Raw genomic sequence first — 72,089 nt, 5'->3', positions numbered from 1 at the left:
TTTCAGACACTCAAAAAAACTGGTTAGAGCCAGCAGGCAGTATAAAAAAAAACAATTAAAAAAAAAACTCAGACGCTAGAGATGCAACGCGAGTCCCATTCTACCAAGCACTATGTCTGAACAATCCCCACGGTTACCAGAAGTCTCCTGGTTACTAGGTACTAGTTTGAACCGAAGTATAAAACAAACCTGAAGCTGAAGAAACCCTAAATGTTAACAGAAAAGCCAGCGGACCTGAGAAGAGAGACGTTCACTTCTCCGTGTCCTGAGTGTGTGTGAGAATAGCCGGTGGGACACAACAACAGGAGGAATCTTTGTGTGTAGGGAGGGGCGCTGGGACTAGCCTATCACAGAATAGTGTAGGGGAGGGATGCTGGGACTAGCCTATCACAGAATAGTGTAGGGGAGGGACGCTGGGACTAGCCTATCACAGAATAGTGTAGGGGAGAGGCGCTGTGACTAGCACTTTGACTAGCCTATCACAGAATGGAGACACAGTCAGTGGAGACTTATTCAATCCAAGTACGGATATTGACTCGTATTACTCGTATTATACTTGTACTCGGCAAAAGGGCTTTATCCGTACCCGTACTTGCTCTGCATTTGTTATTGTCTGATGATGAACTCAAAACCCAGACAACCCCAAAGAGAAGCACTTATGAACCCATTAATCATCAGTGTCTCCATTTGAGATGATCTGAATGTGATAACAATGACATCCATCTTCATTTATAGTCTGTAGCATTGTCATGTTCAACTGCCCCAACAAGTAGCACTTACTGAATTCAACAGTCAAGTCAATACTAAAGTTAGGGTAATAGTAATAACATTTTAGCATTGTTCAACCAGTAACCAGGAAGAATTTCCTTTTACAACTTTGTTCTTGGAGGAAATCCTGGATTTCAGAGGTCAGCAAAACTACCCCAACAAGTAGCACTTACTGCATACATGACTCAAGTCAGTGCTTGTGTTTGGGTAGTTTCGCTGTCAGATGATTTCATTTTACTAGTGTTGGGAAGAATTGTGAAATAGACTGTCTCTGGATTTGTTCAGTTATATGTCTGATGATGAACTCACAACCAAGACAACCCCAAAGAGTAGCACTTATGAACACAACAATCATCAGTGTTTCCATTTGAGGTGATCTGAATGTGATTACAATGACATCCATCTTCATTTACAGTCTGTAGCATTGTCATGTTCAACTGCCCCAACAAGTAGCACTTACTGAATTCAACAGTCAAGTCAATGCTAAAGTTAGAGTAATAGGAATGACTTAGAAAAAATGTCAGCATTGTTCAACCAGTAACCAGGGAGAATATCCCTTTTAAACATTTCTTTATGGAGGAAATCCTGGACTTTAGAGGTCAGCAAAACTACCCCAACAAGTTGCACTTACTGCATACACAACTCAAGTCAGTGCTTGTGTTTGGGTAGTTCTGGTGCCAGATGAATGCATTTTAATAGTGTTGGGAAGAATTGTGAATTAGCCTGTCTCTGTGTTTGTTCAGAGATATGTCTGATGATGAACTCACTACAAAGACAACCCCAAAGAGAAGCACTTATGAACACAACAATCATCCGTGTCTCCATTTGAGGTGATCTGAATATGATTACAATGACATCCATCTTCAGTTAGTCTGTAGCATTGTCATGTTCAACTGCCCCAACAAGTAGCACTTACTGAATTTAACAGTCAAGTCAATGCTAAAGTTAGAGTAATAAGAATGACTTACCAAAACAATCATTTACCCAGAGACACAATCTAGAATGAATTATAACAGATTTTAGCATTGTCCAACTAGTAATACAACGTAAAATAGCTGTTACTGTTAAGTATTTAGTTAAAATACTAGGAATCAGTTGTCAGAAAAAAAAACATAGATTAGCACTAACTAAAATAAATCCAATGCCAATGCTTGAGTTAGACCAACGTCAAAGTATTACAGTAAGCAACCTTCTTTGCTCATGATCTTCTCCATAGTCCCAATGTTTCTTCTGGCATCTTCTGTGTTGTGGAAGTGGTTCCTTACACAGATGTGCCATCTTAAATACTGAATGCAGCCATTTTCACTCAACCCCACCTTCTTTTTGATCAAGTTTCAGCTGTCTTGTCTATTGTAAGGAAGGAATGGCTTCATGAATAGACAACCATCATCCCAATGTATCCCATTAACAGTCTATGAGTGGTCAATTAGAGTCCAATAACCTTCTTTGGGGCAACTCCTTTTTCCTCCAGATAGAGCTCATTCAGCATTAGAAAGTACCAGTTAGTGCTAAATATCTATTCCAAAACTCCCATTCTTTTATTTATTTAGCCAGCGGTGGACAACAGCTGAAATGTACTTGCTCTGCATTTGTTATTGTCTGATGATGAACTCACAACCCAGACAACCCCAAAGAGAAGCACTTATGAACCCATTAATCATCAGTGTCTCCATTTGAGATTATCTGAATGTGATAACAATGACATCCATCTTCATTTATAGTCTGTAGCATTGTCATGTTCAACTACCCCAGCAAGTAGCACTTACTGAATTCAACAGTCAAGTCAATGCTAAAGTTAGAGTAATAGGAATGACTTAGAAAAAATGTCAGCATCGTTTAACCAGTAACCAAGGAGAATATCCCTTTTAAACATTTCTTTATGGAGGAAATCCTGGACTTTAGAGGTCAGCAAAACTACCCCAACAAGTAGCACTTACTGCATACGCAACTCAAGTCAGTGCTTGGGTTTGGGTAGTTTTGCTGTCAGATGATTTCATTTTACTAGTGTTGGGAAGAATTGTGAAATAGACTGTCTCTGCATTTGTCCAGTGATATGTCTGATGATGAACTCACAACCAAGACAACCCCAAAGAGTAGCACTTATGAACACAACAATCATCAGTGTCTCCATTTGAGGTGATCTGAATGTGATTACAATGACATCCATCTTCAGTTAGTCTGTAGCATTGTCATGTTCAACTGCCCCAACAAGTAGCACTTACTGAATTCAACAGTAAAGTCAATGCTAAAGTTAGGGTTATAGGAATGACTTAGAAAACATTTCAGCATTGTTCAACCAGTAACCAAGGAGAATATCCCTTTTAAACATTTATTTATGGAGGAAATCCTGGACTTCAGAGGTCAGCAAAACTACCCCAACAAGTAGCACTTACTGCATACATAACTCAAGTCAGTGCTTGTGTTTGGGTAGTTCTGGTGCCAGATAAATGCATGTTAATAGTGTTGGGAAGAATTGTGAAATAGCCTGCATTTGTTCAGAGATATGTCTGATAATAAACTCACTACCAAGACAACCCCAAAGAGAAGCACTTATGAACACATTAATCATCAGTGTCTCCATTTGAGGTGATCTGAAAGTGATTACAATGACATCCATCTTCAGTTAGTCTGTAGCATTGTCATGTTCAACTACCCCAACAAGTAGCACTTACTGAATTCAACAGTCAAGTCAATGCTAAAGTTAGAGCAATAAGAATGACTTACCAAAACAATCATTTACCCAGAGACACAATCTAGAATGAATTATAACAGATTTAAGCATTGTCCAACTAGTAATACAACGTAAAATAGCTGTTACTGTTAAGTCTTTAGATAAAATACTGGGAATCAGTTCTCAGAAAAACAACCCCATAGATTAGCACTAACTAAAATCAATCCAATGCCAATGCTTGAGTTAGACCAACATCAAAGTCTTACAGTAAGCAACCTTCTTGGCTCATGATCTTCTCCATAGTCCCGATGTTTCTTCTGGCATCTTCTGTGCTGTGGAAGTGGTTCCATACACAGATGTGGCATCTTAAATACTGAATGCAGCCATTTCCACTCAACCCCACCTTCTTTTTGATCAAGTTTCAGTGGTCTTGTCTATTGTAAGTAATGAATGGCTTCATGAATAGACAACCATCATCCCAATGTATGCCATTAACAGTCTATGAGTGGTCAATTAGAGTCCAATAACTTTCTTTGGGGCAACTCCTTTTTCTCCAGATAGAGCTCATTCAGCATTAGAAAGTACCAGTTAGTGCAAAATATCTATTCCAAAACTCACATTCTTTTATTTATTTAGCTAGCGGTGGACAACAGCTGAAATGTACTTGCTCTGCATTTGTTAGTGTCTGATGATGAACTCACTACCAAGACAACCCCAAAGAGAAGCACTTATGAACCAAATAATCATCAGTGTCTCCATTTGAGATGATCTGAATGTGATTACAATGACATCCATCTTCATTTACAGTCTGTAGCATTGTCATGTTCAACTGCCCCAACAAGTAGCACTTACTGAATTCAACAGTCAAGTCAATGCTAAAGTTAGGGTAATAGGAATGACTTAGAAAACATTTCAGCATTGTTCAACCAGTAACCAAGGAGAATATCCCTTTTAAACATTTATTTATGGAGGAAATCCTGGACTTTAGAGGTCAGCAAAACAACCCCAACAAGCAGCACTTACTGAATACATAACTCAAGTCAGTGCTTGTGTTTGGGTACTTTTGCTGCTAGATGAATGCATTGCAGCAGAAGCAGGGCAATCAAAGCTATTGTAGAACTGGTTGAGTTGGTGTGCCCCCCCCCCCCTCCCACGCCCCCTCCAGGAAGACCAGGACTAGGTGGACACCAACACTGAGCCCAGTATCAGACCCTGTGGATGTGAGGAAAGGATCTGTATATCTCTGCCTGCTTTGATTTGTACTCAGCTGCCACAGTGGAGATCTGCTGGATTTTTGTACAATAGAGGAATGGAGGAGGACCAGGACCCGGAGCAGTGGACCAACCAGGTCCCCAGAGGACCAGCAGCAGGCCCAGTCTTTGGTACCAGCCATGTTCAGGTCAGTGTTCAGGACACAACAACCAGTCTAAACTAAGAAGCCGTTTCACAAGACCTAGATAGTGGATTAGGCGGGGGTTTTCCAGGGTTTCTGGATGTATAAACAAGGCTAACAGCTAGCCTGCTCCTGACCAGGCTAACAGCCAGGCTAACAGCTAGCCTGCTCCTGACCAGGCTAACAGCCAGGCTAACAGCTAGCCTGCTCCTGACAAGGCTAACAGCCAGGATTTATAAATCCTGCAGTCTTTGTTCACTCAGCAGTGCTTTTACCTTCTTATTGTTATAATTAGCCTGCATTAATATACAACAGGAACCTTCTGCTGTTCAGTTAAGTCCTGATATTATTTTAACATTGTGATCATTATTTAAATAAATATCCATGTGACAGTCATCTGTGCTGTGACGTTGCCTCTATGATTACTAACAAACTGCTGGCCATATTGTTGTTAGAAGTCTGGTGAGTATAGTATGACAGTTGCTGAGATCATAAGAAAAGGCTGATACAGTGCTAAATGAGTCAGTGATAAAGGATAATATATAACGTCCTCTGCAGTTTTAAAAACAGGTAGTTAGTCCTACACTTAGACTAGGCAACACAGGCTCTGATTTCTTAATTTAATGATCAAAAATGCATATTGTGTTGAGATATTTCTTTTGTTGTAGACATGATTATAGAATATCAGCAGTTAAAGTTATTTTTGGCAACAATGCAAAAGAAGCTGTGTGCAGTCAATTGAGGAAGTGGTTCAATGGGAGGCCACTGATGTATAAAAGGTTATGCTTGCTAAAAGTCTTCCCCCCCTCCCTGTGAGGTTATGGTAAAGGTTTGAGGGAGAGAAGATGGCGTGGTGCCATACAGGATGTTAAAGTTAAAGTGTACCATGATGATTGTGTGGTAATGTGTGAGAGGTTTAATGGCAGGAAGGGATGGTCAAGTAGGGATGTGTGTCGTTGGAATTTAAAATGTTATATGTGTTTAAACACTGCGTGTGAGTTGCAATATAGATTAAACATTTAAGCCAAAAGGCAAAAGCATTTTTTCAATATAAAAGAAGACATGTTGGTCATGCATTAAGTTGTTTGCAATACTCCTTATCTCTAAAATAAGGTGGTCTGGTACATTCCGTTATAATCCAGCCTCTCCTAAATGTGTCGGAAGTAATTGATTGTTAGGGACGCTTCCTGAGTCTGGTTTCAGTCCCTCTTTAACAGCTCACTGATCTTTTGCTTTGCAAGTCCTGAACTGAGGGTCAAAAACTTTCAGTCTCATTCCAACTGAAAAGATAACGAATAAGCACACAAACACATCACATCACTGTGACCTGGAGACCCCACCCTTTGTGGATAAATCTAGGGGTGTAAGAGCCAAAGAGCCAGACAAATTTGGGGGAGAGCTGGGATAGTTTGACTCTGTATTTGTCTCTAGAATATTCTACGTAATAAAAAGGATTCACACATCAACATCTGAGATTCTGACTACTAATTGACTAAACCCTGAGACCGGAGCAGGATTTAGCTCCAACAGTGTTTAGGTGCTTGGTCAAAAGGGTCATGAGGGAGGGGTTTTTGTCACCCCCCATTCACAGAATGAACAGACTTCTGCCATCCTGGGGAGAGGGGAGAGGACACTTCAATGGTTTTTATACATATTATTACATTACGCTATTATATTTTGCTGTTTTTTAAACTGATGAATACATTATTACAGTCATGTCTACAGTGGACATTTAGTTGATCAATTTCCTTATTTTTATAGTTTCTAGATTTCAGAATCCAAGAGACAGACAGAGTTAGAGGGAGGTATGTAGGCTATGCTTCATATTCTAGCATTGTAGATAAGTGTTTTTATTTTATCTTAATAATAATTTCCTGAGTAACATTATCTTCTGCTAACTTTTAAAGTGCTCCTATTATATTTGTAGACTGCTTACGCATTCAGGTGGTCCACCATCATCTGCCACACTTTCTTGTTTCATTACAGCGTTGCAGTTGTTTTATTGAAGTTTGCCTGAAAGAGTTAGAATATTTCAGGACATGAACAGTGCATTTGCTTTCATTAAAACATGTTAGCAATATTTTCCTTCATTTTGTCATAAATTATTGAATGAAGAGTTAAAATTGTAAGTAAGAGTAAATCCAGGGTTTAAAGAAGGTTGTTCACTAACTCTCTCTGTTTGTCTGTTGCTATAGAAACGGGGAGGAGAGGGACCCAAACGTCACCACTGTCAGCACTGTGAGAAATCCTTCTCAACATCTGGATATTTAAAGAGTCATCTGAGAGTTCACACTGGAGAGAATCTACACAGCTGTGATCAATGTGGATCAGTTTTCACACAACAGTGTTACCTAAAAACACATCAACGCAGTCACACTGGAGAGAAGTCATACAACTGTGATCAATGTGGGGCAGCTTTCACACAACAGAGTACCCTAAAAATACATCAACGCATTCACACTGGAGAGAAGCCATACAACTGTGATCAATGTGGGGCAGCTTTCACACAACAGTGTAACCTAAAAACACATCAACGCATTCACACTGGAGAGAAGCCGTACAACTGTGATCATTGTGGGGCAGCTTTCACACAACAGAGTATCCTAAATATACATCAACGCATTCACACTGGAGAGAAGCCGTACAGCTGTGATCAATGTGGGGCAGCTTTCACAGTGCAGAATAAACTAAAAAGACATCAACACATTCACACTGGAGAGAAGCCATACAGCTGTGATCAATGTGGGAAAAGGTTTTCTGTGAGTGGTAACCTTGAAAGCCACCGGCGTGTTCACACAGGAGAGAAGCCGTACTGGTGTGATCAGTGCGGGAAAAGGTTTTCTCGCAGTAGTAGCCTTAAAAATCACGAGCTCATTCACTCTGCCTCATTGTGAACATGTTTCAGAGCCAAGCTGTTTTCCTCTTCTTCCTCTTGCCCTGATAGCTGTGTTCTTATATTCTGATCTTCTCTCCTCATTGAAGGCTGACCAGCAGTAACGACCATTTAAGATTAGGAAATATAACGTGTTTGCATTAAAACACTACCAAAGGAAACACATTCTTCTGCTTTGATTTAGGCAGACTAGTTGCTGCAATAGGGTATTGCTGCTCTCTACTGTTTGTTACCGACATTCACATAAATTATTCGTTTTTTATTATAAAGTCCACAACTGAAAAACCATCCTACTGAGAGTAATACATATAGATTATAAATTGAAAAGTCAGCATAATTAAATGTTCATTTAAAGCTTGGATCCCAAACTTACATACAGTGCCCTCAAGTCAACCTTGCACAGAGTTCCAGACTCCACTAATCCACACCTGCTGAAGCGCCTGCATGGATGTCCCTTCATCATCTTTATCCAGCTCCCGACAGAACATGTCCACATTCTTGGCTGTAGTGAATGTGAGCGTTCTCCCTCCACCAGTTACTTTCAGGGTGGCTGGATAAATAAGAAAGTTTGAGACGTCTTTAGCATGTAATTTACGCTGTACTCCTATACATTCCTGGCGCTGTTGGACGGTGAAAGCACTGTAGCCAAGCTTAAAATGCAGCGTTGCATTGGAGTCCTGAATCGGGCCGTCCTGCTGCCTCCTGAAGGACTGCTTGGCGGTCCTGGTATCTCAGACACCTTCAAATCAGCATATGTGTCAGTGTACCCTTGCCGTTGATTCTGTGTGCTCTGTCCATGTTGATGGTGGCCCTGTTCTGTAAGGAGGGAATCCAAACCAGTAGCTGTTTCTGCAGGAATCCCAGTGGGTCGTCTTTTTCAGTACAATAATGCACACATTGTTGTATCTCAATCTGTCCTCCATTTTGGCTAGCTTAAACTCAAATTTCTTCTCGTCATCAATGCAGGTTTCTTATCTGCCTGTTGTCTCCCTGCCTCTCAAGCTCTGTCCTGATGTGTTGCATCAATGCTTACTTTACCGTGTTGTGGACTGCTGATTGAAGCACATTTGTTGCTTTTCCAGGACCTTTTTGTGCCTGCAGACATATCACTAAGTCACAGTGGTAACAAATAAAATGACTGACGTCGAATGAGAAAGAATGTCCTGGTTTTTATTGTAAAATGCAGAGGAGGATGCGGAGCCTCAGCTCTGAGCAACCCTTGCAAACACCGGTCACGTGATCTTTTCTATAATTTAGAAAATACATGTGTAAGGACTTTAGGATGAACAGAAAAAGGAATGTTCAGTACAGTACGTCTCCGGGCTGCTTTTTTATTTGGGCCTTGACGTGGCATGGCTGCTCAAGGGCTATTACTTTGTTCCAACAGTTGGAACACTAAACGTTTTAGCATTGTGAGACTACACAGCGATTTGGTCCATGGTTTAACAACCAATGTGTGGAAGGTCTAAATTTGGACTTTAGGTCAAATTCAGTTTAAAACCTTTTAAAGTCAACTCTGCCTGAACAGTGTAATTTCTTTTAACAAGGTGCCCTTTAAGTTGTATGTCTGCATTAGCTTAACCCTCTGAGCCCGAGACACTCGCCCACGAGTAAAAAAGTACCTCTGATTCATAGTTTAATAACTTTTGAACCATACGAGCGATTTACTCACTTTTGGTTTCGTTTGAATCCTGACGTTTTCGGCTTTACGGAGGTCTTTTCCGTGTCTTTCTAGCCTCTACAGGGGATTTTCTATCCAGCCTGGAACTTCAGCCTCTTTGGGCTTTAAATCCACACTGTTATATCCAAGATTGGTCCACTTTATATCCATAATTCATCGCGTTTTGGCTCATTTTCTGCCGCTTATCGCTCTTACGTCTCTCTCTCTGTCTCTCCTGTGTATTTTTCAGGAAGTATATGCCCATATATGGGAGATAAAAGCACCCCTCTTGTATGGAAGGCCAGAGGGGACAAAAATGCCTATAGACTCTATGGAAGACAAAATAATGCAATATTTGGACACATATTTGCTTGTATAACATTGCTGTGGGTGTAATATCAATAAACATGACATTATTATGTTATTATTGGCATAAGTAAATGTCATGAGAGCAAAACGTCTGGACTTTTTTGGAAAAAATGCATGTATTTTGTCAACTGTATAAGTTATAATGATTATTTCTTCACAGTGTGACTCCCAAGACATATGAGAAGTGTTTTAGAGGTTTTACTTATATGTCTGTGATATCAATACATATCTGGAAGATTCATTTATTTATTTATTCATCTTTAAGGCCCCACAACCCTTTTTAACATGCAAGTGACCTCACTGCAACCCAAATATTCCAATAACCCAGTTTGTCCTAAAAAAAATGATGTTCATATCTTGACTGTACTTTTACAAGCTTTTTAATAAAATAAATCCAGACGGAATTTAAACTGTAAAAATGGCCTCAGGGCCCAGAGCGTTAAGTTAAGTGTAATGTCTTGTTGGTGTTGTGGTATCTATAGAGATTTGTGGTGTAGTATGGAACCATTGTCCTGTCTTTTATGTTTTTATGAAACTTATTGGCGCCTGTCTTGGCAGGATTCCCTGGAAGAATAGTTATTGTAGCTCATTGGGATTGTTCCTGGTTAAATAAAGGTTAAATAAAAATAAAATGAATCTGTAATAAGTCCAAACATTCCTCTCTTCATTACCGACATACTGGAAGTCGGCCATGTTTAATTGGATGCTCTCCAGTTATTGTTGTTTGGTAGATTAACATTATATTTTCCTACTTTTGGGACATTTCATTTCATATTCTTTGTCTGGTATTTTCTATTCCCTGTTTGTATTTTCTGTGACTGCATGTGGTTTTAAATCTGTTGGAGTTTCTTCAGACTAAAGCAAAGACACTGATGATGTCATCCAAAAGAAACATAAAGGACAGCAACCTGTTTCCAGAGGACACTAAAGAATGACGGAGCAGCAGGAAACAGAGCAGCTCAAATAGCAAACAGCTGATTTATTCATCTGACTCGTAAAATAACGCCAATGATTGACTTGTTTTAAATGTCTGGGAATGTGGAACAGCTCCATGCTGACTACCTGAAATAAAACAAGGCCACATGCTGATTATTGGGGACTTGATTTGATGGATTTATTCTTCCTGTTGTGTCTCTGTTTAAACTCCTAATTTAAAGGTAAAGTCAGTGTCCACTAAAAGTTGTGTTGTTGCTGCTGACAGACTAAGATTATTATTCTAAGTGTGTGATAACATTATGGGATGGATCCCTACAGAGATAGACCTTTTAGTTAAAGAGGAACATCCTTTTAGTTTAGATCCTTTAGTTTCCAACCAGACCAGAGTGGTGATGGTAGGAACAGTGGAAAGATGAACCAAGACGGCTTTTCATATATAATTTTTTTTGCCAGACTATGGATTGATTCATGAAATGCCTGTTATTAATAAGTAGTCATTCCCATATGGTCTAGCGGTTAGGATTCCTTGTTTTCATCAAGGTTGCCTGGGTTCAACTCCCGGTACGGAAATTGGAATATAGCTGGCAGAAGGTCTGCAGAAAGATCTGTATGATCTCTGACATTTGTCCTGTATTAGATAAGAGCTGTAGTTACATACGTAGCCTACACTGTTAGACTTTGCTGTAACTTCTACAGTTACTTACCATAAATGCCCAGTAAAATACCATTATTTTCTGTTACAGTTTATTACTGTATTATGCATTGCATTGTGCGCGGTAACATTTAATTTACAGTGATTTACCGTATTTTTTTGACTTTGCAGTAGTCTGCTGTTAAGCAACAGCAGTAATGCTACGGTAGTTGAATAAGACAGACTTAAGTAAAATTGTTAGTTTATGTTATAGAAGCATAGAAATTAAATATCTCTATGAAGTTAAATTATTTCATTTTACATTTGATTTATTTGGCTTTTAGCAGTGAAGGTAATTTAAAAATGTGGCATGCTTTTCGGCAGTGTAAATAACTTATTGAGAGTTGTAGAGACAAACAAGAAAGGGATTACGGATATAAATGCTTGACCGCCATATTTGACCTCTGACCTCACGACTTCAAAAGAATAGCGGGTAGATACTTCAAAGGTGTTGAAAGAAGTAGCAGCTTGAGACATCAAAGGAGGACCGCTTTGGTCCATGCGCAGCAGAGTCCGGTCACACACACTACTCAGAGAGAGCTGGAGCAGCGTTAAGGTAAGATCAATCTTTGCTAATTTTGTGACATTAAAATCTCTGCTGATAAACCTTCACAAGCAGCGACATTAGCTTACCGACCTGTGTCATAGCTGGGCTAGAGCTAGCTGTTAACTAGCTCCCCCCCAAAGGAAAACTTAGTCTCGCTCCAACCTAACATTTTCCCCGTGGTTATGATTAGCTAGCAATAATTACAACGTTTGGTAAAGCTAACACAACTCGTTTTACATACGCTGTTCGGGACATCTTTTTTACTTCACTGTCCCACCATTGCCTGAAATACAATGTAACCCATATTCTGGAAGTTTACGGTCGGTTGCTGCTAGCTTTTGAGCTAGCTGTTGCCGTATTTTGGCTAACATTACCTCCGGTTGATGCTAACGTTATGTTCCCGATTCTGTTTGTTGGTTTGTCAGTGTTTTAGAATGATTAATTAAAACTTATTACAGCTATATTATAGGCCTAGCATAGGCTACATGGTTATATTAGTGGAGGTAAAGTTAACATTAAATCGTTACCTTTACATTTTGCCAATCTAGCTAGTTAACATTTAGGCTATGTATTTTTTTTTTAAATACCCATTTTATATGTCGGGTGACAGGAAAAGTGTCACATACGTGTGTGAGTGTGTGTGTGTGTGTGTGTGTGTGTGCGTGTGCGTGTGTGTGTGTGTTTCAGGCCTGTGTGGGATTACTAACAAAGTGTACACAGAGTGTAATTTCCCCACTGGGGATCAATAAATATTATATATTAAATTATATTAATCAAAAAGAAAGCTGATGTGTGTATGTATTAATCAAAAAGAACGTATAGGCATATATGCACATGCATATATGCATTAAAAAGAACAGATATGCAATAATCAAAAAGAAAGTTGATGTGTATAATTATTAATCTAAATGAAAGTTGATGTGTATATACATTAATCTAGCGCGTCTGACTCCAGATCAGAAGGTTGCGTGTTCAAATCACGTTGTGGTCAAATGTCCAGGGGTGGCAGTAGCTCAGTCTGTAGGGAGTTAGATTGGGGACCATCATGTGAAGTCCCCATGCGGACCAAAGAATGGAGTGTGGGCACTGCCAGGTGCACTTGTGCAAGGCTTGCAGCCCACTCGCTCTGACAGTTCTCTCGTGTGTGCATAAACAGGTCCTGAGAGTGTGTATTTCAGGCCTGTGTGTGATTAGTAACAGAGTGTAAATTGTAATTTCCCCACTGAGGATCATTAAATTATTTTAATCAATAAGAAAGATGATGTGTACATGCATTAACTGGTGTAGATGGAACATCGTAAGCACCTTTGATCCGCATTAAAGGATCAAAAGCATTCCTTTGATGTGCCAACATTCTATTTTTTACAGTGAGATATCTGATTGGTGGAACTCTCTGTTACCATGGAAATGTTCACTGCACCTGCAAACTCACCAACAGCCCTATTTCATGCTACTTTGACAAATTCTTTGCTTTTCAGAATTTACATTAACAAATAATAAGTTACTTTCTTTTTGATTAATGCATATACACATCAACTTTCTTTTTGATTTATAAATGTACACATCAACTTTCTTTTTGATTTATAAATGTACACATCAACTTTCGTTTCATTAAATAATCACCATTCATTATGTTCACGTCAACTTTATTTTAGATTGATTCACATAAACTTTTTTGATATTGATGCATATACACATCAACTTTCTTTACATTATATCATCACTCTTCATTATGTCATGTATACACATCAGCTTTATTTTTGATTAATGCATATACACATCAGCTTTATTTTTGATTAATGCATATACACATCAGCTTTATTTTTGATTAATGCATATACACATTAACTTTATTTTAGATTAATGCACATACACATCGACTTTCTTTCTGATTAATGCATATACACATCAACTTTCTTTCTGATTAACGCATATACAGATCAAAATGCTTTTCATTATATCATCACACTTCATTATGTCCTCATCACAATTCATTATGTCATTATCACAATTCATTATGTCATCATCACAATTCATTATGTCATATATACACATCAACTTTCTTTTTGATTAACATACAATATTTATTGATCCCCAGTGGGGAAATTACAATTTGTTAGTGATCACACACAGGCCTGAAATACACACACATGCTCAGGACCATGCACAAATGGAGAGAGGTATGAGTGAGTGGGCTGCCAGCTGGACCAGCACCCTGAGCAGTTGGGGGGAGGGGGGGGGTTCAGTGCCTTGCGAGCAAGTGGCATCTCTCCAGCCACCAATCCACACTCTTTACTTTGGTCCACATGGGCACTTGCAGAGGCCGACTGAGCTACTTACACCACTAAACATTTGACCCCGAGTGATTTAAACACACAACCTTCTGATCTGGAGTCAGACACACTGCCGTTGCGCCACGAGATCCACTGATTAATGCATATACACATCAACTTTCTTTTAGATTGATGCATATACACATCAACTTTATTTGTTAATAAGATCACATAAGATCCCCAGTGGGAAAATTGCAATTTACACTCTGTTAGTAACCACACACAGGTCTGAAAAACACTCACACACGCTCAGGACCTATTCATGCACAAATGGAGAGATGTCAGAGTGAGTGGGCTGCCAGCTGGACCTGTGCCTTTGGGGGGGGTTCAGTGCCTTGCTCAAGAGTACCTGGCAGTGCCCAGGAGGTGAAGTGGCATCTCTTCAGCCACATGTGGACTTGAACCGTCATTGTATTATACTTAGACTTATCTTTATTGATCCTTTTGGGATGACTCCCTCAAGGAAATTGAAAGTTACAGCAGCAGTTTTAGCAAGAAAAAGAAATAAAAAATGGATGAAAAAAGACAGTATAAAGACAGCAAAATAACAATAATAAGAACAACAATAAGAACATTCGTCAAATAAACAAAGAAAAGACCATAAATTATTATTAAAGTGTCAGTGTTGAGTCCAGTGTTAAAGTGATAAAGTGACCAGGTGTGAATTTAAGTCCAGGTGTGCATGTATGTTTGTCTGTATGTGTACTGTACGTATGTATGTGTACTGTGTGTATATATGTATGTATGTGTGTATGTATGTATGTATGTATGTATGTGTATTGTCCTCTCTGCCCTATTTCCGTCTCCCCCCTAGTGAGGAGTTGTACAGTCTGATGGCATGAGGGACAAAGGAGTCCTTAAGGCTGAATCCCATTCCTTCCCCTTACCCCTACCCCTTGGCCCTTACCCCTACCCCTTGGCCCTTGAAACCAAGGGGTAGGGGTAAGGGGTGAAAACATACCCCTATGAATTGGGACACCACTTGGTGACATCACCATACAGTATTGATCACAAACCTCCAAGATGCCGTCTAGGTCTGTTGATTGTGTGGGTTTGGACAACAGTGTTATATATTTTATAGTTATTTTAGGTTCACTTTGGTAGTGCAGAGTACTTATCTGTGTAGTACTTAGGTCTGTTTGCAATACAAATGTGTATACACATGCATCATGTGTACATATACATACATATACACCCTGTATACATGGTGTGTGTATATCTGTTTCAGTTATCACCGTTTTGAATGTCATTGATGTTCACAAAAACATTTTGTTGACAAAAATCTGTCTTTATTGGTGATAAATTGAACATAACAGGCAAAAACGTTACATAAAATAATGTTACAGAACCATTGTCAACTATTAGAACCATAACTAACATGTCGCACACAATAAAAGGCACTCATGTGTAAAACTAAAAAAATACACACAAGACCACAAACAAACTACACACACACTACACTGTTGTAGCTACAGCTGCTCTGATATTCCAGACCAGTCTGGAGCCTTTTGGCCAGTAACCCCCCCTCACATATCATCAGTGTCCCATATCAAAACCAACAACAATATAACAAGTGCATGAACAATGAACAGGAATTAATTAAATATTATTACAATAATAGTAGGCTACCAATGCAATAATGAATGGGTACAACATGAACATATGAATTAGGAAAGTCTGCTCGTTTGCAGCCCCAACCTGGATCAGCTGCTGTGTCCTCCTGTGTCCTCCTGTGTGAGACAGGGCGGTATATGTTAAGCACGTAGCGATGTATCATAGACCGTTAATATATATATAGCTATACAATCTATGCGATCTATACAGTCCATTCAAGGCAGAAATATGTGGACTGTTCAACGTTAGCGTTAGCGATTAGCGTTAGCGATTAGCGTTAGCATTGCAAGCTAGCGATTTTAAAAAGTTTCAGTTAGGAACATGGGTACACATGTACAGGACTGCATAGACCACAAAACAAGACTGTCGTAACTTTTTAATCAATTATTTAAACCTGAAAGTACTTACATCATGTGTCTCTCTGGTTGATGCAGCAGCCACACACTGCCTGTGTGTTTTCTAGTGAGGTCGCGTTCACACTAGATCCGTAGGGGTATACAGCCCTTGATCCATGCCCTACCCCTAGCTCGTAATACGTATTGGACCGGCACTAGGTGCCGCGTGAACGCGCAAAAGGTAGGGGAAGGGCCAAGGGGTAGGGGTAAGGGGAAGGAATGGGATTCAGCCTAAGTCTGTTGGTCCGGCATTTGGGAAGGAGCAGCCTTCCACTGAACCGGCTCCTCTGGGTGCTGATGACGGTGTGCAGGGGGTGGCTGGCATTTTCAGTAATGTCCAGCAGTTTGTCCAATGTCCTTCTCTCTGCCACCGTCACCAGTGATTCCAGCTTCATGCCGACCACAGAGCCGGCCCGCCTGATCAGTTTTTCCAGCCTGTGGATGTCCTTCTTTGTTATGCTGCCCCCCCAGCACACCACAGTGTAGAAGAGGACACTGGTGACCACAGACTGGTAGAACATCCACAGCAGTTTGCTGCAGTTTTTAAAGGAGCGCAGTCTCCTCAGGAAGTACAGCCGGCTCTGTGTCTTCCTATACAGGTGGCTGCTGTGTGTTGTCCAGTCCAGTTTGTTGTCCAGCCACAGCCCGAGGTATTTGTATGATTCAACTGCCTCCACCTCAACTCCCTCTAGCAGGACTGGTCTTGGTCTGGACCTCCCAAAGTCAACGACCAGCTCCTTCATCTTAGAGGTGTTGAGCTGTAGGCAGTTAGTGCGACACCAGAGAGCAAAGTCCCCCACCAGACTCCGATACTCCTCCTCCCTGTCACCCCTGATACACCCAACGATGGCTGTGTCATCTGCGTACTTCTGTATGTGACACAGCTCTGAGTTGTAACAGTCCGAGGTGTACAGGGTGAAGAGAAGAGGGGCCAGCACTGTGCCCTGGGGGGCTCCAGTGCTGCTGACCACAGTATCAGACATGATGTCCTTCAGCCTAAAGTACTGTGGCCTGTCGGTGAGGTAGTCTCTGATCCAGTGTACCAGATAGGGGTCCACTCCCATCCTGATCAATTTGTCCTGGAGTATAGGGGGCCGGATGGTATTGAAGGCACTGTAGAAGTCCAAGAAGAGGACCCTCACTGTGCCATTCCCCTTATCCAGATGGGTGTGGACCCGGTGTAGCAGGTAGAGGATGGCGTCCTCCACACCTAAATCTGGCTGGTACGCAAACTGTAGGAGGTCCTGGGCGTGCTGTACCTGGGGTCTGAGGAGGCTGAGGAAGAGCCGCTCCAACGTCTTCATCAGGAGTGAAGTGAGTGCCACCGGTCGGAAGTCATTCAGCTCGCTGGGCCTGTTCTTCTTGGGAACTGGAACGATGAAGGATGTCTTCCAAAGGGTGGGCACTCTCCCTAGCTGCAGGCTAAGGTTGAAGATCCGTTGGAGCGGCTCCCCAGTTCTGCAGCGCAGGTCTTCAGCAGTCTCGGACACACTTTATCCGGGCCTGCTGCTTTCCTGGGCCGGAGCTTCCTCAGCTGCTCTCTGACCTGGTCTGTGGTGATGTGGGGCGGGGACTGTATTAAGGAGAAGGAGGGGGTATTGTGGTGTTGGGGGGGAGGTGTGTAGACTGTGTAGACGTGGTGGTGTCAGGGGGGAGGTGTGTGGAGGGAAGGGAACATTGCTGCAGTGAGGGTGAGTTGGGGTGGGGTGGGCAAAGGCTGGTTAAACCTGTTGAAAAAGTTATTCAGCTCCTTGGCCATCTCCATTGTCCCCCAAGTTGTTCTGGTCTTTGTGTTGTGACCTGTGATGGTCCTCACACCTTCCCAGACCTCCCTCATGTTGTTCTCCCTCAGCTTCTGCTCCACCTTCCTCCTGTAGCTGTCCTTAGCTTCCCTCACACAGTGTTTCACCTCCCGCTGTGCTGTCTTCATGGCCTCCCTGTCTCTGCTCCTGAAGGTAGCCTTCTTCCTGTTAAGGACAGCCTTAACCTCCCGTGTTACCCATGGCTTGTTATTAGGGTAACAGCGTACAGTCTTGATAGGGGAGACCACGTCTGCGCAAATAAACACAAAACACATCAAAGACCTGAATCACATCAATCACCTAAACACATCAAACACCTGAAACACATCAAACACTTGAAACATATAAAACACCTGAAACACATCAAACACATCAAAGACATAAAAGACAATAACATCTGAAACACATTAATCACCAGCTTCAGGTAAGGAGGCCTCAAAGACCAACTGCTTTTGCATCGAACGGTCCCTGCGTTCTGAAAGCGAGGCCTCCAAAGACAAACTGCTTTCGCAGCGCCTGGTCTCTGCCGAAGGGAGATTTCTGTGTCTTTTTTGATTCAAAACCAGGTTGATTTGCAATATGAATACTGTGAAAGTAACAAAACACTTAACACATGTATATGCATTAACCAAAAAGAAAGTTAATCTGTATGCATTAATCAGAAAAAAAGTTCATGTGTATATGCATTAATCAAAAAGAAATTTGATCTGTACATGCATTAGTCATAAGACCTTGTGGCGCAACGGTAGCGCGTCTGACTCCAGATCAGAAGGTTGCGTGTTCAAATCACGTCAGGGTCAAATGTTGGTGGGTGGCAGTAGTTGGGTGTCCTTCACCAGCAGGGTGAGCATCAAAGGCTTCATTTCCTGTATTAACATAGGCTTTTATGCACCAATTTACATATACATCTAATACCTGAAAACATTAAAAACATCTAACACCTGAAACACCTGAATCACTTCAGAACCTGAAACACATCAAAGACATCAAACACCTGGAACACATCCAACACCGGAAGCACAAACAGATCAAACACCTGAAACATATCAAACACATCAAAGACACCTGAAACACATCAAACCTGAAACACATCAAACACGTGAAACACATCAAACATCTGAAACAGATAAAACACGTCAAATGCTTGAAACTAATCAAACACCTGAAAACATCAAACACCTGAAACAAATCAAAAACCTAAACATATCAAACACCTGAAAAACATCAAATACATCAAACACATCAAGACATCAAGCGAGTGAAACATATAAAAACATCAAAAACCTGAAACAAATCAAAAACCTAAAACATATCAAACACCTGAAACACATCAAATACATCAAACACATCAAAGACATCAACACCTGAAACACATAAAAGACATTAAACACATCAAAGACCTGAAACACATCAAATAACAGAAACACAAACACAGCAAACACCTGAAACACATAGAACACCGGAAGCACAAACACATAAAAAACATAAAACACATCAAAGACATAAAACACCTGAAACACATCAAACACATCAAAGACATCAAACACCTGAAACACATAAAAAACATCAAACACCTGAAACACATCAAACACCTGGAACACATCAAAAACCTAAAACACATCAAACACCTGAAACACCTGAAAGATATCAAACACATGAAACACCTGAAACAAATCAAACACCTTAAACACATCAAATACCTGAAACACATCAAACATATCAAACAACTCAAACACCTGAAACAAATTGAACACCTGAAACACATCAAACACTTGAAACATATCAAACACCTGAAACACATCAAACACCTGAAAGATATCAAAAACATCAAACATCTCGAACGTCTGAAACAAATTGAACACCTGAAACACATGAAACACCTGAAACATATCAAACACATGAAACACATCAAACACATGAAACACATCAAGCACCTGAAACACATCAAACATTTGAAACACATCAAACATTTGAAACACATCAAACACCTGAAACACATCAAACATCTGAAACACATCAAACACCTGAAACAAATCAAACACCTAAAACATATCAAACACCTGAAACACATCAAACACATCAAATACATCAAACACCTGAAACACATCAAACACATCAAGCACCTGAAACATATAAAAACATCAAAAACCTGAAACACATAAAAACATCAAAGACCTGAAACACATCAAATAACAGAAACACAAACACAGCAAACACCTGAAACACATAGAACACCGAAAGCACAAACACATAAAAAACATATAAACACATCAAAGACATAAAACACCTGAAACACATGAAACACATCAAAGACATCAAACACCTGAAACATAAAAAAACATCAAAAACCTAAAACACATCAAACACCTGAAACACCTGAAATATATCAACACATGAAACACCTGAAACAAATCAAACACCTTAAACACATCAAATACCTGAAACACATCAAACATATCAAACAACTCAAACACCTGAAACAATTGAACACCTGAAACACATCAAACACTTGGAAAATATCAAATCCCTGAAACAAATCAAACACATGAAACATATCAAGCACCTGAAACACATCAAACATCTGAAACAAATAAAACACCTGAAACACCTGAAACACATCAAACACCTGAAACCCATCAAAAACAGAAAACACATCAAACACCTGAAACCCTGAAAAACATCAAACACATCATCAAACACCTGAAACAAATCAAACACCTTAAACACATCAAATACCTGAAACACATCAAACATATCAAACAACTCAACCACCTGAAACAAATTGAACACCTGAAACACATCAAACACTTGAAAACTATCAAACCCCTGAAACCTATCAAACACATGAAACATATCAAGCACCTGAAAAAACATCCAAACATCTCAAACACATCAAACACCTGAAACACATCAAACATTTCAAACACATGTAACCCGTCAAATGCCTGAAACTAATCAAACACATCAAACACCTGAAAGACATCAAACACCTGAAACATATCAAAGACATCACACACCTGAAACAAATCAAAAAATTTAAACACATCTCAAATTCAAAAAAAATCAAAGACCTGTAACACATCAAACACATCAAACACCTGAAACACGTTAAACAACTGACACACATCAAACACATCAAACAGCTGAAACACATCAAACACCTGAAACACATTAAAAACATCAAATACCTGAAACACATGAAACACCTGAAACTCATCAAACACATCAAAAACATCAAACACCTGAAACACATGAAAGACCTGGAACGAGTAAATGACATTACACACATCAAAGACCTGAAACACATCAAACAACATAAACACAAACACATCAAAGACCTGAATCACATCAATCACCTAAACACATCAAACACCTGAAAAAAATTAAAACACCTGAAACACATCAAAGACATCAAACACCTGAAACACATCCAACACCGGAAGCACAAACAGATCAAACACCTGAAACATATCAAACACATCAAAGACATTAAACACCTAAAAAACATCAAACACCTGAAACACATCAAACACCTGAAACACCTGAAAGATATCAAAAACATCAAAGACATCAAACATCTCAAACATCTGAAACAAATTGAACACCTGAAACACATCAAACACCTGAAACATATCAAACACATGAAACATATCAAGCACCTGAAACACATAAAACATGTGAAACACATCAAACATCTGAAACAGATAAAACACTTGAAACACATCAAACACCTGAAACATATCAAACACATCAAACATCTGAAACATATCAAACACTTGAAACACATCAAACACCTGAAACATATCAAACACCTGAAACACATCAAACACATCAAATACATCAAACTCCTGAAACACATCAAAGACATCAAGCACCTGAAATATATAAAAAACATCAAAAACCTGAAACACATAAAACACATCAAGACATCAACACCTACATCAAACACCTGAAAGATATCAAACACATGAAACACCTGAAACAAATCAAACACCTTAAACACATCAAATACCTGAAACACATCAAACACATCAAACAACTCAAACACCTGAAACAAATTGAACACCTGAAACACATCAAACACTTGAAACATATCAAATCCCTGAAACAAATCAAACACATGAAACACATCTCAAACACAAAAAAAAATCAAACACCTGAAACACGTTAAACAACTGACACACATCAACCACATCAAACACCTGAAACATCACATACTGAAACACATCAAACACATAAACCACATCAAACACCTGAAAACATCAAACACATCAAAGACATAACAGACATTAACACCTGAAACACATTAATCACCAGCTTCAGGTAAGGAGGCCTCAAAGACCACTGCTTTTGCGTCGCACGGTCCCTGCGTTCTGGAAGCGAGGCCTCCAAAGACAAACTGCTTTCACAGCGCCTGGTCTCTGCCGAAGCCGCTAGCCTCCAGCTACCCGGAGAAGAACCCTAAAACTTAAATCAGTCACTTAGACACAAAAAAGTAAGGAAATAGGGTTCAGGTTTTGAAAAACAAAAGTCATCCCTTGAAAGTCATATATTGTAAAAAGGGAGATTTCTGTGCCTTTTTTAATTCATAACCAGGTTGATTTGCAATATGAATACTGTGAAAGTAACAAAACGCTTAATCCACGGAGAAATGCACACATGTATATGCATTAACCAAAAAGAAAGTTAATCTGTAGATGCATTAATCAGAAAAAAAGTTGATGTGTATATTCAATTCAATTCAATTTTATTTCGGGTATCAATATACATTAATCAAAAAGAAATCTGATGTGTACATGCATTAATCAGCAGACCTTGTGGCACAACGGTAGCGTTTCTGACTCCAGATCAGAAAGTTGCGTGTTCAAATCATGTCAGGGTCAAATGTTGGTGGGTGGTAGAAGCCCAGTATGTGGTAGTTGGATGTCCTCTCCCAGCAAGGATTTGAGCATCAAAGGCTTCATTTCCTGTATTCACATAACCTTTTATGTACTAATACCTGAAACATATCAAAAACATCTAACACCTGAAACACCTGAATCACTTCAAACACCTGTAACACATCAAACACCTGAAACACATCAAACACCTGAAACACATGTCTGTTTTAGTTACAGAGTGAGGCATCGCACTTCTGTTCCATCTTTGTTGAGAGTTTCTCAGTACCTAGGTAAGGATTACAAGCCAGTCAGCAGCAGAGTATGAGGGTGTGCCATGCTAACAACTAGCCGACCATTATAACGTGTTATACAAAGTGACGTTCAGTCGCCACGGAAGTACAGGCTGGACTACAGTAGAGCTGTTTGGAGCAGTTTGTGAACAGTGTTTTCTGTTGGAGATGGTACGTCGCTTTGGGGGGGGTGACTTTTGGCTTTTTTTTCAGACTTGTTTTAAGCTTGCTGAAGCGCATTCATGATCCCTAATACCTTTCTAAACCACTTACCTTGGTCCCTGACCCCTGCCCTCAGAGCTGGTAGTTCTGTTCCTCTGCGGAGCCAGTCAGGTCCTCTTCTCTGGCTGACTGGAGGTCACCAGCTTCAGGTAAGGAGGCCTCAAAGACCAACTGCTTTGCGTGTTCCGGTCCCTGCGTTCTGGCAGCAAGGCCTCCAAAGACAAACTGCTTTCGCAGCATCTGGTCCTTGTCTTCTGGAAGCAAGTCCTCCAAAGACAAACTGCTTTCGCAGCATCTGGTCCTTGTCTTCTGGAAGCAAGTCCTCCAAAGACAAACTGCTTTCGCAGCGCCTGGTCTCTGCCGAAGCCGCTGGCCTCCAGCTACCCGGAGAAGAACCCTTAAACTTAAATCAGTCACTTAGATACAAAAAAGTAAGGAAATAGGGTTCAAGTTTTGAAAAACAAAAGTGATCCCTTGAAAGTCATATATTGTAAAAAGGGAGATTTCTGTGTCTTTTTTGATTCAAAACCAGGTTGATTTTCAATATGAATACTGTGAAAGTAACAAAACGCTTAATCCACGGAGAAATGCACACATGTATATGCATTAACCAAAAAGAAAGTTAATCTGTATATGCATTAATCAGAAAAAAAGTTCATATGTATATGCATTAATCAAAAAGAAATTTGATCTGTACATGCATTAGTTAGCAGACCTTGTGGCGCAACGGTAGTGCGTCTGACTCCAGATCAGAAGGTTGCGTGTTCAAATCACGTCAGGGTCAAATGTTGATGGGTGGCAGTAGCTCAATATGTGGTAGTTGGGTGTCCTCCCCCAGCAAGGATTTGATCATCAACGGCTATTGTATTACATCTAACACCTGAAACACCTGAATCACTTCAGACACCTGAAACACATCAAACAACTGAAAAACATCAATCACCTGAATCACATATAACACCTGAAACACATTTCTGTTTTAGTTACAGAGTGAGGCATCGCACTTCTCTTTCATCTTTGTTGAGAGTTGCACATGTGCAGTATGTAGGTAAGGATTACAAGCCAATCAGGAGCAGAGTATGAGGGTGTGCCATGCTAACAACTAGCCGAGCATTATAACGTGTGATACAAAGTGACGCTCGGTCGCCACGGAAGTAAAGGCTGGACTACAGTAGAGCTGTCTGGAGCAGTTTGTGAACAGTGTTTTCTGTTGGAGATGGTACGTCGCTTTGGGGGGGGTGACTTTTGGCTTTTTTTTCAGACTTGTTTAAGCTTGCTGAAGCGCATTCATGATCCCTAATACCTTTCTAAACCACTTACCTTGGTCCCTGACCCTGCCCTCAGAGCTGGTAGTTCTGTTCCTCTGCGGAGCCAGTCAGGTCTCTCTCTGGCTGACTGGAGGTCACCAGCTTCAGGTAAGGAGGCCTCAAAGACCAACTGCTTTGCGTGTTCCGGTCCCTGCGTTCTGGCAGCAAGGCCTCCAAAGACAAACTGCTTTCGCAGCATCTGGTCCTTGTCTTCTGGAAGAAAGTCCTCCAAAGACAAACTGCTTTCGCAGCATCTGGTCCTTGTCCGGAAGCAAGTCCTCCAAAGACAAACTGCTTTCGCAGCGCTGGTCTCTGCCGAAGCGCTGGCCTCCAGCTACCGGAGAAGAACCCTTAAACTAAATCAGTCACTTAGATGACAAAAAGTAAGGAAATAGGGTTCAGTTTTGAAAAACAAAAGTGTGATCCCTTGAAAGTCATATATTGTAAAAAGGGAGATTTCTGTGTCTTTTTGATTCAAAACCAGGTTGATTTTCAATATGAATACTGTGAAAGTAACAAACGCTTAATCCACGGAGAAATGCACACATGTATATGCATTAACCAAAAAGAAGTAATCTGTATATGCATTAATCAGAAAAAAAGTTCATATGTATATACATTAATCAAAAAGAAATTTGATCTGTACATGCATTAGTTAGTAGCAGACCTTGTGGCGCAACGGTTAGTGCGTCTGACTCCAGATCAGAAGGTTGCGTGTCAAATCACGTCAGGGTCAAATGTTGATGGGTGGCAGTAGCTCAATATGTGGTAGTTGGGTGTCCTCCCCAGCAAGGATTTGATCATCAACGGTATTGTATTACATCTAACACCTGAATCACTTCAGACACCTGAAACACATCAAACAACTGAAAAACATCAATCACCTGAATCACATATAACACCTGAAACACATTTCTGTTTTAGTTACAGAGTGAGGCATCGCACTTCTCTTTCATCTTTGTTGAGAGTTGCACATGTGCAGTATGTAGGTAAGGATTACAACCAATCAGGAGCAGAGTATGAGGGTGTGCCATGCTAACAAACTAGCCGAGCATTATAACGTGTGATACAAGTGACGCTCGGTCGCCACGGAAGTAAAGGCTGGACTACAGTAGAGCTGTCTGGAGCAGTTTGTGAACAGTGTTTTCTGTTGGAGATGGTACGTCGCTTTGGGGGGGGTGACTTTTGGCTTTTTTTTCAGACTTGTTTTAAGCTTGCTGAGCGCATTCATGATCCCTAATACCTTTCTCTAAACCACTTACCTTGGTCCCTGACCCCTGCCCTCAGAGCTGGTAGTTCTGTTCCTCTGCGGAGCCAGTCAGGTCCTCTTCTCTGGCTGAATGGAGGTCACCAGCTTCAGGAAGGAGGCCTCAAAGACCAACTGCTTTGCGTGTTCCGGTCCCTGCGTTCTGGCAGCAAAGGCCTCCAAAGACAAACTGCTTTCGCAGCATCTGTCCTTGTTTCTCTGGAAGAAAGTCCTCCAAAGACAAACTGCTTTCGCAGCATCTGGTCCTTGTCTTCTGGAAGCAAGTCCAAAGACAAACTGCTTTCGCAGCGCCTGGTCTCTGCCGAAGCCGCTGGCCTCCCGCTACCGGGAGAACACCCTTAAACTTAAATCAGTCACTTAGATACAAAAGTAAGGAAATAGGGTTCAAGTTTTGAAAAACAAAAGTGATCCCTTGAAAGTCATATATTGTAAAAAAGGGGAGTTTCTGTGTCTTTTTTGATTAAAAACAGGTTGATTTTCAATATGAATACTGTGAAAGTAACAAAACGCTTAATCCACGGAGAAATGCACACATGTATATGCATTAAACCAAAAGAAAGTTAATCTGTATATGCATAATCAGAAAAAAAGTTCATAGTATATACATTAATCAAAAAGAAATTTGATCTGTACATGCATAGTTAGCAGACCTTGTGGCGCAACGGTAGTGCGTCTGACTCCAGATCAGAGGTTGCGTGTTCAAATCACGTCAGGGTCAAATGTTGATGGGTGGCAGTAGCTCAATATGTGGTAGTTGGGTGTCCTCCCCCAGCAAGGATTGATCATCAACGGCTATGTATTACATCTAACACCTGAATCACTTCAGACACGAAACACATCAAACAACTGAAAAAACATCAATCACCTGAATCACATATAACACCTGAAACACATTTCTGTTTTAGTACAGAGTGAGGCATCGCACTTCTCTTTCATCTTTGTTGAGAGTTGCACATGTGCAGTATGTAGGTAAGGATACAAGCCAATCAGGAGCAGAGTATGAGGGTGTGCCATGCTAACAACTAGCCGAGCATTATAACGTGTGATACAAAGTGACGCTCGGTCGCCACGGAAGTAAAGGCTGGACTACAGTAGAGCTGTCTGGAGCAGTTTGTGAACAGTGTTTTCTGTTGGAGATGGTACGTCGCTTTGGGGGGGGTGACTTTTGGCTTTTTTTTCAGACTTGTTTTAAGCTTGCTGAAGCGCATTCATGATCCCTAATACCTTTCTAAACCACTTACCTTGGTCCCTGACCCCTGCCCTCAGAGCTGGTAGTTCTGTTCCTCTGCGGAGCCAGTCAGGTCCTCTTCTCTGGCTGACTGGAGGTCACCAGCTTCAGGTAAGGAGGCCTCAAAGACCAACTGCTTTGCGTGTTCCGGTCCCTGCGTTCTGGCAGCAAGGCCTCCAAAGACAAACTGCTTTTCGCAGCATCTGGTCCTTGTCTTCTGGAAGCAAGTCCTCCAAAGACAAACTGCTTTCGCAGCGCCTGGTCTCTGCCGAAGCTGCTGGCCTCCAGCTACCCGGAGAAGAACCCTTAAACTTAAATCAGTCACTTAGATACAAAAAAGTAAGGAAATAGGGTTCAAGTTTTGAAAAACAAAAGTGATCCCTTGAAAGTCATATATTGTAAAAAGGGAGATTTCTGTGTCTTTTTGATTCAAAACCAGGTTGATTTCAATATGAATACTGTGAAAGTAACAAAACGCTTAATCCACGGAGAAATGCACACATGTATATGCATTAACCAAAAAGAAAGTTAATCTGTATATGCATTAATCAGAAAAAAAGTTCATATGTATATGCATTAATCAAAAAGAAATTTGATCTGTACATGCATTAGTTAGCAGACCTTGTGGCGCAACGGTAGTGCGTCTGACTCCAGATCAGAAGGTTGCGTGTTCAAATCACGTCAGGGTCAAATGTTGATGGGTGGCAGTAGCTCAATATGTGGTAGTTGGGTGTCCTCCCCCAGCAAGGATTTGATCATCAACGGCTATTGTATTACATCTAACACCTGAATCACTTCAGACACCTGAAACACATCAAACAACTGAAAAACATCAATCACCTGAATCACATATAACACCTGAAACACATTTCTGTTTTAGTTACAGAGTGAGGCATCGCACTTCTCTTTCATCTTTGTTGAGAGTTGCACATGTGCAGTATGTAGGTAAGGATTACAAGCCAATCAGGAGCAGAGTATGAGGGTGTGCCATGCTAACAACTAGCCGAGCATTATAACGTGTGATACAAAGTGACGCTCGGTCGCCACGGAAGTAAAGGCTGGACTACAGTAGAGCTGTCTGGAGCAGTTTGTGAACAGTGTTTTCTGTTGGAGATGGTACGTCGCTTTGGGGGGGGTGGTGACTTTGGCTTTTTTTTCAGACTGTTTTAAGCTTGCTGAAGCGCATTCATGATCCCTAATACCTTTCTAAACCACTTACCTGGTCCCTGACCCCTGCCCTCAGAGCTGGTAGTTCTGTTCCTCTGCGGAGCCAGTCAGGTCCTCTTCTCTGGCTGACTGGAGGTTACCAGCTTCAGGTAAGGAGGCCTCAAAGACCAAAGACAAACTACTTTCGCAGCATCTGGTCCTCATCTTCTGGAAGCGAGGCCTTCAAAGACAAGCTGCTTTCGCAGCGCCTAGTCTCTGCCGAAGCTTCTGGTCTCCAGCTGCCCAGAGCAGAACCCTGAACTTAAAGACTCAACACGGCTTGTACATATAAGGTTCTCTATGGATGTTTTGTGACCTCACTCATGACGTCATCATGAACTCACAGCTGATTGGTCAGTAGTTCTTTTGATGTGTTATTGAATGCTGGGATTGTCATACACCGTAGACAATTCCAGTCTATAAGACTTTTCTCATTTTATTTTTAATTATTTTTGAGGGATGAAAACAAAATATATTGTAAAAAAGTATGAGAATATACACATCACACTATAAATGTGTAAATAATTTAACGTGTATAGAGCAGACATATTTTCACATGTAATTGGTAAATATTATATTGATTATTAATAGCTTTCTATAGCAGGATCATTCTCAATCCTTTTGTAAAACCTTTGTCTTTCTTGGAGTATATCCACTATAATGCCAGAACTTTCTGAAATTAATGAAGGAAAAAACTGAGGTGGTTGTTTTTGGAGCAAGAGAGGAACGATTAAAAGTCTGCGCTCAGCTTCAAACAACAATGTTAAAAACAACAGACAAAGCCAGAAATCTTGGTGTAGTCATGGACTCAGACCTGAACTTTACCAGCCACATTAAGACAATTACAAAGTCAGCCTACTATCACCTTAAGAATATATCAGGGTTAAAGGACTTATGTGTCAACAGGATTTGGAAAAAACTTGTCCATGCCTTTATCTTCAGTAGACTTGACTACTGTAACGGGGTCTTTACAGGTCTCCCTAAAAAATCAATCAGACAGCTGCAGCTGATTCAGAACGCTGCTGCTCGAGTCCTCACTAAGACCAAGAGACTGGATCACATCACTCCAGTTCTGAAGTCTTTACACTGGCTTCCTGTGTCTCAAAGAATTGATTTCAAAGTACTCTTGCTAGTTTATAAATCACTTAACGGTTTAGGTCCAAAATATATTGCTGATCTGCTACTACACTATGAACCACCCAGACCTCTCAGGTCATCTGGGACAGGTCTGCTTTCTGTCCCCAGAGTCAGAACTAAACAGGGTGAAGCAGCTTTCAGTTTCTATGCTCCTCATATCTGGAATAAACTCCCAGAACCTGTAGATCCGCTGCTACTCTCAGTTCTTTTAAATCAAGGCTGAAGACCTCTCTATTTGATGCTGCCTTTCTTTAAATGACAATCATTTCTTTAAATTTCTTATGCTGCACTGTAAATTTTTTCTTGTGTTTTATGTTTCTCTTTGTTTTTAACTGTCTATTCATGTGTTTTACCGTTTTTAATGCTTGTGATTTTTTATCTGTTTAACTGATTTGTGTAAAGCACTTTGAATTGCCTTGTTGCTGAAATGTGCTATACAAATAAAGCTGCCTTGCCTTGCCTTGCCTAATACAATTAATACAAATAAAAAATGTCATATCTTTTGCTATGGTTGGGCCTCGTATCCAAACTACTCTGGCAGATGATACTAGTGTCGATGTAGCCTTGGGAAATAATTAGCAGCTGGTAGACAGATCTCCCCATCGGGAAATAAAACCCAGTCTTCCGTGTGAGAGGCGGAGGCGACCATCCAAAGTTTCAGTAGTAATGTGGTTTTGTGTTGGAACAACTTGCACTGTTTGAAATAAGCTTTTGAGATACAAGAACGTCTTCACTTGGGACAGCAATTGACTCCCAACCCAATGGGAGAAATCCTGAGCTTTGAGATTTGGAGGGGCTGACTTTGATTACGAATGCTTGACACTGGACTTCAATCTGCCCCAGTGGGTGCTGTAGATCACTGTTTGATGAAGCCAACAGAACAACATAATCTGGAAAGAGCAGAAGAGGAATTATAAGGTGCCCAGACTTGACACTCTCCACCTTCTGCTGCGCCTTGTGAGGTGCTGTTCATGTCCAGTAGATATGCTTTTCCATCGCTTGACGATGTTCCCATTTAGGGTCAGGAGTTCTCCTCCCATGCTGAACACAGCCTGAGCCAAGGCCCGCTTCCCCCTCATGATTCACCCAGTGGAAGCTGTAGATCAATGCCTGATAAAGCCAAATGAACCACATAGTCTGCAAAGAGCATAAATGGAATTCTAAGGTGGCCAGACTTGACACTCTCCAACTCCTGCGGCACCTTGTTACGTTTTGTTCATGTCCAGGAGTTGTGCTCTTTCCATCGCTTGAAAATATTCCCATTTAGGATCAGGAGTTCTCCTTCTATGCTGAACACAGCTTGAGCCAAGGCCCACTTTTTATTATATCATCACCATTCATTATGTCATCATCACTATTCATTATGACATCAACTTTCTTTGATATTAATGCATATACACATCAACTTTCTTTGATATTAATGCATATACACATCAACTTTCTTTGATATTAATGCATATACACATCAACTTTCTTTTAGATTAATGCATAAACACATCAACTTTCTATTTCATTAATGCATATACACATCAACTTTCTTTTAGATTAATGCAGATACTCATTAACTTAATTTTTGATTTAGCATTACAATTCATTATGACATCAACTTCCTTTTTAATAAATGCATATACACATCACTTTCTTTTTGATTTATGCATATACACATCAACTTTCTTTTTCTTTATGCATATACACATCAACTTTGTTTTTATTATATCATCACCATTCATTATGACATCAACTTTCTTTTATATTAATGCATATAGACATTAACTTTCTTTTTAATAAATGCATACACATCAACTTTCTTTTAGATTAATGCATATACACATCAACTTTCTTTTTTATTAATGCATATACACATCAACTTCTTTTAGATTTATGCATATACACATCAGCTTTCTTTTAGATTAATGCATATACACATCAACTTTCTTTTTATTTATGCATATACACATCAACTTCTTTTTATTATATCATCACCATTCATTATGTCTCCATCACTATTCATTATGACATCAACTTTCTTTTATATTAATGCATATACACATCAACTTTCTTTTTGATTAATGCATATACACATCAACTTTCTTTTTGATTTATCATCACCATTCATTATGTCATCATCACTATTCATTATGTCATCATCACAATTCATTATGACATCAACTTTCTTTTTGATTAATGCATATACACATCAACTTTCTTTTTCATTAATGCATAAACACATCAACTTTCTTTTTAATAACTGCATATATACATTTTGATTGAAAGACAAGAACCCATCGATAAAATTTGAAATAAGTTTGCAAAATTCTTTGTCTGCCAATAGAAGAGAGTTAAATCTCCAAAGAGGTGGGCTACGTTTATAGGTAGAAAGTTGCATATTTCGTTTCGTTTCGTTTATTTCACACGTCATTATTGTACATTCAGACACAATTCCATGAGGCACAGCAATCCTATACAGGACGCATGAAATGGGAACCCCAAATAAGCTACTAAAAGCTTTTCCATATCTAATAATAAAGGTGAATGGTCAGATATTACAATACCTAAATAGTCAGAGGAAATTACACCTGCATTAAGCCTACTGTCAATAAAAAAGTAATCAATCCTAGAATATGAGTGATGCACCTGGGAAAAGAAAGGGAATTTTTTAAGGGTGGGGTTACGAGATCTCCATGGACCAACAAGACCATTCCGTTTCCTAAAATCAGAAAATGTTATAGATTATATGTTATATATGTTATAATGTTATATAGATTGAGTCAGATTTCGAGGATTAGAACGATCCAAGATTGGGTCAAAAACACAAATTAGATCCCCACCGAAGATCAGCAGGTGTGTGTTCAAGAAGGGAATGTACTCAGCAATCTGTTAGCGAATTCAACATCATCGAAGTTTGGGGCATTTACATTTACAAACAAAACCCTCTTTTGTGAAAAAGTACCAGCAACCATGAGGTATCTGCCATTCCTATCAGCAATAAATCAGTGGATGAGAACTGAACTTTTCTGCTAACTAAAATGGCGACTCCTCTAGCTTTGAATTAAAATTTGAGTGGAAAACTTGAGCCACCCAAGGGCAATGTAACCTACGGTGATCTTTGACGCGAAGGTGAGTCTCCTGCAAGAATACTATATCAGAGTTTAAACGTTTCAAGTGCGCAAAAACCTTAGATCGCTTAACAGGATTCCCCATACCTCTGATATTCACACTGATAAATCTGAGAGGTGTGCCTGACCCAGCCATGCTGGGATCTATAATGCCATTAACCATTTAAATAAAAAAAATAACATAAAAAAATGAAAATGGTCATAGAGAGCACCCACCCCCCAACATACCCCAAACACAATACACCCAAAGTCCCCATATAACCATAGAACAAAGGAGAGAGCCGTGTTCCCCCAATAACCAAAAGTTGTCCACAATAGCGTTGAACAACCCGGAGACCATGCAGAATAGACAAAGGTAAGAGAGAAAAAAAACTCCCGCCGATCTCAACACTGTTTAACAGTATGCACATGAATATAGTAAAGCACGTAAAAATGCAAAATGACAAATAATAGTAGGCCCTCAGTCCTGTACTATCAGATGGAGAAAGCATAAAATGAGGTAGTGCTGATCATATCTGAAGTACAAAATACAAAATACATATATTATGTTAATCACATACAGTAAGATTGAAGGAAAAAAAAAATACCTGCTATAAACAAACAGTGACACTAACCTAGTTAGTGTAGCAAGCCAGAAAACCTGAAAATCTACTGAAAACAAATACTGAACATGTAGATAAATAAGGCTGGTGAGTCCACAAACTAAGGAATAATAGAACAAAAATCTGAAAAGCTACTAGAGCTCACCCAGAAATCAAAGTTTTGACATAGTCGCTGGCTTCATCCGCAGAAACAATGTCCTTCTCAACACCGTTGTATGTGATGCGAAGTCGCGCTGGATGAATCCGACCATATCGAGCACCGACAATGCCACGAAGTTGGCGTCTGACCTCGTTGAAAGCAGCCCGAGCCCGAGCTATCTTGGCAGTGTGATCCGGGAAGAGTGAGACGGTCAAGTCTCTGACTTTCATCTGTCGGAGCTCTCTAGCGCGGCGCAGAATGTCAACACAGTCACTGTAACAATGAAATCTGCACACAATGGCTCGTGGACCATCACCAGGCTTGGGTTTGGGTTGGAGGGTCCGGTGGGACCTGTCCAAAAGAGGCTCTTTTTCCAGACCCAACGCTTCCTTCAGTAAGGCAGATACACATAACTGCACATATACATAACATTTCTTTTTGATTAATGCATATACACATTCATTATGTCATCATCACTATTCATTATGTCATCATCACTATTCATTATGACATCATCACTATTCATTATGTCATCATCACTATTCATTATGTCATCATCACTATTCATTATGACATCATCACTATTCATTATGTCATCATCACTATTCATTATGACATCATCACTATTCAATATGACATCAACTTTTTTCATAGATTACACCAACACACCCAAAACACACAACTGGTAAAACAGTTAATTTCGTGCTCAAAATCCCACATTGTAAACTAAACTCCAAAACTAATTTTCAAAATACAATAATACACTAACACTACACACTATGTCTAACAAAACACTGCAAACATGTTTCAAAATACAATAATTATTCCAAACACTAACACACGTTCTCTTCCAACAGGAACATTTAGTCAATCATAACACAATGACAAAAAAAACTCTATCATCAGCTGAAATTACAGAAACTGCAATATTTTAGATGTGTCAGGTATGCCTTTACACAATAGACAGTATACTGTATTGATCAGAGATGGTGTTTTGCACATGCATTTTATTTCTTTTGTTGAAAAAATTCAAATTTAAAAAATAAATGACTATCTCAGAGTAGCTTTATAGAATCTACAGTTTATGAAAAAAAAAGGAGGGGGATGCCCTCAGAGATGGAGGCGCTGGGTTTTGAGGGCGCCCGTGTGACCTCCTCAAAAGGACTAAGAACAGTGAGCATGTCTGATGCTAACCCCACTCATTTGGATAGATGATTGTAGAATCTTTACCCATGTTAGAATGCCAAGCCCTGCGCTGCTCCACCAGCCGCTGGAGCATGTAGAAAGTATTGTTCCACCTTGTTTTTTCATCTGTTATGAGCGTGTGCTGGGGGAGGTTCTACTGTGTTTGGAGCTCATGTAATCTGTTGCTGGCTTTGCTTGAGCAATGAATATGGCCAGATATGCTCCTGGCTTTGGAGAGAAGGGATGAATAGTGATGATATCATAATTAATGGTGATGATACAATGAATAGAAAGTTGATTGTACATGCATTACAGTATTTCTGAGTTGCTAAAACACTAAAATTCATTCGCAAAACCAAAGTTGCAAGTGTACAAACCACTTTATTGATTGAAGCACACAGTTTGTAGAACTTTAAACACTTCTCATGTGGTTAGACACAGCTAGCAAATCGGAATCGCTCTTTGTGCAAAACTGTAAACACATTGTCATTCAAAAAGCACATGTAGCATTTTGGTGCACTTCAACTCAGAATGGCACAACACAGCCCCAAAAGTAACACACTGTTGTCATCGGTAACACACAAGCACTCAAAATTTAACACACCTGTTTCAAATCAGTAATGTGTTGCACCCAATCAGTAATGGGGATATAAAGCCAGGTCAAATCCAAATGGGATGTGTGATTTTCACAATGGAGGGCAGGAGAGAAGGTGGAAGTGGACGTGGACGTGGACGTGGACGTGGACGTGGACGTGGACGTGGACGTGGACGTGGACGACAAGGAAGAGGAAGAGGAAGAGAAGGAAGAGGAAGAGGAGGAGGAGGAGGAGGAGAAAGAGACAGAGGAGGAAGAGACAGAGGAGGAGGAGGAAGAAGAAGAGAGAGGAGGAGGAGGAGGAGGAAGAAGAGACGGAGGAGAGAGAGGAGGAGGAGGAGGAGGAAGAGAGAGGAGGAGGAGGAGGAGGAGGAGGAGGAGGAGGAGGAGGAGGAGGAGGAGGAGGAGAGGAAGAACAAGAGCCATCATTTCCAATGAAATTAGAGCAACAATCATACACCATGTTCTGGTTCATGGAATGAGTATGAGGGAAGCAGGACTACGTGTCCAACCAAATATAAGCAGGTTCTCTGTGGCCTCCATTGTCAGGACATTCAGAGAACACAACCGGTAAGTGTACTATCATTTGTGGTCCCTCAAACTTACAGTACAGTATGTACAGTTGTGGAATGTCTCAGTAAATTACTGTAACATCTCTAAAAATTGGCCCTTTTCTTGCAGTATTACAGTAAAACTAATAATAGTATTACATAAAAATATATATTTTTGTATTTTACATATTTGGTTACATTGCATTAGGTCTGTCTGTACAATTCTAACAAGATGTTTATTCGCTAGAATTGAAAGACTGCCACATGCCGGTGGAACGAGAGGTATATTCTCACAAGAAGGGGCGGCTGTGGCTCAGTGGTAGAGCGGTTGCCTGCCAATCGGAAGGTTGGTGGTTCGATCCCTGCCCCTGCAGTCATTGTCGAAGTGTCCTTGGGCAAGACATCTAACCCCGAGTTGCCCCGGTGCTGCACATCGGAGTGTGAATGTGTGTGAGTGTTTATCTGATGAGCAGGCGGCAGCCCGGCCACAGTGTATGAATGTGTGTGAATGGTGAATGTATCCTGTAGATGTAAAAGCGCTTTGAGCAGTTGTTAAGACTGGAAAAGCGCTATATAAATACAGCACATTTACATTTACAAGAGCAGGAGACCATTATTGTCAATATGGTCCTTCAAAATAATCTCATTCGTCTGCGAGAAATACAACAGCGAGTTGAGGAAGACAACGAGAACTTTGAAGGAATCAACAGTGTGAGTCTCTCCACAATTGACCGTGTCCTGAAACGCAACCTGATAAGTCTCAAACAAGTCTACAGAGTACCATTTGAGAGAAATTCTGAGAGGGTAAAAGAGCTACGATATCAATATGTACAAGTAAGTAATACGTAATGTCCAGAGATTATAAAGCACTATTGAGTTACTGTACATCTTTACTGTGTTGAATGTAATGCAGCACATGTATACAGAGTCATGAAGCCTGGAATGCTATGTCATTTACGTTATATCAAAAATGAACTTTTTCTCATTTCTATAGAGAATGTTTCAACTGGATTCCATGGAGAGGCCTCATGAGTGCATCTTCTTGGATGAAGCTGGCTTCAATCTCACCAAGAGGAGAAGGAGAGGCCGCAATATTATTGGTCAACGAGCCATTGTCGAGTTGCCAGGGCAGCGTGGTGGCAACGTGACCATATGTGCTGCCATCAGCAGCTACGGGGTTATTCACCGCCATGTGACTTTAGGACCTTACAACACTGCCCATCTTATAACGTTTCTGTATGCTCTACAGGAAGCATTACTGAGACGTGAAGAGAGAGGTGATGAGCAGGCAGAGCATCCCATGTACGTGGTAATCTGGGACAATGTGAACTTTCACCGTGGTCCTAGAATCCGTGAGTGGTTTGAAAATAACCCACGTTTTATAAATGTGTGCCTCCCACCATACTCGCCCTTCCTTATTCCCATTGAAGAATTTTTTTCTGCATGGAGGTGGAAGGTCTATGACAGAACTCCTTATGCACAGGAAAATCTCCTTCAGTCAATGGATGCAGCATGTGACAACATTGGAGTGGAATCGATTCAAGGTTGGATTCGTCATGCTAAAGGATTCTTTCCCCGTTGTTTAGCAAGGGACAGGATTGCCTGTGACGTTGATGAGGTCCTGTGGCCTGACCATGCCCAGAGGCATGATGCTGAGGCAGAATGATTCCAAGACATTGCTATCGATCTGCTACATATTTTGTTTGTGACTATTTGTGTGCAGGATTGTGCAAGCACTTCATAATATATCAAATTTTTCCCCTGCTCTGCTTTGAGTGCAGTGTTTTGCATTTATCTCTGTAGTGTGTAATGACTGCTGTGTAGTGTTTATGCATTAGCTGGATGTGTGTGATATCTGAAAACAGTGTTTGGTTTTGGGTAAAGATAACATAGTTCTGAAGCAATTGTTTGATATAGCAAGACAAGTCAAAGGTTTTGACAGTGTAGCTTAAGTTTGGTGATTTGTGTTTAAGGTTTTGGGAAAGCGAGAGAAATGTTCAAAAAATGTGTTTTAGCAGCTCAGAAATACTGTAATATCAAAGAATGTTGAGGTGTATATGCATTAATATCAAAGAATGTTGATGTCATAATGAATAGTGATGATGACATAATGAATGTGTATATGCATTTATTAAAAAGAAATTTGATGTGTATATGCATAAATCTAAAAAAAGTTGATGTATTTATGCATAATTCAAAAAGAAAGTTGATGTGTACATGCATTAATCTAAAAGAAAGTTGATGTGTGTATGCATTAATAAAAAAGAAATTTGATGTGTATATGCATTAATCTATAAAAAAAAGTTGATGTCATAATGAATAGTGATGATGACATAATGAATGTGTATATGCATTAATCAAAAATAGATTTTATGTATATGTGCAGTTATGTGTAGCCGCCTTACTGAAGGAAGCGTTGGGTCTGGAAAAAGAGCCGCTTTTGGACAGGTCCCACCGGACCCTCCAACCCAAACCCAAGCCTGGTGATCGTCCACGAGCCATTGTGTGCAGATTTCATCGTTACAGAATGTTTCAAAGATCACCGTAGGTTACATTGCCCTTGGGTGGCTCAAGTTTTCCACTCAAATTTTAATTCAAAAGCTAGAGGAGTCGCCATTTTAGTTAGCAGAAAAGTTCAGTTCTCATCCACTGATGTTGTTGCTGATAGGAATGGCAGATACCTCATGGTTGCTGGTACTTATTCACAAAAGAGGGTTTTGTTTGTAAATGTAAATGCCCCAAACTTCGATGATGTTGAATATGCTAACAGATATCTGAGTAACATTCCCTTCTTGAATACACACCTGCTGATCTTCGGTGGGGATCTAATTTGTGTTTTTGACCCAATCTTGGATTGTTCTAATCCTCGAAATCTGACTCAATCTGCTATGTCTATAACATTCTCTGATTTTAGGAGACGGAATGGTCTTGTTGGTCCATGGAGATCTCGTAACCCCACCCTTAAAAAATTCTCTTTCTTTTCCCAGGTGCATCATTCATATTCTAGGATTGATTACTTTTTTATTGACAGTACTCTTAATGCAGGTGTAATTTCCTCTGACTATTTAGGTATTGTAACATCTGACCATTCACCTTTATTATTAGATATGCAACTTTCTACTTATAAACGTAGCCCACCTCTTTGGAGATTTAACTCTCTTCTATTGGCAGACAAAGAATTTTGCGAACTTATTTCAAATTCTATTGATGAGTTCTTGTCTTTCAATCAAAATGTATATATGCAATTATTTAAAAAAAAGTTGATGTGTTTATGCATAAATCTAAAAGAAAGTTGATGTGTATATGCATTTATTAAAAAGAAAGTTGATGTCATAATGAATCGTGATGATGACATAATGAATGGTGATGATAAATCAAAAAGAAAGTTGATGTGTATATGCATTTATTAAAAAGAAAGTTGATGTGTATATGCATTAATATAAAAGAAAGAAAGTTGATGTCTATATGCATTTATTAACCGGCATGTTATTTTAAGCATGCAATTGATATGAGTTGATCAGAAATTGTTATATTTATTGCTGATTTGAAAACTATTTACATGACAGCATCAAGCTTCAGATCAATGGTGTTGTCATGGTAACAAACAAACTATATACAGAACGTTTTGCAACAATGAATACAACACATGCGGTTGCAATTATGAAGTAAAATGTAATGAACAAGAGTTTTAATACTCCATATAACTTTCTTTTTTTAACTTTAAAATTTTTTATGATCAGTGTGATTATCACAGAACGCTGCGCGGCCAGTTGAGGAGTTTTATTCAATCCGAGCACGGATATTGACTCATATTACTCGGATAATACTTGTACTCGGCAAAAGTGCTTTATCCGTACCGGATACTCGTTTCAGCCGGATACTCGGATCACCCCTAATATACACATCAACTTTCTTTTTGATTATTGCACATACACATCAACTTTCTTTTATATTAATGCATATACATATCAACTTTCTATTTGATTTATCATCACCATTCATTATGTCATCAACTTCTTTTTAATAAATGCCTAACAAATCAAATTTCTTTTTGATTAATGCATATACACATAAACTTAATTTTTGATTTATGCATACACACACCAACTTTCTTTTAGATTAATTCATACACTCATCAACTTATTTTTGATTTATGCAAATACACATCAACTTTCTTTTATATTAATGCATATACACAACTTTTTTTTTTGATTTATGCATATACACATCAACTTTCTTTTAGATTAATGCATATACACATCAACTTTTATTGATATTAAAGCATGAACACATCAACTTTTATTGATATTAAAGCATGAACACATCAACTTTTATTGATATTAATCCATATACCATCAACATTCTTTGATATTACTGCATATACACATCAACTTTCTTTTTATTTTACGCATATAAACATCAACTTTCTTTTTCATTAATGCATATACACATCAACTTTTGTTTTGATAAATGCATATACAGATCAAATTTCTTTTTGATTAATGCTTAAAAAACATCAACTTTCTTTTAATAAGTGCATGTACACATTCAATTTATTTTTTATTAATGCATATACACATCAACTTTCTTTTAGATTAATGCATATACACATCAACTTTCTTTTTCATTAAGATAAGATGGTGCTTGAACATGAAGAGCTTTGTAGGTGAGAAGAAGGATTTTAAATTCTATTCTGGATTTTACAGGAAGCCAATGCAGAGAAGCCAAACCAGGAGAGATGTGATCTCTTTTCCTGGTTCCTATCAGAACACGTGCTGCAGCATTCTGGATCAGCTGAAGAATCTTTATGGACTCTTTTAAACAACCTGATAATAAAGAACTGGAGTAATCCAGCTTAGAAGTAACAAATGCGTGGACTAGTTTTTCTCCATCAATTTTCGACAGGATATTCCTGAATCTCTGAATGTGATGACTACTGCACTGGGGAAACTTCGGTAGGCCTGGCCACGATTTCACGTCAGGGAGATTTTTCCGTGAAGGTTATGGAGAGTTTAACTTCGCAGAGTTTGATTGTGCGAAGTCAATACAAACAAAGAAATGTGTTTCCGCCCTGTTTCGAACAGGGGACCTTTCGCGTGTTAGGCGAACGTGATAACCACTACACTACGGAAACTGACGAAAAGCATTTATTTTGCATATTTGTGGGAAAATGCACCATTTTTATTTTACTGCAAATGTTCAAAAAGCTACAAAATAGAGATTTTAAACTAGATTCAGTCACAGATGCTTTGTCATGGATTTGAATGATAGCAAATATGTAGTAAACCTAAATATTTCTACATGCATTGACTGGGGTCTGAATGTTGGAATAGCGCCACCTATTTCTTGATGTGCCAAATATTAAGCCTGGGCATTCCTCGTTAGTATAATGGACAGTATCTCCGCCTGTCACGCGGAAGATCGGGGTTCGATTCCCCGACGGGGAGATTTTTCTACCAGCTAACCAATGCAAGGCCTCGAGGAAGTCCCGGCGAATGCATGGGACTACTTGGGAAAGTGGGCCTTGGCTCAAGCTGTGTTCACCATGGAAGGAGAACTCCTGATCCTAAATGGGAATAATTTCAAGCGATTGAAAGAGCACAACTCCTGGACGTGAACAAAACGTCACAAGGTGCCGCAGGAGTTGGGAGAGTGTCAAGTCTAGCCACCTTGGAATTCCATTTATGCTCTTTGCAGACTATGTGGTTCATTTGGCTTTATCAGGCATTGATCTACAGCTTCCACTGGGGTGAATCATGAGGGGGAAAGCGTGCCTTGGCTCAGGTTGTGTTCAGCATGGGAGGAGAACTCCTGACCCTAAATGGGAATATCGTCAAGCAATGGAAAAAGCATATCTACTGGACATGAACAGCACCTCACAAGGCGCAGCAGAAGGTGGGAGAGTGTCAAGTCTGGGCACCTTATAATTCCTCTTCTGCTCTTTCCAGATTATGTTGTTCTGTGGGCTTCATCAAACAGTGATCTACAGCACCCACTGGGGCAGATTGAAGTCCAGTGTCAAGCATTCGGAATCAAAGTCAGCCCCTCCAAATCTCAAAGCTCAGGATTTCTCCCATCGGGTTGGGAGTCAATTGCTGTCCCAAGTGAAGACGTTCTTGTATCTCAAAAGCTTATTTCAAACAGTGCAACTTGTTCCAACACAAAAACCACAATACTCCTGAAACTTTGGATGGTCGCCTCCGCCTCTCACACGGAAGACTGGGGTTTTATTTCCCGATGGGGAGATCTGTCTACCAGCTGCTAATTATTTCCCAAGGCTAAATCGACACTAGTATCATCTGCCAGAGTAGTTTGGATACGAGGCCCAACCATAGCAAAAGATATGACATTTTTTAAGAATGTATTATAGTGGATATACTCCAAGAAAGACAAAGGTTTTACAAAAGGATTGAGAATGATCCTGCTATCAAAGATATGTTTTCAGTGACAATATGATCGCCTACTTCAGGATCCAGGAACGTAGGCAGACAGCAGGAACCTAAGACGGATCCAAGAATGTAAAACATCAACTATGAGGCTAGGAAGTTGAGGTTCAGGTAATTTAATTCAATTCAATTTTATTTATATAGCGCCAAATCACAACAACACTTATCTCATTGCGCTTTTCATAAAAGAGCAGGTCCAGACCATCTTCTGTGATGTTATTTAATGAAACCGGAAAATTCCCACCAAGAGCAAGCACTAGGCGAAAGAGGCAAGGAAAAACTGAGCCAGCACTAACTATAAGCTTCATCAAAGAGGAAAGTCTTAAGCCCACTCTTAAATGTGGAGATGGTGTCTGCCTCCTGAACCCAAAGATGGTGTCTGCCTCCTGAACCCAAACGGGAACCTGGTGAGGAGCTTGATAGCTGAACACTCTGGCTCCCATTCTACTTTTGGAGACTTTAGGAACCACAAGGAACCCTGCATTCTGGGAGCGCAGTGCTCTGGTGGGGTAATAAGGTACAATGAGCTCTTTAAGATAAGATGGTGCTTGAACATGAAGAGCTTTGTAGGTGAGAAGAAGGATTTTAAATTCTATTCTGGATTTTACAGGAAGCCAATGCAGAGAAGCCAAACCAGGAGAGATGTGATCTCTTTTCCTGGTTCCTATCAGAACACGTGCTGCAGCATTCTGGATCAGCTGAAGAATCTTTATGGACTCTTTTAAGCAACCTGATAATAAAGAACTGGAGTAATCCAGCTTAGAAGTAACCAATGCGTGGACTAGTTTTTCTGCATCAATTTTAGACAGGATATTCCTGAATCTCTGAATGTGATGACTACTGCACTGGGGAAACTTCGGCAGGCCTGGCCACGATTTCACGTCAGGGAGATTTTTCCGTGAAGGTTATGGAGAGTTTAACTTCGCAGAGTTTGATTGCGCGAAGTCAATACAAACAAAGAAATGTGTTTCTGCCCTGTTTCAAACAGGGGACCTTTCGCGTGTTAGGCGATCGTGATAACCACTACACTACGGAAACTGACGAAATGCATTTATTTTGCATATTTGTGGGAAAATGCACCATTTTTATTTTACTGCAAATGTTCAAAAGCTACAAAATAGAGATTTTAAACTAGATTCAGTCACAGATGCTTTGCCATGGATTTGAATGATAGCAAATATGTAGTAAACCTAAATATTTCTACATGCATTGACTGTGGTCTGAAAGTTGGAATAGCGCCACCTATTTCTTGATGTGCCAAGTATTAAGCTTGGGCATTCCTCGTTAGTATAATGGACAGTATCTCCGCCTGTCACGTGGAAGATCGGGGTTCGATTCCCCGACGGGGAGATTTTTCTGCCAGCTAACCAATGCTACAAGGCCTTGAGGAAGTCCCAGCAAACGCGTGGGACTACTCGGGAAAGTGGGCCTTGGCTCAAGCTGTGTTCAGCATGGGAGGAGAACTCCTGATCCTAAATGGGAATATTTTCAAGCGATTGAAAGAGCACAACTCCTGGACATGAACAAAACGTCACAAGGTGCCGCAGGAGTTGGGAGAGTTTCAAGTCCGGGCACCTTATAATTCCTTTTCTGCTCTTTCCAGATTATGTTGTTCTGTGGGCTTCATCAAACAGTGATCTACAGCACCCACTGGGGCAGATTGAAGTCCAGTGTCAAGCATTCGGAATCAAAGTCAGCCCCTCCAAATCTCAAAGCTCAGGATTTCTCCCATCGGGTTGGGAGTCAATTGCTGTCCCAAGTGAAGACGTTCTTGTATCTCAAAAGCTTATTTCAAACAGTGCAACTTGTTCCAACACAAAAACCACAATACTACTGAAACTTTGGATGGTCGCCTCCGCCTCTCACACGGAAGACTGGGGTTTTTCTTTCCCTATGGGGAGATCTATCTACCAGCTGCTAATTATTTCCCAAGGCTACATCGACACTAGTATCATCTACCAGAGTAGTTTGGATACGAGGCCCAACCATAGCAAAAGATATGAACTTTTTTAAGAATGTATTATAGTGGATATACTCCAAGAAAGACAAAGGTTTTACAAAAGGATTGAGAATGATCCTGCTATCAAAGCTATTAATAATCAAATATAATATTTACCAATTTACATGTGAAAATATGTCTGCTCTATACACGTTAAATTAATTTACACATTTATAGTGTGATGTGTATATTCTCATACTTTTTTACAATATATTTTGTTTTCATCCCTCAAAAATAAATAAAAATAAAATGAGATAAGTCTTATAGACTGGAATTGTCTACGTTGTATGACATCACAGCATTCTATAACACATCAAAAGAACTACTGACCAATCAGCTGTGAGTTCATGATGAGGTCACACAACATCCATAGAGAACCTTATATGTACAAGCCGTGTTGAGTCTTTAAGTTCAGGGTTCTGCTCCGGGCAGCTGGAGGCCAGAAGCTTCGGCAGAGACTAGGCGCTGCGAAAGCAGCTTGTCTTTGGAGGCCTCGCTTCCAGAAGACTAGGACCAGATGCTGCAAAAGCAGTTGGTCTTTGAGGCCTCCTCACCTGAAGCCGCTGACCTCCAGCCAGCCAGAGCAGGGGGCCCAACTGGCTCCGCCAAGGAACAGAGCTACCAGCTCTGGGGACAGGGGTCAGGGACCAGGTAAGTGGTTTAGAAAGGTATTAGGGATCATGAATCTCCAAAAGAAAACACTGGTTCCAAACAGCTCTACTGTAGTCCAGCCTATACTCTGCTCCTGATTGGCTTGTAATCCTTACCTAGGTACTGCGCATGTGCAACTCTCAACAAAGATGGAAGAGAAGTGCGATGCCTCACTCTGTAACTAAAATCGAGAGGTGTTTCAGGTGATTTATGTGCCTTTGATGCTGAAATCCTTTCTTGGGGAGGACCCCCAACTACCACATACTGAGTTACTGTCACCCATCAACATTTGACCCTGACGTGATTTGAACACATAACCTTCTGAGCTGGAGTCAGACGCGCTACCATTGCGCTACAAGGTCTGTTGACTAATGCATGTACACTAATGCATGACTGATTTAAGTTGTAGAGTTCTTCTCCGGGTAGCTGGAGGCCAGCGGCTTCGGCAGAGACCAGGCGCTGCGAAAGCTTTTTGAAAGTTTGGCTTTGGAGGCCTCGCTTCCAGAACGCAGGGACCGTGCGACGCAAAAGCAGTTGGTCTTTGAGGCCTACTTACCTGAAGCTGGTGATTAATGTGTTTCAGGTGTTAATATCTTTTATGTCTTTGATGTGTCTCAGGTGTTTGATGTGTTTCAGATGTTTGATGTGGTTGATGTGTGTCAGTTGTTTAAAGTGTTTCAGGTGTTTGATGTGTTTAATGTATTTCAGGTCTTTGATTTTTTTTTGTGTTTGAGATGTGTTTCAGTTGTTTAATGTGTTTCAGATGTTTGATATGTTTCATGTGTTTGATTTGTTTCAGGGATTTGATATGTTTCATGTGTTTGATGTGTTTCAGGTGTTTGATATGTTTCAAGTGTTTGATGTGTTTCAGGTGTTCAATTTGTTTCAGGTGTTTGAGTTGTTTGATGTGTTTGATGTGTATCAGGTTTTTGATGGGTCTCAGGTGTTTGATGTGTTTCAGGTGTTTGATGTTTTTTATGTGTTTCAGGTGTTGATGTCTTTGATGTGTTTTATGTGTTTCAGGTTTTTGATGTTTTTTATATGTTTCAGGTGCTTGATGTCTTTGATGTGTTTGATGTGTTTCAGGTGTTTGATATGTTTCAGGTGTTTGATTTGTTTCAGGTGTTTGATGTGTTTCAGATGTTTGATGTTTTTCAGGTGTTTGATGTGTTTCAAGTGTTTGATATGTTTCAGATGTTTGATGTGTTTCAGGTGTTTGATGTGTTTGATTAGTTGAAGGTGTTTGACGTGTTTTATGTGTTTCAGGTGTTTGATGTGTTTCAGATGTTTGATGTGTTTCAGATGTTTGATGTGTTTCAGGTGTTTCATGTGTTTCAGGTGCTTGATATGTTTCATGTGTTTGATATGTTTCAGGGGTTTGATATGTTTCAGGTGTTTGATGTGTTTCAGGTGTTCAATTTGTTCAGGTGTTTGAGATGTTTGACGTGTTTGATGTTTTTGATATCTTTCAGGTGTTTCAGGTGTTTGATGTTTTTGATGTTTTTTATGTGTTTCAGGTGTTTAATGTCTTCGATGTGTTTGATATGTTTCAGGTGTTTGATCTGTTTGTGCTTCCGGTGTTGGATGTGTTTCAGGTGTTTGATGTCTTTGATGCGTTTCAGGTGTTTGATGAGTTTCAGATGTTTATGTGTTTCAGGTGTTTGATGTCTTTGATGTGTCTGAAGTGATTCAGGTGTTTCAGGTGTTAGATGTTTTTAATGTGTTTCAAGTATTAGATGTATATGTAAATTGGTGCATAAAAGCCTATGTTAATAGAGGAAATGAAGCCGTTGATGCTCAAATCCTTGCTGGGGGAGGACACCCAACTACCACATATTGAGCTACTGCCACCCATCAACAACATGTTCTCTTCCAACAGGAACATTTAGTCAATCATACCACAATGACAAAAAAACACTATCATCAGCCGAAATTACAGAAACTGCAATATTTAAATCTGTCAGGTAGACTCTTATACAATTGTCAGTATATTGTATTGATTATAGATTGTGTTTTACAGATGCATTTTGTTTCTTTTTCTGCAGAAATCCAATCCAAAAAAATGAATGACCATCTCAAAGTAGCTTTATAGAATGTACCATTTGTTGTCTATTACACACACTAGAGCCACACCCCCCACTGGACTGTAGGCCTATATGTGACATGTTTTTAAATTTGTGAGTGTTACAGTCAACTCCTAAAACTGTTCACGCAGTATAATAGCAAATATGGAAATCAGACAAACATTATGAGGAGAAAGAGCTCATTTTGGTGAGTAGGCTATGCCTTAAGCAGCAGGGCTAAGAAACGGGATTTGTGAAAGCACAGTTATAATGAAAATAATAGAAAGTGTTTAGCTTTCCAAAATCCCAGAACATAAAACTTAATTTCTATATTATCTCTAAATGACAGTAGCTCGCACACAGCAGGCATGGTGCGACACCTACTGGTCTGTTTTTGCAATCGATTTGAACTGCCCTAGAGGGTCCCTATGTGGTGGAAACCACATTAAATATTAATTTAATTGTATAATATAGCGCGAACAGTAACAACTCTGTGCACACAAGTTCTTGTGTGGGAGTAGTGGGATTTGGTGCTGGCAATAGAGTCCTTGTAACGTAGGATGTGGTTGTTGTACATTTCTTTGTGAATAGTGAGACCAGTTTTCCTATGGAGACGTTCAAGTTGCCGACCTTTGGCTTTCATGAGACAAAGATCGGGGGTGAACCAAGGGGCGGAGACAGAGAAAGAAACAGATCTGTTTTTCAACGGTGCAAGAGAATTCAGAATATTATGGAGTCCAGTGTTGTAATGAGAGACCAGATCATCGGGGGTGGAGAGATTGTGAGTGTCAGGAAGGCAGAAGGAGTGAATAGTTGAAGTGAGTGTGGCGGGGTTGATATTCTTTGTGTTCCGAAATTAAATAAGGCGTGGTATTTTTGAGATGGAGAGATGGAGTTTCACTGGAAATGAGAGGAGAAAATGGTCAGTTATAGGGAGTTCATCTGCTGTAAGGTCAGACAGGGTTACAACCAGAGCAGCAGATTAAGTCCAGAATATGTCCTTTGGAATGTGTTGGAAAAGTGGTATGTTGCTGACATCCAAAACTGTCTAAGCAGGAGGGGAAGTCTTTGGTGAGAGGCAGGTTGATATTGTCCATGTGGATATTGAAATAACCCAGCAGTATTATGTTTGGTGAGAGAGAGGCTAAGTGGGTAAGGAAAGCAGCAAAGTCATTTAAAAGAATCACTATTCGGTTTAGGGAAGCAGTAGACAGTAGCAATGATGGTTGGAGTGGGACCAGACAACTTGCAGACAGCAGATTCAAAGGAGCTGAAGACAGGATTTAAATCTCAGCATTGGCTCTCTGCAGGTTGTTTAAGCCACAAACGTCCCTGGGTGGACTTGAACCACCATCCTTTCAGTTAACAGCCGACTGCGCTGACCTATTGCGCCACAGAGACTGCACATGTTTGCTGTTTTATGAGCAGGAGCTCGATCTTCAAGCCACAAGCATTTCCTTTATGGCTATAGTAAGTAAATAGTATGTGCTTTATACAAGTTATAATGTTTATTATGTTTATTTTTACATATAGGACATACAGATAGAAACTGTTTTAGACAACAGAAATGTGAATCACAGGTTTTCCAGCCCCTGAGCCTGAACAGTAGAGCAGAGTGGCGCAGCGGAAGCGTGCTGGGCCCATAACCCAGAGGTCGATGGATCGAAACCATCCTCTGCTAATTCTTATTAAGTCTATTTCTAGTCTGTTGATGTTTAACAAAGCATCTGTGTCTGAAATGAAATGTCTCCACCTGCTGAAGAGTAAACTTAACGGCATGTCAAGTTTATTTCATCCATAAAAATGGAAACTACTCATACCTGCTGTAACACCCATAAAAAGGAACCAAAGTACAACGTCAAGGGTCCCCGGGACCCAAAGGACAATGCTACGGGTCCCAAGGACCCATAAGGCCAATGCCACGGGTCCCTGGAACCCTAAGGACAACGTCAAGGTTCCCCGGGACCCGAAGGACAATGTCAAGGGTCCTATGGACCCGAAGGGCAACGTAAAGGGTCCCCGGGACTCTTAATCTCAGGGTCGTGGATTCGAGCCCCATGTGGGGCGGTGGTGTTTTAGAGAGTGGGAATGCCTGAGTTCTGCACCGTATAATGTGGCTGTATTGGGGCAGATCGTCTGTCAATAGCAAGATTAGCAGTTCCATCCCAGTGTAAAAATCCCTGTAATCTACCAGACTACAATGTGCCTGCATTCTACAATCATGGCCTGTGCTGACCTCCTGTTCCTCAGATCAAACTAAAGTCTGGTGACAATGCATGTTCAAATTCTAAAACTTCAACCTATTTTTCTAGAACTCCAACTTAACATTCCAGAATTACAATGTAACATTTTAGAACTGCAATTAACATTGTAGGACCGCAACTCTTAAAATTCTACAACTTCAACCTATTGTTCCAGAACTGCAACTTAACATTCCAGAACTGCAAGTTAACATTCTTGAAGTTTGACCTAACATTCTAGATCGACAGCTTAACATTCTAGAAATTAAACCTAACATTCTAGAACTACAAATAACATTGGAGAACTGTAAGTAAAATTTTAGGACCATAACTCTTAAAATTCTACAACTTCAACCTATTGTTCCAGAACTGCAACTTAACATTACAGAACTGCAGCTTAACATTCTTGAACTTAAACCTAACATTCTAGAACTGCAGCTTACCATTCTAGAACTACAATGTAACCTTTTAGGACTATGAGCAACCTTTTGGGAACGCAACTTATAAAAATTCTAAAACTTCAACATATTGTTCTTGAATTGCAACTCAAATTTCTAGAATGAAAGCTTAACTTTCTAGAACTGCATCTTAACATTCCAGAACTTCAACATAACATTCTAGTACTGGAGTTTACCGTTCTAGAAATTAAAGCTAACATTGTAGAATGGCAGCTTAACATTCTAGAACTTCAACCTAACATTCTAGAACTGCCAAGTAACATTCTAGAACTGAACATTTCAGAACTTTTGGGTAAAATCTTTGGACCGCAACTCAAAACTTGAGAAGTGCCTGGCTAGCTCAGTCGGTAGAGCATGAGACTTTTAATCTCAGGGTCATGGGTTCAAGCCCCATGTTGGGCGGTTGTGTTTTAGAGAGTGGGAATCCCTGAGTTCTGCACAATATCAGATGGCTGTATTGGGCCTGTCAATTGCAAGATTAGCAGTTCCATCCCAGTGTAAAAATCCCTGAAATTTACCAGTCTAAAATGTGCCTGCATTCTACAATCATGGCCTGTGCTAACCTCCTGTTCCTCAGATCAAACTAAAGTCTGGTGACAATGCATGTTCAAATTCTAAAACTTCAACCTATTGTTCTAGAATTGCAGCTTAACATTCTAGAACTACAATGTAACATTTTAGAACTGTAATTAACAGTTTAGGACCGCAAATCTTAAAATCCTACAACTTCAACCTATTGTTCCAGAACTACTCACAAACAAAACAACAAACTTACTCTCATTCAGAAGCCATAGAACAGCGGTGCAAATATTTCATCACAGTGATGGCTTGTGGTAAGAAATTGGTCCTGACTCTGTTGGTTTTGGCGTAAAGTGCTCTGTAGCGCTTACCAGAAGGAAGAAGCTGGAATAGGTTGTGTCCGGGGTGAGATGGGTGAGAGGGCGCGAGGCCATCCGTCATCCCCGGCCCACTTGATGAGTGTCATCGGTGGAAGTCTGAACCAATGATTCCCAGAATGGCTGACCTAACAGCGTGCAGCCCACCTGCACCTATTAAAGCCAGCATTCCACTCCACTGGTATAGACTGTTTTCAGCCACATATAATGTTATAAGACAACATCACATGTCACTTTTGTGCTCTGTAAAATCAGGCAAGTGGTAACTTTGTTGCACCTGTTATGAATCACTAGTCATATGCATACAATACACTTCATTAAGTGAGAACTAGGCACTGCTGGGATTTGGACCCAGGATCTCCTGTTTACAAGACAGGCGCTTTAACCACTAAGCTACAGCGCCTTCTACAGATAAGCCTGTCTTGCAAGAATACAATGAGTTAATGAACAGGGTTGCTTCCATCCATCCATCTTCGTCCAGCAGCTCCAGTAGGGGACCCTTACGAACTCCGGCAAATGAAAACAGCTGGACGTGTCCTTGAGCATCGCCTCAGGACTCACTATTCATAGGCAGGCCTACCGAGAACAACAGAAGTCCTATGCAAGGACCTTGAGAGATGAGAGACCCTTTCCCCACAGCCCTGGTAAAATCCAACCTCCATGCCATGAGTCCCCTCATCACAAAGGTCATTAACCACTCCCTCCGGTCAGGCCATGTTCCATCAACACTGAAAACAGCTGTTATCATGCCATTTCTCATGGAAAGCTTAAAACACAGTCCTAATTTAGTCCTCCTCAACAGTAAAAATAGCATTTGCTGTGTGGCGTGTCTGTTTTTATTTCTCCCATGTTAACAGTATTGACCAATACGGTAGGCATTCTAACCTCAGCTGACACGCTCACGCCATGCAGGCAGTGTGCAGGAGCCCTAAGCTTCCAAGGTAAGACCGAAATTCATGATAATAAAAACTTTATAATCTTCACACTAAAGTTGCAACAACACCTCTATTCGCTTTACATGGACACATGTAATGTTATGGTAGAAAACAACACCACATGTCACTTTAGTGCTCTAGAAGATCAGGCTATAACTTTGTTGCACATGTTAAGTATCAGGAACCATGTGGAAACACTTTATTAAGTGATAACCAGGCACTGCTGGGATTTGGACCCAGGATCTCCTGTTTACGAGACAGGCGCTTTAACCTCTAAGCTACAGTGCCTCCTGCAGCAAATCCCGTCTTGCAAGAATACAATGAGCTAGTGAAAAGGGTTCCCTCCATCCATCCATCTTAGTCCAGCAGCTCCAGCAGGGGACCCCAAACTGCCCTTTGCCGAGCCACATAAACCAGCTCCGACTGGGGGATCCCGAGGCGTTCCCAGGCCAGGTTGGAGATGTACTTTCTCCACCTAGTCCTGGGTCTTCCCCGAGGCCTCCTCCCAGCTGGACGTGCCTGGACCAGCTCTCTACGAAGGCCCCCAGGAGGCATCCTTACCAGATGACCCAACCACCTCAGTTGTTTACACCGAGTACCTCCATAATGGCCATGCATCCGTATTCATCCCCAGCGGTGCTGTGGCTTAGTTGGTTAAAGTGCCTGTCTAGTCAGCAGAAGTGCCTGGGTTCAAATCCCAGCAACACCTTGTTGCTGCAGAGATTACCTGTACTTGTTTTTAAGTTGCCTGCTAATCAGATGTTGTTGTGGGCGGGGCATTAAGTCTGACACAGTGGTGAGTGAAATGGAGCAGTTGACTGACACAGAACTGTAGTGGAGCCAAAGTAGTGCATTTATTAATTAATTTCATTAGTTATCAGGCAAATAGAACACCTTTTGGGCATGTTATTAGTGTTTCTGAGGAAATGTAACATGCAATTTTTATTTGCTACCAGGGTACTTTCACAGGGATTGGGTTGATGATGACACGCCAAAAGAGATAATCTCTCCAACAACAAGGTGCTGCTGGGATTTGAACCCAGGATCTCCTGTTTACTAGACAGGCACTTTAACCAACTAAGCCACATCACCTCCACAAGTAGCATCACTGTTAAGTCTTAATTTGTCTTTTACCTTGTATAAGCTAAACATACAGTATACTGACTGTCAGTATTGGGAGTAACGGGTTAACTTGCCTAGGCTTGGCGGATCAATCCTATCCAGTCAGTCTGCAGAAGAGCTATAAGTACCTGGCAGGTCTCTCCCTTCAGCAGTTTGAGAACGCCAGCCCGTTCCTTCCCATTGGTGCTGATCATCCACATCTCACCCCCATAGAGCCAGTGAAGCTCGGTCCACCAGATGGAACACTCACCATTCGAACCAGACTGGGGGGGAACGTTTCAGAGCCCAGCACGGATCGTGGAGCAACAGCTACGGCCGCAACAGTACCTTTTGACGTCCACTGTTCCTTCCAACATGGAGCTCTTCCAGATTGTTGAGAATCTCTTGCAGCTGGATGTGCTGCCACACAAAAATGAGAAAGTGGTAACCAGGTCAAGACAAGACCAGGAGGCAGTAAGTCTACTTGAAGAGAAGACTACGCGTGTGGAGGTGGACAGAAAACTCTGCTATGCTGTAACAGTTTCCCTAACTCACCCGGCAAGGGAAAAGTACAACGCATATAAATTAAGGTAATGGGTGGATCTCTCTCTATTGGCTATAATTATAATATAAATTCAGATTTTTTTTTTTTTAAAGATTATTTTAGGCCTTTAATTGAGAGGTCAGTTGAAGATATGAAAGGGGAGAGAGAGGGAGAGTGACATGCAGCAAAGGGACTCAGGCTGGATTCGAACCCCGGCCGGCTGCGTCGAGGAGTAAACCTCTAAATATGGGCACCCGCTCTACCGACTGAGCTATTTGGGTGCCCCAGCTTTTTTGTTCTGCAAGCTCTCACCTTTTGACCCATATGTCAGCCTACTTATTCTCTACAATAAATGCTCCAGTCCTTTCTTTGCATTAATACTGGTTCTTAACATGCTTCCACTGACTCAGATTATGGAAAACAACCAAATAAGTTACCATAGTTTTGCGGACGAAACACAAACTTACATAACCTTATCGCCAGGGGACTATAGTCCAATACAACAATTGATTAAGTGCATTGAACAAATTAACGGCTGGATGTGCCAGAACTTTCTGAAATTAAATGAAGGAAAAACTGAGGTGGTTGTTTTTGGAGCAAAAGAGGAACGATTAAAAGTCTGCGCTCAGCTTCAAACAACAATGTTAAAAACAACAGACAAAGCCAGAAATCTTGGTGTAGTCATGGACTCAGACCTGAATTTTAACAGCCACATTAAGACAATTACAAAGTCACCCTATTATTACCATAAGAATATATCAAGGTTAAAAGGACTTATATGTCAACAGGATTTGGAAAAACTGTTCCATGCTTTCATCTTCAGTAGACTTGACTACTGTAACGGGGTCTTTACAGGTCTCCCTAAGATATCAGTCAGACAGCTGCAGCTGATTCAGAACGCTGCTGCTCGAGTCCTCACTAAGACCAAGAGACTGGATCACATCACTCCAGTTCTGAAGTCTTTACACTGGCTTCCTGCACCTCAAAGAATTGATTTCAAAGTACTTTTGCTAGTTAATAAACCTTAACGGTTTAGGTCCAAAATACATTTCTGATCTGCTACTACACTATGACCCACCCAGACCTCTCAGGTCATCTTGGAAAGGTCTACTTTCTGTCCCCAGAGTCAGAACTAAACAGGGGGAAGCATTTTAAGCTTGTTGCGTATTTCATTAGCAGTGTGTTGGGGTGTTGGGGGCAGGTGGGGCTTGAAAATTCCCCCTTCCCCCAATTTTACCATCACTTTTTACTGACAAAATCAAGTCTGTGTTTTGGTAAAAATATTTTGTATCAAATGTTTCCTGTTGTCAAATAATATCGGAAAGCTGAATCGGGCAGTGGAGCCATGAAAAGACCCCACGACAATCTACCTGACCATAGCCTTTCAAGTCAGTGACAAATCCAAGCTGCATTTCCTTTTTAGCAATATTTAATTTCCAATTTTGGCAAAAGTAGTTTGTCGTCCAATAGATGGTGGAAACTAGGCTTATCTGCTGTCACCTTTGACCGAAAAAATCAAGTTTTGCTTCAAAAGTGGTCTTTCGGCCAATATAATCAGAAAGCTCAATCTGGCAGTGGAGCAATAAAAACACCACATGCCAAACAAACTACTTAACAATTGCCTTTCTAGTCACTGACTGATCACATTTACTTGATGGAAAATTGCTAACATGATCTTTTTTATGTGGTTAGTTGGTCTAGCAGTATGTTTCTTGGTTTGGGTGTGAGAGATCCTGGGTTCAACTGCTGGACGAGCCCTGAAGGCAGGAGCTGTTCAAACCCTAATCTGTACTTTTAAATCCAGTTTATTGTTAAATTAACCCAGATTAGTAGCCAGCACAATTGTAGTACAGCATGTTGGCAATTTTCATATCCTGCTTCAACAGCACGCAATAGAAAAAAACTGGGAAAAGATATGAGGAACAATGAGCAGGACATGACTCTCCTTGTTCATTGGTCTAGGTTTGTGATTATCGCTTAGGGTGCGATAGGTCCTGGATGAGACTACTTTGCATAGAAGTAGAGGAATGGATTGAATAATCTGGTTTATTTATTGAATATGATGGAAAAGAGTGTCTCACACGAAGGTTTCATGATTATCACGTAAAGCCTGTCGTAAAAGGATTTCTGCGCTCATATCTAGACAACCTCTTTTTTTTGTTTCATGTTATGTCTTGGCAAGAAGTATTATGCTTTTGGGTCGTCCGTCCAGCTCTACATCACAATCAGAAATTCTTGATTGATCCCTGAAGGGAAACTCTGGAAAAAAACTTCTCCTTTGAGCCAGAATTGAACCAGTGACCTAAGGATTTCAGTTTTATGCCTCTACAGTCCTCCGCTCTACCAACTGAGCTATCGAAGGATTTTAACTGTGTCGGGCTCGGGTCGGGCTCGGACATAAATATCTTAATGCCTGTCGGGCTCGGGTCGGGTTCGGTTACTGCTCTGTCGGACGCGGGCCGGGCTTGGACAGAAAAATCCGGCCCGATCCGCACTCTAATGCACATGCCCATTCTTGTGATTTCTGAATAATCAGGGGCTGTAGCTCAGTCTCAATGCCCAGATGTATTACAAGATTTGAAGTGAACACTGCATTGCTCAGAGATGGTGGTATAGTGGTGAGCATAGCTGCCTTCCAAGCAGTTGACCTGGGTTCGATTCCCAGCCATCACAGTAGCTTTCATTGAGTTGTGTTAATTGCAATTTTTTTTTTACAAGAAGTCAGCAGAAAGGTTACTTGCACAACCTGGTTTGATAAAATGTCTTTGAGCTGCATGATTATGGCCAAAATGATAACGACAAATACTTTGATCAATATGGAGATCACGATTAATTATCACAATTACTTGTGGATTTTCTACTCCAAAGTGCTGGAAAGGAAGGTTTCACCAATCGTTGAACCTCAGGTTAACAAGGAACAATCTCAGCAAAGTTATTGATGGATGATTCTAGTTACTTCACCAAGTTCAGGCCAAATGACACAGGTGTAAGAGACCACATTGGTTGGCTTCCAGCTATGTAATATAGCTGGAATATGGCAGTGGTGGGATTTTAACCCACGCCTCCAGAGAGACTGGAGCCTAAATCCAGCGCCTTAGACCACTCGGCCACAATACCTGCAACTATCAACTCTCCACATCGTGACAGAAGCAGGGACCGTAACTAACGGTATGCTTGTTAATGTTATGGAAAAAAAGCCTTTGCAAGTAAAAAGCCAATACTTTATTAAAAACTGCTAATACTTTATTAAAAAAAATTATCACACTTTGTCATTTTTCTCTGGCATTGTTGATTATTAGAATATTGTAACCAGCATTAAGTGAGTAGGTTTAGGTCTGTGTGAATATGGGCTGAGCATTTACCTGGGCTGAATTTGTGAACATCTTCTTTTGCATATTCACTGTAAAGAGCCATTACTCCTCCAACTGCCAACTATTGTTCTAGAGACAATAGGATATACAGTTTTAGATTGCAAGGTAACTGTCAAAGACCAAAGACTACACGGAAATACCTCAAGTGATCAAAACAGTTTGCCAAAATTCGCAGCATATAAAACCACTCTTTAAAATATGTTCATGTACCATTCAAAAACAAAAGTACAATCGTAAAACACATACTACTTAGATACTGCAGCCATCCTGATCACAGCCACAGGGGGATCTGCATGTGCTTTCTTACCAGCAAGTTTCTGGAGGTCCAAATAGCATCTTTGATGGCAACAAAGGTTAGCCACTGTGTGAGCCACAAAGTGTATAGCTGTAAATCTGCTCCCTAAAAACAATAACTGGTCCAGCAGTCCTTTCCCTCTTTGGCTTCTTGGTTAGCTATAAACACCCTTGGGTGGACTTGAACCACCATCCTTTCGGTTAACAGCCGACTGCGCTGACCTATTGCGCCACAGAAACTGCGCTTGTCTGACATTTTATGAGCGGGAGCTCGATCTTTAAGCCACAAGCATTTGCTTTATGGCTTTTTGAGGTCGTGCTGCACATGTATGCTTATCAGGCTATTTTCCTGTTGCTCAGAAATTGGGGAAGCTGACTCATGCGGAAATGTAGAAGCTGGACGTGCATTGTACTGTTCTTAGATGTCAATTGGATTCTGACTTTGAATTCAAATATTTGGCATCCAAGAAAATTCCAGAACTGATGATGTATCAGTCATTTTGCTGGTGGTTTCTTGGTCACAGCAACAAGCTTGATCATACAGTTACACGCCATGTATCACAAAACTGTTGGGTGGGGCCTTATGTATTTGCTTGTATTACATCAAGTGACCTGCATACCAATGACCGTCAGAGATGGCAAAAGTACTCACTGGCCATACTCAAGTAGAAGTACAGATAATTGTGTTAACAAATACTCTGGTAAAAGTAGAAGTACTGATTTAACTTCTTTACTCAAGTAAAAGTAACAAAGTACAGGCTTAGCAATTTACTTAAAAAGAGTAAGAAGACTCGCCCCAATGGTGCTATTAAAAACCTCCTTCACCATTCTGGCTGGGACAATGTCTAAGGGACAGTTGGCAGGTTTCATGTGTTGTACAACCTCAACACAGGCTTAAATTCCTCAAACACAGCTGAGTGTGTAGGAGAAGCAGATAAAAAGACCTTAAAATTAGCACTAGGTTATTTTCCTGATAGATGCTACTTTGTCAATAAAATAAACGAGAAATTTCTCACACGTTCTAATTGACACATCTGTCGGAGCAGGGGTGCATGAATTTATGACAGAGTTAATAGTATTACATAACAATCTAGGTTTGTGGCGATTGCTAGCTATGACAGAAGAGAGATGCTGCATCTTCACCACCTTCACAGCATTCTGGTATGTGATAGACTGTCCCTTAATACACCCAGTGACACATGTAGATTGTCTTTCCATCTTTGTTCAGCTTGTCTGCAGTGTTGTTTAAGGGCCCTTGTGGTGTCATTTAGCCAGGGGTCCGCCTTAGGTTTAACAGCTTTAATCTGAAAAGGGCAATGGAGTCTAGGATTTCAGTGCATGTGGAATGGAACACAGAGAGAATGTGATCTGGGGAAGAGGGAGAGACCAGACCATTCTTGGCATAAAACTGTGATCTCACAAACGCAGGTGCAAACTCTCCAGCTGAAGAGGAGGTGATGCAGAGGTGCCTAGAAGCTGAGGAGACAGGCTTAATTGCGGGTGGTGTCTATGTCTGTGGATCTTCATGGAGGCAGCTTGATTGATTGTTATGCTCCCTTATTTGTGCGATATAACCGAGATCTAATTTTTTATCAAACCCGGGTTGCGAGAGTAACCTTTCTGGTTACTTTTTGACAAATAAAGCAAGTAACGTCACTCAAAGAAAGTTACTGGCTGGGAATCAAAGCCATATCAACTGCTTGGAAGGCAGCTATGCTCACCACTATACCACCATCGCTCACTGTATCTGTACTCCGATTGCCCTGTTTTTAAAACACCAGCCAATCACAAGTGTTACATGTGAATAATCAATGTGTGAGTAATCAGGAAGCTCACATTAAAAATAGCTGCAAGGTCTACTAAAGACTATTAGTCTCTAATAATTTATCAGCTCACCACTATACCACCATCACCTGATAAAGAAATGTTCACTGAAAATCTTGTAATACATCTGGGCATTGCGACTCAAAATGGGGTCTATCACTGAGCTCCAGCCCCTGAAGATTTTCAGATTCTTTTGATTTTTTGGTGAGATCACTGAATAAGAGAAGAAACCTGGGTGGAATATGTAATGATAATGTTGTATATGGCTTCAAAACCTGTTAGTGGCTGGAAATCAAACCATGGCAAAATGCTTGCACTGCTATGGTATAAATCAAAGTTAAAAAGTAACATCACTAAAAGACAGCTACTGCGATTGCTGAGAAGCCAACACCGGTCAACTGCTTGGAAGGTAGCTATGCTCACCACTATCACTGGGCAATGTACTGCTCCCTGCAAATCTTGCAACACATCTGGACATAGAGATTGATTTTTGCATTAATCACCATGAACACAAGGAGATTGCCCTTTAATACTTTTCTCTTTCAGAATAAGAGCTTCTGCAGCTCTTTTATAGACTGGACAATAACACTTGTTGGAGATGGTATATGTAGCGTATCGCTACCGTGACGGCTGACACGCGCCCCGTCACAGTTACCTACAATTTTGTTAATGAATGAGTATTTCACATTGAACACTTACTATTGGGTGGTCATTAAAAACAGGGCATTGCAAGTCAGAAACGGGTCTCTAGGTACTTCACTAAGCTATGTCACAAGGGACAACCTCATCCAAACGCCAAGTCATCACATTGGTTACCTTCCAGCAATGTAACATTTGCAAATGGCAGTGGTGGGATTTGAACCCACACCTCCAGAGAGACTGGAGCCTTAATCCAGCGCCTTAGACCACTCGGCCACACTACCAGCACATGACTATGCTCCATATCGTAACACACACATGGACCTTAACTAACGTAATGCTTGTTAACTGTTATCACTCTTTGTCATTTTTCTCTGGCATTGTTGATTATTAGAATATTGTAACCGGCATTAAGTGAGTAGGTTTAGGTCTGTGTGAATATGGGCTGAGCATTTACCTGGGCTGAATATGTGAGCCATTACTCCTCCAACTGCCAACTATTGTTCCAGAGATTATAGGATATACAGTTTTAAATTGCAAGGTAACTGTCAAAGACCAAAGACTTCATTGAAATACCTCAAGTGATCAAAACAGTTTGTCAAAATGGGAAAGGTCAGGTTTTTTATTGCAAATTCCAGCACAGTTCTAAAATTATTCTTTAAAATATGTCCATTTACCATTCAAAAACAAAAGTACAATCATGAAACACATACTACTTAGATAGAAGGAACTTGTTCAGGTGGCAATGAAATGATTCCAGAGACGTGTACCCTCTGGCACAGCGATACTTGGTCAGGACAACACCCCCCTTCTTGATATTACCCGTCTCTGTATGAAGCTGCACACCAGGCAGGTCCTGGATGCACTTGATGTGTTGTTACTGCACACGCCAGATATCACAAAACTGTTGGGTGGAGCCTCATGTATTTGCTTGTATTACATCAAGTGACCTGCATACCAATGACCGCAAAGTTTTATATGTACATGGTTTCTAAAGGCCCCTTGGGTGATCTTTGGGCTGCTCTATGGTCTTCAGCTGGAGGATAAATCCCAGAGTTGGCACACTCCAGGTTATTAAAGCAACACACATCCCTGGGTGGACTTGAACCCCCATCCTTTCAGCTAATAGCCTACTGCGCTGACCTATTGCGCCACAGAGACTGCGCCTGTCTGATGTTTAATTAGCGGGAGCTCGATCTTTAAGCCACAAGCACTTGCTTTATGGCTTTTTGAGGTTGAGCTGCACATGTATGCTTATCAGGCTATTTTCCTGTTTATATTTCCTTAGAAATTTGGGAAGCTGACTCATGCGGAAATGTAGAAGCTGGACGTGCATTGTATTGTTCTTACATCTCAATTGGATTCTGACTTTGAATTCAAATATTTGGCATCCAAGACATTTTTTAAACTGATGATGCATCAGTCATTTTGCTGGTGGTTTCTTGGTCACAGCAACAAGCTTGATCATTGACATACAGTTGCCCGCCACATATCACAAAACTGTTGGGTGGGGCCTTAAGTATTTGCTTGTATTACATCAAGTTTTCCAATAACATTAACAAGCATAACGTTGATTACGGTGCCTGTGTTTGTCATGATGTGGAAAGTTGATAATTGCAGGTAGTGTGGCCGAGTGGTCTAAGGCTGCTGGATTAAGGCTCCAGTCTCTCTGGAGGCTTCAAATCCCACCACTGGCATTTGCATATATTACATAGCTGGAAGGCAACCAATGTGATGTCTTACAGCTGTGGCATTTGGCATCAAATCTTGTAATACATTTGGGCATTGAGACTGGTTCAAATCTGGCTCGAAGGAGCAGTCTTTTCCAGAGTTTCCCTTCAGGGATCAATAAAGAATTTCTGATTCTGATGTAGAGATGGACAAACAACCCAAAAGTATAATACTTCTTGCCGAGACATAACAACCAAAAAACTGACTATTGTAAGTAATGAATGGCTTCATGAATAGACAACCATCATCCCAATGTATTCCATTAACAATCTATGAGTGGTCAATTAGAGTCCAATAACTTCTTTGGGGCAACTCCTTTTTCCTCCAGATAGAGCTCATTCAGCATAGAAAGTACCACTTAGTGCTGAATATCTATTCCAAAACTCCCATTCTTTTATTTATTTAGCTAGTGGTGGACAACTGCTGAAATGTACTTGCTCTGCATGTGTTAGTGTCTGATGATGAACTCACAACCAAGACAACCCCAAAGAGAAGCACTTATGAACACAATGATCATCAGTGTCTTTATTTGAGGTGATCTGAATGTGATTACAATGACATCTTAAGTTGCAGTCTTAACCAATAGAAACGTTTATGAACATTAGTGCAAACAGGTATAGAGCTACTTGTCATCTTGTTGTGGCTGAGTGGTTAAGGCGATGGACTAGAAATCCATTGGTGTCTCCCTGCGCAGGTTCAAATCCTGCTGACAACGAGCGCTGTTTTTTAAGAGTGGAGAGTCACAGTATACCAAATCGCAGATGTGCCTTCATAAAAAATATTGTCTTATCTCATAGGTACTGGAAGCAACCAGTCTCCACCAATGTATTTCTTATCAATCTGTCTTACAAGATTTGCAGTGAACGTTGTATTGTCCAGCAGAAAGGGAACAGGTTTGTTACTTTTCGACTATGATTTATACCATAGCATTGCAAGCATTTTGCCCGTGTTTGATTTCAAGCCACCGCATATTTCAATTTCCTTGCAGGAGTCATCCCAAAAGGATTAATAAAGATAAGTCTAAGTCTATCTCAGAAAAAAGTCAAAAGAATTTCAAAATCTTCAGGGGATGTAGCTCAGTGGTAGAGCTCCTGCTTTACATGTATGAGGACCTGGCATCTCCAGCAGGTATTATGGTAGAGTCTTTAAAAGAGCTGCAACAGATATTACCTCCTGTGGTAATCTGACTGGTAGACAGCACAACAAGCACTTTGAACGTACATGTTTTACAGTTTCTATTTACAGTATTTATTACTTGTAGTGTAGTATATTTACTGTATTACACTCCAGTTTATACGTGTGTTACAGCGGGAATAAAAGGTATGAGCACTGTAGTTTCTTTTTTTATGGGTGAAATAATCTCAACATGCCATTAAGTTTACTCTTCAGCAGTTGGAGACATTTCACTTCAGACACTTGCAACATCAGTTGCTGTGTTAAACATCAACAGACTGGATATATACTTACTGAAGATACAAAGCACAGGAAATAGTAGAAGATGGTTTCGATCCATCAACCTCTGGGTTATGGGCCCAGCACGCTTCCACTGCTAATATTAATATAAAGGCTTATATTGCAATCTCGTCACCCTACATGTAGGTGTACCTATTTTTAAATAAACACTGTAGTTTATGTAGTGTTTTTTTAATTTTACCTGTGTTTTTTTTCTGTGAGGGACAGCTCTGTCAGGCTTATTTATGTAGCATGGAAGCTAGCATTAGCTAACTAGCAGCCAGCCTGCTTCTAAACAAATACTTTTTAATTATCTCAACACTTTTTAACAGTCAAACTGAAACACTGGCGGTGAGCTCCAGGTCCTGCAGCTGCAGACGGACATGGATAGCTTCAGACCCGCTCACCACTAGTGTTGGTGGATTAGCAAGCTAGCGTTAGAAAACTAACCCCGCTTATAAATAAATACATTTTAATTATCTCAACACTTTAAACAGTCAAACTCAAACAATGGGGTGAGCTCCAGGTCTTGCAGCCACGGACGGACCACCATCAGTAGGTATAATGCGTGCCTTTTAAATTACTTTTTTTTTTGTTAGCGGGCTGGTTGGTTAGTTCGCTAACGCTAGCTTGCTATTCCCCCAACACTGGCGGTGGGCTCATGGGGGGTTGCGCCGCTGCTATCGGGTCTGGAGCTTTCCGTGTCCCGCTGGAGATCAGATCACGTTGAGGTCGGCAGCGGAGCTTTCTAGCGATGTTCCCCGCTGGCCGAGCCCCACTGACGGCGGACCGTCTGCGTCTGCAGGACCTGGAGCTCAGCGCCAGTGTTTCAGTTTAACTGAGCCTCACTTCCAGAGGTGGGTAGTAATGAGTTACATTTACTCCGTTACATTTACTTGAGTAAGTTTTTGAAAAAATTGTACTTCTAGGAGTAGTTCTAAATCACTATACTTTTACTTTTACTTGAGTAGATTAGGGAAAAATAAACTGTACTCTTACTCCGCTACATTAGGCTACAATGAGCTCGTTACTCGTTACTACGCGTCATTGTTTTTACCCCAGCGTACGTCTCATTTCAATGTTTTATTTTGACAGAGAGAGAGTCTCCCGCTGAAGGGTCTACCACGTGACTGTGCTTAACCAATCACACGTCGTTGTGCAGTCACTTGACCATACTCGTTTCAGTAGCGGGAGGGGTTAGCTTTACAGTCGTAGCAAAGACGTCAGAATCAAACGTTGCCAAGGCAACGCAAACCAGGAGGACCCCCCCCCCCCGGCCTCATAGTGATAGCATGGTTATCTTTTAGGAAAAGTGCGAAACAGCAGCTAAGTTATGCGGTGTGTTCAGGGTCTACCAAAACAAACGGACATGTCAGCGTTCAAAAACTCAACATCTAACCTGAGGAAACGTAGCGGTAGTTTTAGTTTTTACTGTGGAGAGGTGGATGTTTGTCTTTTAGGTTACATACAGTATGTTTTACACATGCAGTATCCATCCTAATTTGATGTGACTAGTCTCTCAAGTAAACTATTTGGTAATTAATAAATTATTTTTAATTTATTTTATTGATTGGATGAACTATAATTTGCCTAAATAGGATTATTTGTATTTTTGTCGGTCTGATTGATGCTTGTGTTAAGAAATAAATCAGACGTCTTCAACAATTACTCACTACTTGAGTAGTTTTTTCATCAAGCACTTTTTTACTCTTACTCAAATAATTATTTGGATGACTACTTTTACTTTTACTTGAGTCATATTATTCTGAAGTAACAGTACTTTACTTGAGTACAATTTTTGGCTACTCTACCCACCTCTGCTCACTTCCCATACCAAACCCCGTCGGACTAACGTCACATCCACACGTTGCCCACATGGCTACCTGTCTTAAAGGGGAATGGTCGGATGGTAATAATCATGTAAAGGAGAAACGGTGAAAGGTTACTTTTCTATCAAGCAGCAAAAAAGTATTAACGTCAACATCGTAACGTCCTGCAATGTGACTTTCGCGCATGCACACATCGCGATGTCAATGCTAAAACACAATATTGTTCAGCCCTAACTGACGATATGCTTCAGTAAGCTAGTTTGCCACTTTTATCTTGGGTAATGCCACATGTAAGTATATCTTAGTTTATTTAGATACCCAACATAGGTTATACTACGTACACTGTATAACAATACATTACGTGTTTCTTTATTTCATCTTACATTTTTGCTAGCCTGTTGTGTAGTTATATTGTTTTTACAATTATCTTTGTTTAATATCTGTGACTCATTACTATCTAAGTAACTGGTCATTGTGTTTTCTCCCAGTTTCACCCTTTGTTACTCAAATAAACGTGTTACAATGATCCCAGTCGCCAGTGCTTGATGGTGGAAGGTGTTTAGCTGCTGGTCAGATTGCACAGCGTTACGTGCGTGCAGGACAATACGTATTTCATGGTAATTTTAGAATAACAGAGGTGAAGAGATTCCCTGGAAAATACCAGAAGCATTTCCAGGTAATCTCTGCACCTCTGTTATTGTAATATTACCATGTAATAAAAATTGAAACAGGCAGTTTTGCATTTTGCACCACTGCCTTCTAAAGCTCTAGCCAGGCGCCATTCCTCGCCTAAAACAATATAGCCAACAAATGGCTAACAAGTCAAGGAACAGCAAGAGACTTGGTATTTAAGAATACAAACTGACTATGTGACAGATGTGTAATCTGTCATGTCCTGCCTTCTGAAGCTCTAGCCAGGCACCATTCCTCGCCTAAAACAATATGAGTCATTCCAGTAAGTGAAAAGAAAACTCACATCTACAAAGATAAATTTGAAAGATGTGACTCCCTGATGGTCTAGTGGCTAGGATTCGGCGCTCTCACCGCCGCGGCCCGGGTTCGATTCCCGGTCAGGGAATGGTCAGGACTTGAAAGACTCAGGTGTGATGTTTGAAAGAATAAGTTCCTGGACTTGATTTGGATTTGTCAAAATCTTCCTCATTAGTTTAAATGAACTGACAACATCAGTTATATGACTTACAGTTCTCAAAGACGCACACAATCTCAACTGGTTATCCTTTAGACAGCTAGTCTCTTTTTCTTTTCTCTCACTTTTTCTCTCTGTCTGGCCTTATGTATTTGCTTGTATTACATCAAGTGACCTGCATACCAATGACCGTAAAGATTAAAATGTACAGTACATGGTTTTCAGAACTGTACCTTCAGATAAAGGTAAGGCCACTTGGGTTATCTTTGGGCTGCTCTATATTCACCTGCAGAATGATAAACCCTAGAGTTGGCTTACTCCAGGTTATTTAAGCAACAAACGTCCCTGGGTGGACTTGAACCACCATCCTTTCGGTTAACAGCCGACTGCGCTGACCTATTGCGAACAAGGTGAGGGCCATGTGGGGCCTCTGAGCATCATTTATAGACTAATTAATTATTCTCGAGTCAAATTTTTATTGGAAAACACATACTTACATGACCATAGAATATTTTTAGTTTTCTCCTTTTTAAGTAATGCATTTTAGTATCTCCATACTTCCAGCCAACAATCTCCTATATTACTGACACATTTCATCTATCCTCCATCTGTACAGGCTTAGCAATATAATTAAAATATAAAAGTAAAAGTAGCCTTATGAATGACAAAGCTCCCTGGACCAGACAGATGTTACTAGAGAGCACACTGAGAAACTACAGTGGACATGGAGAAAAGACTCTTTATTCTTTATTCTTTATATGCCATTGCCTACATTTTAAATGGCCGTCTGCCAATAGGCCTAAAACATACATAAACATATAGCCTATTTATATTGACAGAGACTGGGACTCCAGGTTGATAAGATTCTGACCGAGTAGCAAGATATGTGTGATTTTGTGAGAAGTTTGTGTATGTTCCAATTTAATTAGAGTAAATTTTGTAATGGTAACTCCAGGGAAATTATTTGAAATTTAGTGAGGACTAGATTAGAACTGGATTTAAAGCTGATTCTGGTTTCCAACTTCGGCCCAGGTGTGTCTGTTAAAACACAGATGGAGACAACTTCTCTCTGTTGATTTATTACAATCAATCATCAGTATAAACATGGGGGGGGGGGGCAGCTCTGCTATGAATGTGTGTGTGGTAATAAAAGAAATAAACAACATTGTAAAGATCAAGCTCAAGATCAAGATAACTTTATTGTCTCCTGAGGGAAATTTGTCTTGGGCATCAGTACTACATTATGCTGCTGTAAACAACATTAAACACAGAGACTTTTTCACACACATACAACATACAACCCACCCTACATTGCAGACAATGCACAAGTATCATGACCTTCCCCTGTCAATTGATTACCAAGTCAATAAAAAACAGAATGATAAAACAGATAATTCTGTATAAATTACACTAGAGCACATCTAAGAAAAACAATATGACAAACAAAATACAACCGCCACAATACTATAAGGGAATCACATAAGATCAAATAGTAAAAATTGAACTAAGCTAGTTAGACCATGATTAAAAATAACTAAATAAAGTGCCGTAAGTGCTTCAAGCTATGTTGTTCCGTGCAGATTGTTTATTTAGGAGCGCTATGGAAGTTGGAACGAAAGACAGCCCATAGCGATTACTTTTCCATCTGCTAGCTCTAAAGCGTTTCCCCGAAGGTAAAACATTATATTCTGAGTGCAAAATATGTGAGGGGTCATTCAGGATTTTCTGAGCCTGGGTGACAACTGTTTTTTCAAAGATGGTCTGAAGCGAAGTATACTCTCTTTCCCATAACCTTCATTGCTGTTTTTATTAGTTTCTCAATTTTTGGATTTGCACTGGATGGTAAGGGTGCCAAACCAGGAGGCCATACCATATCTGATCAGACTTTCCAGTACAGAATTGTAAAATAAAGTCATGATCTTGGTACTCACCCCTACCAGTCTCAATCTGCGGAGAAAATGCAGTCTTTGCGCCAATTTGGCACACAGATAGTCAACATGAATATTTCCTTTTAGTAAGTTTTCTAATTGTATACCCAAGTACTTATAAGAAGTTACTTGCTCGATTTCTCTATCCCCGATGATTACATTGTCATGGACACGCACTTCTCTGGGATCAAATATCATCTCTTTTGTTTTTGTATTATTAAGGATGAGATGATTCCTCTCACACCAGTTCTTAAAGAGGTCAATCTCCCTGTAATAAGTAGAAGGGCAGTCACCAGCATGCAATAAACTTAAAATAATTGTGTCATCAGAAAATTTTATGACATAGTTGTTGGACTCACTACGTCTGCACTCGTTGGTATAAAGTGTGAACAAGAAAGGTGAGCTAACAGCTCCTTGAGGTACCCCTGTACTACAATGTTTTATCTTAGAGAGTGTAGCATTTACCCTCACTTGTTGTGACCTATTTGTTAAAAGAGAATAAAACCATTTGATAATAAAAGGATTGACTTTCATGTCCACAAGCCTCTGAACTAGCAAATGAGGGCGGACTGTATCAAAAGCAGAACTAAAATCAGCAAATAAAACACGTGCATAGGCGTCGGAATCTTCTAAGTGCTTCCTTATTAAATGAGACACTAAATGACGGCATCAACAGTACTACGCCCTTTACTATAAGCGTACTGGAAAGGATCGACACAAAGAGTTACTTCCTGTCTAAGTAAGTTCAGCATTACTCTCTCAAAACACTTATTACCTCGCATGTAAGGGCAACAGGTCTAAAATCCTTATTCGCTTTAGGACAGGACATTTTTGGTACAGGTATTATTATAGACTTCTTCCAGAGATCTGGAACAGTATGACTGTCAAATGACAGCTGAAAGATAGGGCACCACGCCTCAGATAGTTCTGTTGAACACTTTTGAATAAGAAGGCCGGCAACCCATCTGGACCTATAGATTTCTTATTGCCAACTTTGCTAAATATCAACTGTACCTGCAAAGTGTCAATTATCATTTGAGCTGAAGTGGCATTAAAGGAGTCTAAAAGCTCCACCTTCCCAAGAGAACAGTCATTCTGTGCATCATATCTTAAAAAGAAGGCATTTAATTCATCAGCTCTGACGCTGTCATTCAGTGACAATCTGAGTTTTTTTAGGGTTCATATTAGTTATGTGTTTCATTGAATTCCACAGTTTTTTCTTGTCCAAGGAGCAAAAGTTCTGTTCAATGGATTGCCTGTGGTTTTCTCTGGCCTTCCTCAGCATCTTGTTTAGATCCTTTTGTGCAGCTGCCACCTCCTGCCTGTCCTACTTTTGAAGGCCAGCTTTTTTTATTATTACATGCTTTCACCTCCTTTGTGATATATGGCTTATAGGGCCGAATAATTTTGCACGCATCACTTTTCAGTTTTTATTTGCTAAAAAAGTTTAAAATATCCAATAGATTTCGTTCCACTTCACAATTGTGTCCCACTTGTTGGTGATTCTTCACAAAAAATAAAATTTTTATATCTTTATGTTTGAAGCCTGAAATGTGTCAAAAGGTTGAAAAGTTCAAGGGGGCCGAATACTTTCGCAAGGCACTGTATACATACATCAACTTTCTTTTTGACTAATGCATATACATCAACTTTCGTTTTGATAAATGCATATACACATCAACTTAATTTTAGATGTATGCATACATATTAACTTTCTTTTATATTAATGCATACACACATCAAATTTCTTTTTTATTAGTGCATATACACATCAACTTTCTTTTTGATTTATCATCCCCATTCATTATGTCATCATTACAATTCATTATGATATCAACTTTTTTAAATAAATGCATATACACATCAACTTAATTTAGATGCATGCATACACATATTAACTTTCTTTTATTAATGCATATACAGATCAACTTTCTTTTTGATTTATCATCACAATTCATTATGACATAAACTTTCTTTTTAATAAATGCATATACACATCAACTTTCTTTTAGATTTATAAATATTAGGGGTGATCCGAGTATCCGGCTGAAACGAGTATCCGGTACGGATAAAGCACTTTTGCCGAGTACAAGTATTATCCGAGTAATATGAGTCAAGATCCGTGCTCGGATTGAATAAAACTCCTCAACTGGCCGCGCAGCGTTCTGTGATAATCACAGCCCCCCCCCCCCCGCCTACAAACCCGCTCGGATCAATCACACACACACACAGAACATGGAGAAATGCGCTCCTCTCTCCCCCCCCCCCCCCCCCCCTCCCCCCCCCCTCTCTCTCTCTCTCTCTCTCTCTGGTCTGCGGATCTGTTCCCGTAAAGTTTAGGGTTTCTTCAGCTTCAGCTTTGTTTTTAACTTCGGTTGTAGTCCTACATAGTAACCACTAGATTTCTGGTGAACGTGGGGTTGTAGTCCTCCTTAATAGTAACCAGTAGATTTCTGGTGAACGTGGGGTTGTGAGTCCTTACATAGTAACCAGTAGATTTCTGGTGAACGTGGGGTTTGTAGTCCTTACATAGTAACCAGTAGATTTCTGGTGAACGTGGGGTTTGTAGTCCTTACATAGTAACCAGTAGATTTCTGGTGAAACGTGGGGTTTGTAGTCCTTACATAGTACAGTAACATTTGATTTAGATTTAACATGTAGATTTAGATTTCATATTAGATTTAACCATTTAGATTTAGATTTAGATTTAACATTTAGATTAGATTTAACATTTAGATTTAGATTTAGTATATAGATTTAACATTTAACATTTAGGTGTAACATTTAATATTTGGATTTAACTATTTAAAATATTTCCAAGTTGACAAATATTGTTGTAAATGTGCAAGAAAGTGACCCTCAAAATTTCATACCAGTTTTTTAACATTATTTAAAGCTATATGTGACAAAATATGCTATATTTTCAGCACGAGCCGCTTTACAAACGGCGCCCCATAGAAATGATCCCTGAAAATATATTCTTGGCTAGACTGAGGGGAACTGCATTCTCATTCACTGCAGAGTGATTGTCACTCAGGGTTCAGAGGGACAGAAGCTAATCGTTACGGCTCCAGATGACTCTGAGGTGAGAAAATCTATTTAGATCTTTAAGAAGACCGATATGTAGATTGAATTAGATTTTCAGTCACAGTTGTCTCAATACTTCAGTGTCAGTCTACTTATTCACTCCAATAAATGCTCCAGTCTTTCTTTGCATAAACACCAGCAATCACAAGTGTTACATATGAATAATCAATGTGTGAGTAATCAGGAAGCTCACATAAAGATAGTTGCAAGGTCTACCAAATGTTTAACTTTTACAACCCGTAAGCTGTTGGAGCCTTGGTTGCCACCTTGCTTCAAAATGTCAATCACAGATTTTCTAACCTGAGAGCAGAGCGGGAGCGTGCTGGGGCCCTAACCCGAGGTTTATGGATCAAAACCATTCTCTAATTTGTTATGCTATCAGCATGAAGTCTATTTCCAGTCTGTTAACAAATCATCTGTTGCTGCAAGTGTCTGATGTGAAATGTCTCCACTTGCAGAAGAGTAAACTTAATGACATGTCAAGTTTTAATAAATATAAAAATGGAAGCTACAGTGCTCATACCGCCATGACACCCATAAAACTGGAGCGTAACACCAATAAAATATTACAGTCTAGTACATGAATACAGTAAATAGAAACTGTAAAAACAGTAATTTAAAGTGCTTGTTGTGCTTTTAAATGTACATGTACAAAGAGGGCCCAGCACGCTTCCGCATACCACTTAGTTTGTGTAAACAGGAGGTATTAGTCTACCACTATTCTATAAGCTACCAGTCAGATTACACAGGAGGTGGTATCTTGGCAGCTCTTTTAAAGACTCTACCATAATACATGCTGGAGAGCCGGGTCCTCATACAGGTAACACATGAGCTCTACCACGAGCTACATTCCCTGAGATTTTCAGATTTTTATAGATAGACAGACTTATCTTATTAATCCTTTTGGGATGACTCCCACAAGGAAATAGGTTTAATGTGATGTGGTTTGCTCTCACTCTTAAAGAATGCCATTCAATGTCAGCAGGATTCAAACCTGCGCGGGAGACCCCAATGGATTTCTAGCGATCGCCTGAACAATCGGCCACAACAACTAAAAAAGCATATATGTTAGCACAAATGTTCATAAACTTTTCAAGTGGTTAGTAGTTGTTACCAGACTCGGGCAAAGTGCAAATGTAGTGCACGACTGAGTCTGTGGATCCTCGTGGGAGGCAGCTTGATGATTGATATTGCTCTCTTATTTGCTACCATAACAGAGATCTAATATTTATCAAATTAGGTTGGACGAGTAACCCTTCTTGCGGATCTTCACAACTTAAAGCAAGTAACCGCACAATGAAAACTACTGCAATGGCTGGAAATTGATCCCAGGCCAACTGCTTAGAAGACACCTATGCTCACCACTATACCACCATGGCTGGACAGCACAAATTCACTGAAAATTTCTTGTAACAATCTGGGCATTGAGACTGAAAATGGCTCTATCACTGAGCTACAGCCCTTGAAGATTTCAGATTTTTTAAACTTTTTTTGTGTTACACGGAATAGAGAAGAAACCTGGGGTGGAATATGTAATGTTTATGTCTGTATATGGCTTCAAAACCTGGTAGTGGCTGGAAATCAAACCATGGGAAAATGCTTGCACTGCTATTGTATAAATCAAAGTTAAAAAGTAACATGACTCAAAGAAATTACT

The 72,089-nt window shown here is 40.3% G+C and overlaps 1 protein-coding gene and 18 non-coding genes across 19 annotated transcripts; 11 read left to right on the top strand and 8 right to left on the bottom strand.

The window, feature by feature from the left end:
• The first annotated feature begins 18,800 nt into the window (after nt 1-18,800).
• On the top strand, nt 18,801-18,872 carry trnaw-cca (transfer RNA tryptophan (anticodon CCA)). Its single transcript has one exon. It is a non-coding gene; the product is annotated as a tRNA-Trp (tRNA).
• Nucleotides 18,873-24,176: 5,304 nt separating this feature from the next.
• trnaw-cca (transfer RNA tryptophan (anticodon CCA)) lies at nt 24,177-24,248 on the top strand. The gene has a single exon. It is a non-coding gene; the product is annotated as a tRNA-Trp (tRNA).
• A 2,437-nt stretch (nt 24,249-26,685) lies between these two features.
• On the top strand, nt 26,686-26,756 carry trnaw-cca (transfer RNA tryptophan (anticodon CCA)). The gene has a single exon. It is a non-coding gene; the product is annotated as a tRNA-Trp (tRNA).
• Nucleotides 26,757-27,884: 1,128 nt separating this feature from the next.
• trnaw-cca (transfer RNA tryptophan (anticodon CCA)) lies at nt 27,885-27,956 on the top strand. Its single transcript has one exon. It is a non-coding gene; the product is annotated as a tRNA-Trp (tRNA).
• An 8,444-nt stretch (nt 27,957-36,400) lies between these two features.
• On the top strand, nt 36,401-37,480 carry LOC116675417 (uncharacterized). Its single transcript, XM_032507247.1, has 2 exons — nt 36,401-36,631; nt 36,792-37,480. Exons 1-2 carry the CDS (start codon nt 36,422-36,424, stop codon nt 37,461-37,463), a joined length of 882 nt encoding a protein of 293 aa, XP_032363138.1. The 5' UTR covers nt 36,401-36,421; the 3' UTR covers nt 37,464-37,480.
• Nucleotides 37,481-40,858: 3,378 nt separating this feature from the next.
• trnav-aac (transfer RNA valine (anticodon AAC)) lies at nt 40,859-40,931 on the bottom strand. Its single transcript has one exon. It is a non-coding gene; the product is annotated as a tRNA-Val (tRNA).
• A 241-nt stretch (nt 40,932-41,172) lies between these two features.
• Nucleotides 41,173-41,244, top strand: trnad-guc (transfer RNA aspartic acid (anticodon GUC)). The gene has a single exon. It is a non-coding gene; the product is annotated as a tRNA-Asp (tRNA).
• Nucleotides 41,245-43,208: 1,964 nt separating this feature from the next.
• On the bottom strand, nt 43,209-43,281 carry trnav-aac (transfer RNA valine (anticodon AAC)). The gene has a single exon. It is a non-coding gene; the product is annotated as a tRNA-Val (tRNA).
• Nucleotides 43,282-43,521: 240 nt separating this feature from the next.
• trnad-guc (transfer RNA aspartic acid (anticodon GUC)) lies at nt 43,522-43,593 on the top strand. Its single transcript has one exon. It is a non-coding gene; the product is annotated as a tRNA-Asp (tRNA).
• A 1,590-nt stretch (nt 43,594-45,183) lies between these two features.
• Nucleotides 45,184-45,255, bottom strand: trnaw-cca (transfer RNA tryptophan (anticodon CCA)). Its single transcript has one exon. It is a non-coding gene; the product is annotated as a tRNA-Trp (tRNA).
• Nucleotides 45,256-48,565: 3,310 nt separating this feature from the next.
• trnam-cau (transfer RNA methionine (anticodon CAU)) lies at nt 48,566-48,637 on the top strand. Its single transcript has one exon. It is a non-coding gene; the product is annotated as a tRNA-Met (tRNA).
• A 1,346-nt stretch (nt 48,638-49,983) lies between these two features.
• Nucleotides 49,984-50,056, top strand: trnak-uuu (transfer RNA lysine (anticodon UUU)). Its single transcript has one exon. It is a non-coding gene; the product is annotated as a tRNA-Lys (tRNA).
• An 824-nt stretch (nt 50,057-50,880) lies between these two features.
• Nucleotides 50,881-50,953, bottom strand: trnat-ugu (transfer RNA threonine (anticodon UGU)). The gene has a single exon. It is a non-coding gene; the product is annotated as a tRNA-Thr (tRNA).
• A 747-nt stretch (nt 50,954-51,700) lies between these two features.
• Nucleotides 51,701-51,773, bottom strand: trnat-cgu (transfer RNA threonine (anticodon CGU)). The gene has a single exon. It is a non-coding gene; the product is annotated as a tRNA-Thr (tRNA).
• A 730-nt stretch (nt 51,774-52,503) lies between these two features.
• On the bottom strand, nt 52,504-52,577 carry trnat-agu (transfer RNA threonine (anticodon AGU)). The gene has a single exon. It is a non-coding gene; the product is annotated as a tRNA-Thr (tRNA).
• Nucleotides 52,578-55,731: 3,154 nt separating this feature from the next.
• trnag-ucc (transfer RNA glycine (anticodon UCC)) lies at nt 55,732-55,803 on the top strand. The gene has a single exon. It is a non-coding gene; the product is annotated as a tRNA-Gly (tRNA).
• A 362-nt stretch (nt 55,804-56,165) lies between these two features.
• trnal-uag (transfer RNA leucine (anticodon UAG)) lies at nt 56,166-56,247 on the bottom strand. The gene has a single exon. It is a non-coding gene; the product is annotated as a tRNA-Leu (tRNA).
• A 3,213-nt stretch (nt 56,248-59,460) lies between these two features.
• Nucleotides 59,461-59,542, bottom strand: trnal-aag (transfer RNA leucine (anticodon AAG)). Its single transcript has one exon. It is a non-coding gene; the product is annotated as a tRNA-Leu (tRNA).
• Nucleotides 59,543-65,276: 5,734 nt separating this feature from the next.
• trnae-cuc (transfer RNA glutamic acid (anticodon CUC)) lies at nt 65,277-65,348 on the top strand. The gene has a single exon. It is a non-coding gene; the product is annotated as a tRNA-Glu (tRNA).
• The last annotated feature ends 6,741 nt before the right edge of the window (nt 65,349-72,089 follow it).

Source organism: Etheostoma spectabile, unplaced genomic scaffold, assembly GCF_008692095.1.
Source record: "Etheostoma spectabile isolate EspeVRDwgs_2016 unplaced genomic scaffold, UIUC_Espe_1.0 scaffold00001871, whole genome shotgun sequence".
NCBI lineage: Eukaryota > Metazoa > Chordata > Actinopteri > Perciformes > Percidae > Etheostoma > Etheostoma spectabile.
Note: the sequence above shows the minus strand (reverse complement) of the source record. Positions and strands in the feature narration are given on the sequence as shown.

Excerpts from the sequence above, each read along its gene's own strand:
- LOC116675417 (XM_032507247.1), top strand. The coding sequence starts at position 36,422 with ATGGTCCTTCAAAATAATCTCATTCGTCTGCGAGAAATACAACAGCGA. Across the intron at positions 36,632-36,791 it reads TACGATATCAATATGTACAA|AGAATGTTTCAACTGGATTC; the intron begins GTAAGTAATACG and ends TCATTTCTATAG.